This window comes from Pseudopipra pipra, chromosome 1 (assembly GCF_036250125.1).
Source record: "Pseudopipra pipra isolate bDixPip1 chromosome 1, bDixPip1.hap1, whole genome shotgun sequence".
NCBI lineage: Eukaryota > Metazoa > Chordata > Aves > Passeriformes > Pipridae > Pseudopipra > Pseudopipra pipra.
The window spans coordinates 124,238,990-124,311,078 of NC_087549.1; the positions used below are offsets into that span (position 1 = coordinate 124,238,990).

The 72,089-nt window shown below is 38.0% G+C and overlaps 1 protein-coding gene across 12 annotated transcripts; it reads right to left on the reverse strand.

Moving 5' to 3' along the window:
* Positions 1-663: 663 nt before the first annotated feature.
* On the reverse strand, positions 664-49,180 carry ITGB8 (integrin subunit beta 8). 12 transcript variants are annotated; one of them, XM_064675546.1, is made up of 15 exons: positions 47,725-48,238; positions 47,273-47,422; positions 32,441-32,526; positions 29,626-29,800; positions 26,725-26,971; positions 24,786-24,951; positions 21,818-21,976; positions 16,816-16,911; positions 16,632-16,721; positions 13,893-14,027; positions 10,527-10,932; positions 9,264-9,489; positions 7,603-7,706; positions 6,349-6,512; positions 664-6,255 (listed from the first exon to the last, which is right to left on the reverse strand). In XM_064675546.1, exons 1-15 carry the CDS (start codon positions 47,852-47,854, stop codon positions 6,133-6,135), a joined length of 2,457 nt encoding a protein of 818 aa, XP_064531616.1. In that variant the 5' UTR covers positions 47,855-48,238; the 3' UTR covers positions 664-6,132. The 12 variants fall into 12 exon arrangements, with proteins under 12 accessions (XP_064531616.1, XP_064531612.1, XP_064531538.1 ...); XM_064675542.1 differs by lacking the exons at positions 47,273-47,422; positions 47,725-48,238 and adding an exon at positions 48,970-49,180; XM_064675468.1 differs by lacking the exon at positions 47,273-47,422.
* Between the last annotated feature and the right edge of the window lie 22,909 nt (positions 49,181-72,089).

Genomic DNA, 72,089 nt, shown 5'->3' on the forward strand with positions numbered 1-72,089 from the left:
ATGGACAGATAGTTTTACCTGTGATGTCTGACAGGTGTCTTAGTGCCACAGATATTTCTTACTGAGGCATCATGGCAAATTTTGAATGTCCTTTCACAGAGCATGTCTAAAGTCCTTTTCAGGAAAGATTTCATGGCGCTCTGCATAGCAAATACCATGACTGATTCTGCTCAGGAACAGAATGTGTGTCACCTTCCCCACCTAGTGATGCATTTTCACCAGTACTCATAAAGTGACCTAAACCTGCAGAGAGTGGCATACGTGAAGCGTTACAGAGAGATTTACCCATTTCCAGAAAGCCTGTTCCTCTACCACCCAGCAGAGCAAAGCTGAAGAAAGGCTATCACAACCACCTATTTATCTAGAGATTATGTTTATACAAGAGGTATCTTCTTGTCCCCTACAATGTACTAACATCTCCTGGTGCATTCATGTTCCAGTTGGGTTGGGCAAGGTAAACCAGCTCCACCTCCAAACTGATAAGTGCTGTTGTGATCCTTCCTACCTTCTCAAAGTTCATTCTGAGCATGCATCCCCTGTTTGCCTACATCTGATAAACACAGTATTCTTTATATTTTATTATTCTGGGCACAGTATTACAAGGAGGTGAACACCTCTTCCTTTACTTATCACAGACACATCAAACACATGAAAATATCCACATGGATTAAATATTGATTTTATTTTTTAGAGAGCAAGTACAATGATGTTGCATTAAAATAATGCTATGTCATAGTTGTTACAGCTCTGATAGAAAAATAAACATCTCAATATACTACAGTGTCAACTCAGTAATAAATACCAAAATAGAAGTTAGTAGTCAACTGAAATTAATAAAACAACTATAAAAGTATACTATTTTAAATAATAAAATATTCAGTATATTTCCAGACAAACAAAAGTAGTGATTTAAAAGTATCATTTAAAATGTAAAACGAACAGTAAGAAGTTATAAAATTTAAAACCTCTTCCCTTACTAATATTCTCTATGCATAAAATCTAGAGGAACATTATTTATCTTTATATACTTTTTTTTACAAAAGGTAGCATATGTTAAATAGAAAGTTAAAAACTGTAGTATTATTATTAGCTGTGACACAATTGCTAAATAAGACACTTTAAAGTAGCATTATTTTTGAAGCAGCAGTAGGCAAGAGCGAAGATGTTAGCATGGTGAATTCATCCAACACTAATGCCTCTCCAAAAGACTCTTTCAACATCTTCCTTCAAAATACAACTGAAACAGCCCAAACACAATATAGCTATCAGAATGAAATGTTAGATTTAGACAGAAGTCATTAATTTAAGAAATGCCAGACAATTCTTTTTTAATAAGTAGGTACCTTTTTCTTTAAAAGTGTGTACAGAAAAGGAAAGAAAGAGAACATGCAATCCAGAGCAGCACTTCTAAAGCCTAAGAATCTAGTAATTTTGAGGGGGGGAAGCGTTATGTTTTTTTACCACAGACAGGCCAACCATTCTGAGCTGGCTTGCTCTCAGTGAAACCCCACTGATTTGTCTCACTATAGAGATGCATTCCTACTGGTTAATTTTAACCTTTTTTCCCTGCTCTCCATGCATTTCAATTCTCAGAGATGGCTCTCTGAGAATTGAGATGGCTCTCAATGAGATCCCAGAGATGTCTGTGCATCAGAGCAGCCTCAAGATATAATTAAAAAGTAGTGTTCTTCTTAACAACAGCTTCATTTCTGCTTTCCCCTCTCTTGCAAATGGACAGCTGGAACACTGGCACCACTCATCACTCACAGTCAGAGCAGAGTTAGGTGTCACCCAGCACTGACTCAGCACAAATACCTCTGTGAGAAGTGCCCTTTACAGCTACAGCTTACACTCCTTAAGGTTGACTGGTGGAGATCCAAGGGCTGGTGGAAAGACAATGGGCAGGTGCCCAAAGACTCTCCAGAAGCTTTAATGGAGATCTGCAGCATTCAAGTTTCCAGGCGATCCCTTGCTATGTGACGTGTAAGCATTTTGGATGAATAAAGATGGGAAATGTCTGCAGCGTTATGGTTCAGATTGCATATTATGCAGTTCCAGTGTGTGGACAAGTGCCTAGGACGCAAACCTAGGACAACATCTCTGCCAAGTCAACCTACTTTGAAGAGATTTCCTGCCCTGACAAAAGGAGAAGGGAGGTCTTGGAGCATCATCTCTGTAGGGACGCTGTAGGAAACCCCAGCATTGTACCTACTGAGATTGCCGTCCCTCTTCAAGTCCCTGCACAGGCAGCCATGCCCTTGCATCTCTCTGCCCTGGGCATTTCCAGACCTTAGGTTTAGTTTTAGGACTGAGGGTTGCTTGAAGCTGTTTCATACATTCACTCCCATGGTTTGCAAAACATGTACATTTAGGTATGCACACTAAGCAGGAAACAAATATTATATATGATCACACTGGGAAAATAATATTTTTCTGTGGCAGTATGAAGAATGCTTTACATAGCAGGTTTTCATGACATCATAGAGAGGAAAAAATAAATCCAGTTGAGAATAACGGATAAAATGTAAACTATGCCCATACGAACATCCTTCCTTTTAAAGGTTCACTTTTAACATTCCTTGCAAATGTAAGGGAATTTCAGCTGGGCACAATGAAAATTCCTTGCATACCATGTGCACGTTTTCTGGATGAAACAGCTATTTTCCCACACATTTCTTCAGCAATCTTATTAGTGTACTCATGATGCTTGGAAATAACCATTTCATAGCTTTCCTCATTTTACAGTACTTAAAAACATCTGAAGTAAAATGCATGCTTTTTAATTGCATAAACATGGAATTTCTGAAATGTTAGGCAAATAACCAGTCAAAGGTAAAAAAAGGGAGATTAGCATTTGAAACTTATACATATGTATTTTAACATTAACATTTATGGTGTAAAAAGTCGTGCACATGCTCTGGGAGTAAATCCAAAAACAATTCCCAAAACAAATGATGAGATACAACAGTATCTGCTGGTACATATTTGGTTATAGGCACGCAGTAGAATTATTTGACTTTCTTTTAATTTTTTGAAGGAGCCTAGTATAAGAAATTTTATTTGAGTAGTTTGGAATGTTCTATTCTGAGGTTAGATATTCTCCCCCTATTTTTATGAGCATCTTTGCACACAATACATTGAAAACTAATGTGAACTAATTTGTCTTTAATATCTCCCATATTAAGCACTATAGGAAGCAGAGTCCTTCTGCAATCACTGAAGAAATTCCTTGTGAATTACAGGCTGCTTTCTCATTTAAGGTCATGTGCTGAGGGAACACAACTCCCTAAATAGTGAGGCTTTTGTTGAGCTATTCATCTCCTGCAGCAGCTCTTCTGAAAAACATGGTCAAAGGCAGAGGGAAACAAGTACCAAGCAAAGCCAGAGTTTCTCATGGATAGATTCCATCCCTAGAAACAAAGCCTCCTCCCAAGAATCCTGCTCTGTATAAGCTCCCCACGGGCCTTCTAAAAGCCTTGACCTGTCACATTAGCAGCAGCTTATTCTCTTTCACCAGCCTCCTCCACAATACAGTAAAACCATGAGGGAGATGCAAAACAGCTTTTTATTCTTCTTCTTTTTTTTTTTTTCTTAAAAAACTCTTTTTTTTTAATGTACATTTTTTAATCTCAAGACAGCAAGCTGCTTACAGTGCAATTGGTCCCGTGAGCCTGCTCTATTTGACCAGAGCATTTTAAACATTCAGGCAGGTGTCTGATAAGGAAATACTGGCCGTGCCCCTTCACAGGCAGCACCACAATGCCAACCAAGTGCTACAGAAGAAAAGCAGTAGCAGTGTGATGTGTCTGGAAGATGGGTGTTACAGCTCAAATTTTCTTCCATCGAGAACTCAGCTCTGTTGTCCCCTACCCACACAATTTAAGTCCCTCTAGCAGTGAAAAGGAATTCCTAAAAAAAAAAAAATAGTTATCACTTCAGTAAATGCTTTAATAAATGCTTTAAAGCATTATGGTGGGAAAATATCACTGAGCATTGAATTTTTTTTGTTTTGTTAAGTGAAAGAGACAACCAGAGACTGTTTGCTACTCACAAATAGTCATGAATTGTGATAAGGGTAATAGCAGGTAAAGCTTTATCAATCTTTTATCTTTATCCCACTGAAACCAATTTTTTGGAATCTGCTAATTTACACAGAAGGAAAATGGTCCTACATGTTTTAAAAGAAAACGAAAGTTTAAGGTATACTTGATAGATTACAGAATTAATCTATAACTAAAATTCTACAATTAAGCTATTACTAAAAGTCAGGGTCAGTGTAAGGAAATAGTCTTTTCTTTAAACTTTTACCTTTATGGTGGAAAGCTCAGGGCCTCCTTTGGAGATTGCTTTAGAAACATTTAATAGTCCAGTTTACAGGTTTCAAAAAAACACCCAATCCCTAAGGTCTAGAGCTTTTATGACTAATGAAAAGGCCAATGTCTTTATATTGTTTTTCTCAATCCCACTTGATCAATTACTCAAGAAACTGAACACTCACATAACACTTATCACTTGTTCTGCATCCTGCCTTCTTTTCACACGCATACTCCTCAGATTTTAGTGGGAATTTACAGAAGAAATACGGAATAGGAAATATATACTAATGTTTAAAAAACTGCACATAAGGATGTCCTGCTTGTTTTCTGTAACTCTTCTCTATGACAAATACAGACCAATATTTCATATTAGCAATAAATGTTGCTAAAATGATACGCTGTCTTCTGAGATGATTTTTTTTTTTGCCAGTAAGATTTTAGAGCATTAGAGGTTGATCAGACTTCTGTGGGGTTTCGGCAGCATAGGGTTAGTAATCAGACTGACACTTCCAACTAGCATATAACACAATGGTCTTCTACCATTACAGTCAGTTTCAGGGGTAAAAAAAATGCTTCTGTGTGACCTTGTAGCTCACATTCTTCTCTCAGATAAGCTTATATTGGTCCCACCATATTTAGAAGAGCTTTGCCCATTTCTGAAGGCAGAATTTGATCCCATATGTATGAAGTCAATTAATGTGTTCCCTTGAGAAAAAGACTCATATTTTCCTCACCTTCTAAATTGCAGGTTCTTTTCCACATCACACTGGACACATTTCTCAAGGCACAGTCACAAAAATCAATCACAAAACTCGACCCCATCAACTAATTTACATAAAGAAAAAGAGCAAGTGTAAAATCAGACATTCCTGACATCATACAAAAAGATCAAAGCCTTTATTTGGCAAAACACTGACATGTAGCTAGCAAACCAAACACAGCTCTGGTGTAATTCATCTACTTGCAACAGGGTTCATGCTGCTGACTCCAAAGGTGAAGTCAGTCAACAGTGATCATCATGTAGACTATGCTGTTGGACAGAGAAACTCTCTTTTTCTGTAGCCACTCAGTTTTCAAATACCTTAAATTTTGTACAAAAGGGTTTTTTATGTTAAAACAAGTAAAAAAGCTAAAAATTACTCTTTATCAGATATAAATTATCTTTAAGTGACATCATTCATATAAAAAACTATACATATAATTTACCTGTGTGTGCATGCTGTGTGTATACACACACAACTATAGACCCACACCAGTAACTAAATACTTATTTAATCCAGTCATTTTTATGAGGAAAAGCTAAGATGCTAAAGCAGACAAATCAGTGGAATTTATCAACTGAGAGAACTATAAAAGTACCATTTACTCTATTTAAGAGCATTTTAATAGTTTCATCTATTGCTATAATATACAGCAATATTAATATTTCAGTCACAGCTTTTGTCCATTCCCACAGAGCACATCAGTACTAGCTACATGTAGAGTGAGATCAGTGCTTTGTCAGACCAGTTCATATCTACATTCTAGGCCATAACTAAATAAATTAGAATATGCTAAAGTGCTACATCAACACTAATGTTTCTGAACAGTAGTAACGCACATTTCTCTTTCAAAAAAACCTAAAAAAATACAGCAGCTATAGTTTCAAACATAATCACATAACGTGAGTCCGTTTACAGATCACTTAGTTACAGTATTCAACAAAATGCACAAAACAAAACCATATGGCAACAGTCACGATTCCCACAGAGTACAAAAGGTAACTTTTTAAAAGTCGATCATGATGGAAATAGAATTTGCAGAAAACACACAGTCTTCAGAATTCACACTTGAAAGTTTCGTTTAATCGCAACTTGCTGATGTCGATATTTATTTCCTCTGGTTTGTCACGTCTGTATGTTACTGTTCTTGTGCAAACTGTAGGCAAAAACATCTTATCCTTGAAGGAGAAGATATAATTTTTATCAGCAATTAGCTAAATTTTATATGCAAGAAAAAGATTACTGAACATGATAGCTCTGAAATAAATTACCTTCTTTGTTGCAGATACTCTGTAATCAGATGAAGACTTGACTTTATTGCTACTCCCCTGCAGAATGATCTGCCTGATGATAAGGACAACAAGCAACCCGATCAGAAAGGTAACTATAAAGATTATGGAAAAGACTCTAAAGTAGCTTCGTCCAGAGAAACATTCTGCAACAAAAGGAAAACATAAGGGTAAAGCCTAATGCAGGGAGCAGACACATCCCTCTAACACAGGTATATCTACCACTGCATAGCAACGTCGCATAAATGTAACACGAGCCTGATAAAAATTGAGGGAAAATCACTTAGGGGAAATTAAGAGGAAAAGTTGACATATGTAGGCTTTTTAAAGTGGGGCATATCAAGAAAGGCAATTCAGATTAAGATCCATTGTAAAAAACTGGTGAAACTATTATTCCTTTAATCTACAGAATTAAGACTCAGGCTTCCTCCATAAATTCTCTGTAGACGAGTGAGTTTATAGCTGAAATAGAGAGGATGAAATGTTAAAGATGTTTGGGGTGAAGAGAATTTAATCTTCAGAAAATGACAGTGAAGATCACTGTTGAAATATGAAAGATATTATTGAATCCTTGTCCAGTATTGTCCTCACAGGTAAACTTTTCTCACATGGTAAGCTTTCCTTAATTAATACTAAAGTTATGAGAAGAATATTCACAGTTAGTTTTCTCATTTATGAACTGTAGGATATAAAGATGTACATAAATGTGAAGTGACATTTACCTACATTTTTGTTGCTGCGTGGAGTGATTAAGCTTTATGAGATTTTATTTACAAAAAAAAATTATTCTTCCACAGCCCTCATAACTGCAGTTTTTTATACTTGAAAGGAATATTCAAACATTACTGAACTTGAGGTAAGCATTCTACTTCTTTTTCCCTTGTTTCTGGTAATGTCAAATAATATAAGCATATCCAAAGTAATAAAACATACAGATGCCATAACATATTTTTATAAATATTTCTTTAAGCATTGCTCAGGCAGGATTCATCTTTATTAGATGTGACTTCTCAAGGAGCTGGGAAATCTGATTTAGCAATGCTTGAAATCATATTTCCTGTTATTATTTATCTTTTACTTTCCCTGAAGCTATGAATGAGTTTTCTCTTTTTCCTGCCTTCTTTGTTATTGTAATAATATGACACACTTGAAAGACATTCTAACAGTGGTGAATTCAATTAGTAATCCCAATATAGTTTAATCTTTTATTAAAATTACCTAGAAAATGTCTCATACCTGAAGTATGGTCAACATAATGCAGTAGGTAAGCGCATGAGGTTGTGCACTGGTCAAGTATTGCTTGAGATGTATTATTAGAATGATGGCAGTGAACACAGTTCCTGTAAAATAAAAATATAATTGAAAACTTATGTCTTTCTCTGCACTCCCTTTAAAGAGACTGTATCAACAGGCTGACATATTATTGCTTGCACATAATGCTTTCCTCTTGTTAGTAAAAACATTGCGACATTTTTTTTTTTTCTGAAATGTGATACCTCTCTCAGTGTTTTATCTCTCTGATGCTTCTCAGAACCAACTAGTCAGAAGCTGTAAAGTAACACGTCTTTGGCTTTGAGCCACCTTCATCTGGTCCCTGCTCTACCCTTTGTGATGCAAGTTTGTCACAGGGTGTAGCTAAGGGTCTACCACCCTTTCTTCAGCTTTCAGCTTCCAGTTCAGTCCTAGTCTTTCCTTATAAATCAGACTCATTGGGATGCACGCTGGAATTGAAGAGTAGAGACAGCTTTGTTCATAATTTTTGGATGCTATGTTAAGACAAAGCCAAGTAAGTTTGCAATGCTGGGCAGTTCAGAGAGACAGCAGCACAGTGGGAGGCAGTGCTTTCAGTCTTGCCATCTTCATTGTATAGCCTTGCAGAAGATGGATATCACATGAGACCCTGAAAAAGCCCTGGCTGAATTTTTAACAAAGGTATGCCATCTTCTGAATTTATTAAAGTCATACATTTCACAGTGATTTTGAACAAGTGGAAGCCAGAAAGGCTAACTGCATTTTATTTAGTGAAATCTTAGCATTCACCTTTTCGGACATGATCAAGCTTGGCTCTCCAGCATTTCCTTCAAAGAGCTATAATTCAAATTAATACAAATAAACAATGATTCTGTTTTGAGCACAATGCCCTTTCCAATGAAAGGCTGATCTTTCACCTTCTGCACCACAGTGAGATGCAGAACATTATGTGCTGACAAGTGGGTGTAGAAAAGCTGTGCCCAAGGCCTTCGTTCACCCTCTATGCCAGGACCATGCAGTGTGCCACTGAGAGCTTGATCTAGCTTCTCTCCTCCTGGGGTTGCTCATTTCAACCTCCACACTGTCCCCTCCTTTATACAGGTAAGGAAAAATGACATGCTTTAAGACTAGCATGGCAAAGACTAAGTGTTTTAAAACTCAGTAACGAAGAATGTTGGTCTCTGGGTAAGATGAGCTCTGCTCTGCTGACCAATGGCAATGACAATACACAGCTTCTTCAACTGAGAAGCACAAGGAGTGTGCAAAAACATATCTGGAAAATATTACTGGACTTTGTGGAATTCAGATGTAGGATCTAGTGTCCATTTCTAGAACTCCAAATTCATGGGTTTTATTTCCTACCCAGATTTCATATGAAGATCGATATTTTAATAAAACTATGAAAAAATATAGTTTTTTGGCTTCTGAAAGCTGGCAGTTGGACACAGACTGGTGAACATAGATGTGGACATGCAATTCCCTTAATTTCCAGTATGAATCCCTCAGCTACAGAGAGAAAAGTATAAATTGTTTCAATTTACTACAGCCTAAATATCTAAGAAATGTCACATCTAGCCAAGCAGAAATATTTCTCCATGTTTCACCATTAGAGAGATAAAAAGTCAAGTCTAGCACAAGAAACATACCAGTTTTCTTCACAGGCTTTGTTACAAGTAGGGCAATATTCACACAAACGGCCAAAGCTTCTTGCATCTGTGCACTCACACTTTCCACATACGCATTTTCCTCTTCCACTGCAAATCTGGCCCTTTGAATTCAGGCAGTGCTTTGCTGATTGTGATGAGCACTCACAACGATCACCTTCCCAGCCAGCAAAGCATTTGCATTTACCACCTTCACATTCACCATTACCTACAACATCAGAGAGTCTTGAGTCATATGCTTTTATGAAAACATAGAAAATCAATTTTTAGATGCATACATTTGTTCACTGGTGCTTTACATTAAACAAAGCTAATTTAGACCTTGACTTTCTACTTAGTTTTTAAGTTAATATCTTGGGCTGAAATTACCAGCACGATATATATTTATGGATGCTGGTTGTTGTTAAGTTAAGCAAAAGTTACGACCATGATGTCATCCTAAAACCTTTTACTAAAAATTTTCCCTCTTGTCTTGGATGAAAGGAGTGGGGATTAGAAATTACACAATGACTTCAACATAGTCTTCAGGCAAACTCTAAAACATCCCACTGCTCAGCCATGGCCCTAGGCAGCAAGTTCCCCTTGTGGTACCCTGGGACAGGACTCCATCACAGGTGACAGTCTCCAACACGTCTTGGACAAGTATCTCCCGTCTCCTCTGCCAAACAGGGCACCACATCTCAGGCTATAGAAACTTATGAGTAAGACAGGTCTGCTTATGGTTAAGAAACAGCAAATTTGCAAAGTGGGTTGGGAACACTGCTGGCATTTATATCAGTATTTGAAATCAAGTGTCACTGTATCTCTCCCAGGACTGATTTAGGGTGTTGGAAAATCAGAATCTCATCTGGAAGCTATGATGCTTTCCTAATCTCTCAGTATCTCATATTCCCATTAGACTGAAATGTATCAACTTGCTTTCTGAAATAATGTTACTGTTTTGTTTGAGATATCAGTATCATTACTTATAAAAAAGTTTGTGATTTAAGTATCAAAATAGCTAAATATAGAAAGAAATCAATGTATCCCCTAAAAAGCAGGGATGAATTTAGGAGACAGTGCATATCTCTGTGGTGAAGAAAGCCCAGGAGTGTAAATTCCAACCACGATGTTCAGGACATTTCCCACACTAATTCTGCACAAACAATTCTCATACTTGACAGCCTTATACCATTGTTTTCATGTACATTAGCCTCAGAAAACAAAACAAAACAAGAAAATATAGCCATAAACTCTGCAGCTTACCAGAACATAAGCTTCCCTGGTGATACGGGCAGGAAAAGTCATCCATTTCACAGTACTTGCCATACACCTTGCCTAGCTTGTTTTTGTAGCAGAAACATTTTCCATCTATGCAATTTCCTTGACCACTGCAGATAGGTTGGTCCTGATGTTGCCTGCACCTCTCTGAAGGAAGTGTGTCTTCTCTGTTAGAGCTACAGTTATTGTCACTGCAGTGGGACTGTTTGCTATCAGAAGTTTCATCAGCCCATACTCTTTTGTGGTTTGTACTGTCTCCATATTGGCAGGCACAGCTTCGCTGCACATTAACAACAGCGGTTTCATTGAAACCAATAGGCTTAAGTATGGCATATTTTCTCCCTCCAGTTGTATGACATCCTTGCATTGTAACTGATACATTGAAAAGTACCTAAGAAGAAATAAAGACAGATTTTATATTTTTATTATTTCCTTGTTTAAGTTTGCTTTAAATTTTTAACACATAAATAAAGCAGAATCTCAGATTGTATATGAATGTGCACTAGTTAATAATAGCAAAGTACACACTGGTCATTTGTCAAAAATGATATTTTAGTAATGGGAGGCATCACAAATACAGTCAAAATCCTAACAATAGAAGATTGATAGCAGTCTACTTTTCAAATTAAGATAGCATAATTGCAAAAGACAAGTTTAATACAAGTTCAATGGACACAGAATCACCATCATCATCCTCCTGCTATTATTTAATGTGTAAATTCTGTTATATCATACTCTAATGAGAATTGGAACTAGACTGAGCAAGACAATAAACAAACAAAAACAGAGATACCCTTCATAAAAAAAATCTATAATGAAAGTTCTTCTGCTGAAATGGTCATGGACAGAGAAACCACACAGGTTTTTTTGGATGGCCCTATCTACTCCTACTAAAACACAGAAACTGGCTCACACCCTAGCACCAAATTATTTTTTGCAGTTTCTACAATGGAGATGGAGAAGGAGAGTCTTCCTGCTCTTGCTGTGGTCCTGGGTAGATCAAGTTCTGCTTCAGAGTGGACCCAGTGCCTAGCTCCTGGCCATGTCATGGCCATCACCACCATGCTCCAGGTCCTCATCCCAGCAGTGCCCACTGCAGCAGCAGCTCCCATGGCTTTCCAGAATCCTGGCATAGGACCCCGGATCATTTTGGTGGTTAGATGACTGCCACAGAGTTTGCATCAAACACCACCAAAACTCTTTGACAGCTCTGACATATGTGATACTTCCACTGTATACCAATCTTCTATTTCTCAATTGTTTTTTGGTTTTTGACCAGTAGGCCTATGACATGGTATTCTCTCTAAGGTTATAAATTTGTTCAGCCTACTGATGGAAAACAACTCTTTCTTGCCTCGTCACAGAGAAAATATAACCAAGAAGAAGAGGTAAAAAAGTAACCCAAGAGAAGCAAATATCTCTACTCTTTACCACCAAAAATTTCCAAATAAAAAAAAGAGAAACCCTGAGAAACTGATTACATACGAGGTTGAAACTACCCGCAAAGACTAAGGCCATTCATCTCTCGTCACTGTCTCTCCCTCCCACTGCGCCCCCACACGAGAACAGCCGAGCCCCTGAGGACAATGGTGGCTTTGTGGCGAGTGGGGCTGCGGCTGCCTACACGGACAACAGGAGAAGAATGCTGTGCAGAAGCATGCACTTAATGTCATATCGAGGGGGCACACAGGCTTTATCTCACCCTTTGCTTTTCTTCTTGTTTCTCAAATGCACCACTACACACATAACCCCCCTCAGTTGCCTACGCTCTCCATGCATGGGATTTCTTCCCTTCGGTTACAGGACAAAAGTGTGGCTGTGGAGAAAATAATTCATACAGCAGGTGCGTATCACACAGGGAGGACAGGATGCAGCTAGGGAATGCTTTTTATTCAACACAGCGCCCTGCTAGAAAACATCATCTTCATGTTCAACACAGTACTGGAGGAATGGCAGGGAGAGGGGAGGGAAGGACAAATCCTGTCTTGCATATTAGTAGTGAAATATGACGAGTCTGAACAGAGCACTAGAAAGATTATACCTGTTGAGACTAAATAATTACAACATCATGAACACTGACACTCACTAATAGCCAAGGTTAGTTTTGCATCCCCAAGAGGCCACGTGATTATTCCAGAATATAATACACTTTGTGTTTTGGTAAGAAAGGGAAGGAAGAAGGATTAGACAATGAAAGGAATGTGAGAATTAAGGAAAAGCATTTTGCCTGTAAACAAATACTGAAAGAAGGATTTATGGTAAAAATAAATTAATCTCTTAAGGATGGTTCATTTTCAACAGCAGTAGAGGTTTAGGACCACATGCAATCTTTTACAATCAACTGGCTTGGCTTTTTATTAAAAAGAAACAGATATAAATATTTTTCTTTTCATTAAACAGAACAAATTCCAGTCCTATTTCTTATGACATGCACAGGGAACAACACTGGAGAAAAGATGACTTAAGCAGAAAAACATAGCAAATCTCCCATAAGCTGTAGAAGTTAATCAGCAGCATGCAGACAAAATTCAGAAGAGCATAAAATACATTAAAATATACATTACAATTCACACATTTCAGCTACTGAATTGTTTTTCTATTTCTACACACAGATGTAAGTACAATCACACCAGCTGAGACATATGTACACGTCAAGCAGGAAAGAACTCCTTGACCCTGCCCTCCAGAAAACAGAGACCTTTTCCTGGCAAGCTAAAGGAATTACTCCAGTGGTCCAAGCAATTAAATAAATATGTCGAGGCACAGAGAAGTTTTTCTGGGAAGAAAACCATGTTCTTTACATTAGCCAGACATCTTCCCCTGCATTTTCATGGTGCATGATGCTCCGTTTCACTCAGTAGGTGGCACCAATCCAAATGGGAATAAAAATTTTATTAATTTGATTTATAAAATAAACTAATTATCCACAACCTTGACCGTGCATGAAGACTACTAAAGCAAGAAGAGAGAAAGCTTGTGTCTAGTACAGACCCAAGGAACACAAATTCCAGTGATTCTTTTTCACCGGGTGATTATCTTTCAACCTCTTTACGTACAGATTTCACCACAATGACCATGGTTGGTTGTGCCCAGTGGAGGACAAAGAAGGAGAGTTTTAACGGACGTTAGCTTTCAAGAAAAGCTTTGAGCCTTAGTTCCATGGGATTAGTGAGAATTAAAATAAGATTCAGGACAAATAAACCCAGAGAATAATAGAGAGTCTGTGATCATTAATCACATAAATCCATTTTCAGTTTAAGTAAATCCCTAGAAGATTTCACACCATTGAAACCCAACCAAACAGAAAAATAAGTATTCCAGTTCCTTGAAGAATGAAAACTATCAACATACTTCTTTATCATACCCCACATTTTTACATCCTTCCATGCCTGTTTTTTCACTTCCATCAGGACAGATTGCAGTGATATTGAAATTAAGACCTTGGATTTGGTTATCCACTTGAAGTTTCACTTCAGAGATTAGTTTCTGTAACCAGAAAACAAGTTTTAGTCACATTGCCTCTCAAAATATAATGTACATTAGTGACTACCACCAAGTATGGCTACTATGTCTGACTAAAAATGAAGAAAGCTTGTCTGTGTGAATAAAGGAATGAATTAAAGCATTGTTTCCTGTATAAAGACCCGATTACATTCCAAATATACACAAGCAGTGAACTGGCAATTCTGATAAAGAGGATTAGGTTTTGCAGATAAAAATGTTTTCAGCTTTTCTAAAATGGTTTTGCGACTGTATTTTTCTCAATTTGAAAATCTATTCTAACAACTGTGTGCAACAAAAACTGCTTGTTGTGTGAGTCTACACTGACTTTTAGCCATACATCTAAAATACAACTGTAAACATATATACAACTATTGTTACCCAACAGAAGAGGTTCCTAATTGATGTGACACGACTTTATAAACTTCTGATATTTTGCATCTGTCTTGGAAAAGCTTTCTCTGAACAAACCTTACAGTGATCTAAAGGCTACTGGGATTATTCTTACTGATTTATTTGGGTCAGCTAAGACCACATAAGTCAACAACTGGGTGATTCCCATTAGGGCATTTTGCAATAAAAAATAATGAAAAAGCCACCTACTTTGTATCTTGCATTTACTACATGCTCTAAAATCCTGCTTCCTTCCAAGAAGGAGTATTGCTTCTTGACCTTTTAAAAATTTATTACAGCTCTTACAAACTTATGAGCTGAAAATTGCACAAAGAGATTTTTTAAATTTGTGCCATATTACTCTTAAAAAATTAGTTTATGTGATATTTTTACTGCTATAAATGGAAATGTAATTACATTAATCTGAACATGTTTATCTTAGTAACTTTTTGAAAATTAGTGACTCATCTTTGGCCTTATAGCCAGGGATTTTCAGCAAGGGTTTTCCATAACTAAGCCTAAGGTTTCCCTGCCTAGAAAAAGAGTACAGGAGGCCCACTGCCATCGAATATCAACACTAAATTTATTTTCTTATCTAAGTCCTTTTTCTTTCAAAAAAGCAATACATTCAAGTCCTGTTCACCATGCGTTTGTATATTACAAGCCCCTAAAACTATGATAAAATTCTCAAACTGTCAAATACAATGAAGTTTAGGATGAGAAGGAAGACACTGTCTAAAAAATGAAAGTAAGGCAAGAGCAAACTGGGAGAGGCTGAACCAGGAAAGTCCCTCCGAAGTCCTATTGAACTAAATCGCTACTTTGTAAATTTTTATTTCCTCTCCTTGAATGTTTGCCTTGCACCGAGTAAGAACCATGTTGCAATTTAGGATGGACAGTGTAAAAGTGCCATACAAAAGGACTAAAATCTTCAGATTTTTTTGCCAGTAACTTCCTGCAAACCTCCATATTTAACATGAGATTTCTCGACCTTATAAGAGGAAGCACAATATCAGTGAGAACATCTCGGCAATTTTACTACACCTAATCTCCTCTGCTTTTGAATGTCTTTGCCTTCTGCCTTTCCAGCATGACAGTGAGAAAAACGTGTGCAAAAGCACTCTGTTGACTAGGAACAGACATGGGGGCTGGCTCTTCATTATAACCCATTTGCTGAAAGCAAACTGCCTGATTTTGATGATTAACTGAGTAAAATGGATAATTTCAGCCTTCCAAATTCGACTAATTAAAAAAAAAAGTGACATGAGGATACACTGCATATAGTTTTGCAGCTGAGTTTTCAACTTTTTGAACCTGCATGTTTGTGCAACTGCACTACTTAACAGCATTCAACCATCTAAACCATCATGATGATCATTTTGATATTGCTCTGTGGGCTCCCTGTGCTCTCGTACATCAAATGTATAGCACTTGGCGTCATTTTCAAAGCTGTTTATGCCTCCTCTTTCCTTCACTATCAAGATGCCTATTTCTTCTTTCAAACTGCCATTCTCTGTCAACCATTTGTGGAAAATGACTTTATGCTCTTTCCCATACTATTACTTTCCCAAACAATTATTTTCAATTGAGTACTCCAGGCAAGTTCACAAAGCAATGTCCATTGTTCTCTCTCAAATCCCTATCAAAACTCTTCTTCAATGCCATGCCTCAAAATGCCAAGTCATTACACTCCTTTGTGCAGTGTAAATATTGTTTTTCACAATATCCACTGTTGCCAAACTACCTTCTCATAAATTCCCATCTGCTGTCTGCTTTTTAAAGATTATTCTGCAAAACCCTCCAGATACTGCACTGTGGTTTTGCTCTGAATTTTCATTGTGCCTAGACAGTGGTGTCTGGTCTGTAACTGAAGATCTAGGGTGCCAAAATTCAAATAAATCAGACATTTCTTTTGAAGTTACATAGCAACAGGTGCAGAGAATCAAAAAGAATATTTAGAAGCACCCTTAGAAAGAAAAAAGCACTAGCTCTTGGCTTTGAGACTCCAACAGCTGGGGAATTTGAGAGCTATGGTGAGATAATGCCACCTATCAACTTGGACACTAAGAAAAGTAGGGAATGTATCCTCATGGACTTTGGATGGAAACCAAGAGCCTGGAAATTGAAGATTCAGGCTATGAAAGGTGAAAAATGTCTGTACAAATATGGCATACACCATTGTCACTGTTGTCATACCTGATAGGCTTCTACCACCAAGTCATTGAGATTTGCTGCTTGTGATTCTATTTGTCTTGCAACAGTACCAGGCAGCAGAGGTAACAGATCCTATGAAACATACAATCATTTATGCATGGTTTTAATTTTTAGTATAAATATTGTGCTTTCAAAATTAGAAAAAGAAATCAGGTTTCTAACCTACTTTATACCAATGAAACTGGCTTCCTTGAACTGCAAAAATAACATTGATGTTATTGTCAATCAATTTTTCAGAGAGCTGCCCAAGAGACGGATGCTCCTGCAACATACAAGAGAAAAGAGAAGACTGCATATTAGTAGGGGAAAACCTTATATTTCACATATGACACATTACAGGGTTCCAAAACCACCCCAATCTTAACTCCTAAATGTAGAGAGAAATGCTAGACCTACATTCAAAACAAGGTGGTCCCATCCGAATAAACAATAAAAAAAAATCATCAAGGCATCAGCCAGGCTTATCTGTCACCAACTATGCAGGTCTGCTGCATAGTGGGAGGACTAACTTACACAGTATTATTTTGTTAGTTTGAGTCTGATGCTTAAGAAATACAGATTTGATGTTGTCCATGGTCCATCTAGAAGATTAACAAGATTCCTAGAAATGACAGATGGGTTCTCAAGCAAAAGTCAGGGAGAAAATACAACATGAAGGACTGAGATGAGGTGTACTTTTGGGAACAGCAAGGAGAGTAATTAAAAAAAGTTTTTTTCTCAGAACTGGATTTTGGCACCAGAGATCATACACATCAGCTAAATGCAGCCACGGGGTCCGGTTCTAGCACTGTCAGTATTCCATAGTTATCTCACTTACAACTGACAGCTCTGTCCTTTGTATGCACAAGACCTGTCTCCAGTCCTCATCATGATGACCTGCAACATTTTCTTAACCACACTTGTGCTTGAAGAAGATGACATAAGTTTCACATCTTTCCTCGTAATGCATTGCTCTATTTGGTGAAGTACCCATGACAGCATTTCCTGTGCCAGTGATCTGCCCTTCTACACTTTTCATTGAGAGATCTGACACGGATTTGAGAACAAGAGGTGCATTGCATCTCTTCATCCAAGGACTGGGGAAGCTCGAAGGTGTCTGTGTGGCCCCAGTGGCCTTTGTACACCTGGATTATGTGACATCTCTCCAGCTCCAGTACTCTAAAACAAACTGTATCTGAAAATCACTGCTTATTAACCATACATAAGTGACTAGTTCTCAAAAAGTAAATTTGACACTTAAAATTCATGACTAAACAGAGAGAGGTGACTGGGGCCTGTAATTCCCCTTACAGAGGTTTCATCTAGACACCTTCACTTACGTCAGTGACTTCAACCTGTTTCCCCCACATACTTCCACTGTCTTTCTCTTCCTGTTATTTTTCACCATCTGCCCCATACTGTCTCTCTCTTGCACAAACACAGTCTGTTTCCCTGCACCATTCTTTTCTCCTTGGATTGCCCCTGTTACTCAAGGCACCCTGCAAGTCAACACCTCTCCTAGCAGTAATCTAAATAGCAAGACAGCTGAGACAAAGTTATGCAAGGGGGCAAAATCCATTTTCCATCATACTGCACCATTATAAAGAGCCTTATACAGAAAGAACAAGGGAGTTTCTTCCAGCGGTTTGATCTTTGCCGGCGTACATGCCTCTCTCAACTTTTCTACCCATTGGTAAGAGATAATATTCCTTAAGATAACTGATAAAAGGCAGATAACACAGCAAAAAACAGGCCTGCTTAGAGCTGAAGAGTGTGCCGTGCTCACTGGAGAAAGAGCATGTATTCCCACCACACAGCAGTCGTGAGTGAACTATAGCATCAGTAGCTTTACTGGCATTTTCAGTAGTCTACAGCACAGTCCTAAGCCCTCCTTCCTTCTCCATGACCACAGAGCTCAGTGGTGGGGCCTCCGTTGTGCTTCACAACCCTACAGGCCACACGCAACGGGCTGGCAGATCATGGATACCCACTGGTTCCAGGACATGGGCGAGCGAAGCCACATGTTCTGCAAATACCTTCCGCTGTAAAGGTGTGAATGACAGGAACAGTATTGAGGGATCATAGATGGTGGCAAAATAAGTCAGTCTTCCTGCTTGACACATGACACTAGACCTGTCTGAACTCCAGCAGAGGCCCCTCAACATCTCTGCAGCTAGTAGCAGAATTCTGGAATCACTGGTATCAGAAGCAGCTTTGTAAGCCTTCATGAAACAAAAACCTATTCAAATGGACCTTACTGAAGTCAAGAGATGACATCCATAGATGTGCAAGAGCTGCAGGAACCAGATCCTCAGATTACCTAGTCTGCTCCCATGTACAGCTGAAGTTTCATCTACTCATGAGTTCTAACTCACCAGACTGTCCAGCTTGGCAAGTAGTATGTTAAAGTCACACTTCGGATAAGAAAGCAATAGTTTCCTTTTATTAGAGAGGAGTTAAAAAAACCCCAAAGCATCAACAGACCCATACTATCTTTTCGATTTTAAGCATGTAAAGAGATGACATAAGGTACCAGAGGTCACTCATGGATCCTCATTTTATTTGCTGTGAAAACCTTGCTATACTTTACGTATTTTTATCTTATTCTTCCCACTACTGCTCAGATGCACGTACTTTCATTTTAGATCATCTTTCTTGTTTCAATTACATCATTCATTTTATTATTTTAACCTACTGTGTTAAACTGAGAAGATAGCTAATGTAGATGTGAAGTATTTCAGACAGGGAGTTAACCAAGCACAGATCTAATTAAAATGGAATAGCTTTCTTTCCTGTCTTATGCTTTTTTTGCTGACCTCTCTGTGACTGCTTAGCAAAAGTTAGAAAGAAACATGCAGAAAAGTGACTAAGTGGAAACATTTCTGATGTAAAGGCTAAGCTTATGGAAATAAATAAAGCACAGTCTTCTAAACTGGCACAAGGAAGAAATAAAATGTGCCAAAATGCTATCTTCTGATGACTACAAAAAGCTAAGAATCAAAGCATGAAAATAATGTGATTAGAGAAGTCTCTTTAATTTACGATAGCCCAACAAAATTGTATTGATAAGGAAAAAACCCCAAAAATATATTTCATATTATGTATTTTCTAAAAGGCTGACAGACTTTCATGATATTTCATTTAAATACCAAATAGTGTTCCCCCCCAATTTATTTGTTCATTTGAAGCTTCTGTATGGATATCTATAAATAAAATAATCACATATACTACAGACGAGAAGAAAAAAAAGTAGGAAAACAGTACACCTTCCCTTACAGACACTACTGTGCTACCATATCAAATCTACTCCAGAAAATAAGCAGTGCTGAGAAAGATTTCCATTATAACCCTTTTCTATTAATCAGTGCATGCCCACATGTGAGCATGCAAGAATTAGCCCATATTGGAAGAAAAAAAAAGGTTATCAGCCAGAAAATACATGGGCCTAAATGTGCCACTACAGATCTAAACATCTTCCAAGGTCATTTAATTTGGGGGGCTACAAAAAAAAAATCATATTTCATAAAATGCATCAATACCAGTAATCATGGAGATTTCTTATTCCACGTGGGATTATAAAATCATGATCTTTCAAACCAGAATCTAGAATATCAGTAAAACACCTTTTTTTTTCAGTCAGCCATCAATCTATCACAGCTTCTTAGATAAAGGTTCATTAATTTTGTCTGTATTTTACCCTAGTGAGTTTCTCCAGTTGTAACGGAAATTCATTTCCGAAGTTCGACAGAAAATAAAAATAGTGTGGGTTTTTTTTTTCTCAAACAGATAATGTCTTTATTACCAAAGGAATGCTGAACATCACAAAAAGATTTGTACCTTTAGCAATTTTTTAATAAGCAGAGCAAAATTACTCTCATTTATAGCCCAGCAACTAGGAGGAAAAAAAAAAAAGAAAAACAGAGTATGCTCTGCTCTTGGAAAGGAAAGTTTTGGGATTATTTGCTTTAAGTAGAATAAGGGAACGGTTTGTTTCTATCCCAAGGACACTGAACAGACTGACTAGAGTGAAATAAAAAATCCTGACATCAGTGAGAGAATATGGATGCAAGAATGTCAGATAATCGGAAATCCAAACAACCTTCCCGTTAGCACACGCTCATCTCCCTCCTCCGCTCTGCAAGGTCCCAAACACCCACCAATTCCCAGAAGCCTCCCATATTTCATGATCACACAACATTCAGCAGCCTCTTCCTGCTGCCCCATCATCCTTGTAAACAACAGTTGCTGGGATTAAATTCAGGTCTAGACTCACACATAGCCCTCACTGACCTCACTAGCACATTGCCGGCTGCAGCTGAATGCAGGCTCTATACTTCAACTAAGTGCAGCTAGCACCAAGAAAAAAGATTGTAGGATGCTCTAATTATACCACAGTTCATATTTCTGCTATCTGGGAATTAAATGGCAATTAAGTAGTGATTCACGTTTCTAAAAGAAACAATTAATATTTATTTAAGAAAATAACCAGAGCAATTGAAACCTATAATTCTTAGGCAAAAATTCCTGTCTTCAGTCATTTGCAACTACTTTACACATTATTGAAAACAATATTTTGAAAGCTAAAAATATTTGTTGAAGGCATATTATTTTGTTACAGCAGATTTGATATAACTTTTTGCACAGGTATGTATTACTCCACATTGGCTTTATACTGTGAAATATAAATGCATTTAATGCTAGTCCATCATGGTTGAAGTAGCTCATTGCTGTAGTATGTCCCCTGCTTTACCAAAAACCTTTTCAACCAATACAACTCTGCATCTTCTGACCATAAACCATAAGCACTACCTCTGTGTAACTAGCCCAACTGTGCAATTCTTACATATTACCAGCTTCTATTTGTGCAAAATATCACACCAGACACTTCTTACTCTTATTGTATATAAAATGTGTGATTTTTATGAGATGCTAATAAAAAACCACACCAAAACCAGTCAAATATCCTCCTCCACTGTACTGTTGTCTCAGACTCCAAAATATTTTATCCCAGACAAAAAGAATGTCAATATTTCCAGGTGATTGATTCTTCATTTCAAAACTTGTCTACCTGGAAAAATATTATTCTAATGACTGAAATAAAAGCGATGCTTTAACAGCAGTCTAAAAAACCTCCTTTACACAGTTTTACACTGCTTCCCTTAAGGCAAAATCTATAGCATATACCTTACCATACTCGTAGCTTTGATGTACACATTATCTTTCAAATGACAGTTTCCATCATGAGGAATTACAATTCCTGCTAATTTACTATCAAGGGCCAGATGGGAAGTTTGATCTGTCATCACAAGAAGCAGTCGCTTTGCTTCTTTACGCCATCCAATATGGCTCTAAAAAGAAAAAATTAGGCATAAGAAAGCATATTTATTTCTAAAATAATCAATAACAAAATGAAAAATTAATTTGAAAGTCTACTTTCAGATATTACACTGCTTAATGGCACTGAGTTTAAACCAGGCTATGGAAAACATTTTTTGTGGAAATAGGTATAATGTTCTACATCTGAAAACTTCCACTGCCAGTCAGAGATCCACTTACCACTTTGTTTTTTCCCACTTATGACTTTCTTTGCTTTTTAAAGAAAGAGCTCCCAAAATACATACAAGTTATGCATTATATAGTGGGCATTGGTAAGAGCTGCCACATTGTGTGGGTTACTATTACATACAAATGCAAATGTATAGCATTTGTAAAATTCTCTGGGATCCAAGAAAGCATTACAACCAGCAAATCTGCATTCATACTTATTGATACTTGGTGCCCTCTCCTATTTTTACTTTGCACTTATTTACTTTAAATTCTTACCACTCTGTAATTTCCTTTTCCTACATAAATTTCCAGACAGGACATTAGCATATGATTAAAAATCAATAAACTGAAGTTTGAATGTCTTCATGCACCCGCAAATTGAGAAATTCCTTATTATGCAGCAAAATACTACATTTGTCCGCTGTCTTGAGGGATTAATAGTAAAGTTGCACCCTCAAGTGTGAATTTAATGTCTTTCAGAAATTCAGTGATGTGAAGGATGTAGCAGAGTAAGTGTAAACTGATTTAGCTGCCATATCCGTATTTCCAAAATATTTATCTCCCTGCTTATAATCAAACTTCTGAGGCACACATGAAACACTTAATATGCTTTTTCATTATTCCCTCTCTCAATTATTCCATCTTACATTCTTCACTACTTATATTTTTCCTGCCTTTCCTCCTTCCTTTTTCCTCCTTCCTATGACACTATCTCATCTCTACCATTTCCTTTAGCACTTCCAAGTGTCTTCCATCTCACATGAAATGTTTATCTGCTAGCCATGCTTCATGACTTATTCTCTACCTTCCTTTCTTTGCTTTGCAGAGAGTGATCTAGGTCCCTTCTCAGGCTCATTCCCTGCTAGCTCTGAATGGGGATCAAATATTTCATACAAGCAAGGATAACAAGTACAGAGGGGTGTGGTGTCTTTTCCACCTTATGGGGTAGGCATCAGCCTCCCTCAGCCACTCCTAGAGAGCATTCATCTAAAGAAGGGGTATTTTAAATTTTATTTATAAACAGGTTTTAACTTAAATAATTCCAAATTCTCCCCCAGCACTGTGGAAACTTCTTGCTCCTAAGACTCCACCATTTGACTGTGTTACCTTGAGACTTGTTTAGTTTTCAGTAGTCCTGTGAGGAGGAGGGAGTTGGACTCTATCCTTATAGGTCTCTTCTGACTTGAGACATTCTGTGATTCTGTGACTCCTATCTACATATGTCACAGCAATCAAAATTTTAAAGTAGCTTCATACCCTAACCTGCCACTTCTTGTGACAAGGGATATATTGGTTAAAGCAAGATGGAGCAAGTTATAAAGCTCTATTGTAGGCAAAATGAATGCACATTAACATAATTTATAGTTCATGATGGTCATTATGAATTGCACATTGTTCTCATCCATTTTGCTGCACAATCCAGTTAGCAGGAAAGCCTTCCTATTCTCATGAATGTTTCCATTCTATTGTTTTCAGAAGCATACATTATTCTAGAATTCACATGTCATAAGTGTGGAATGTGACCAATGGGAAATACTGGATTTTAAGGAATTTCTTTAAAGCTACACAGTAATTTTTTGAAGCAGCTGGGATCACAGTGTCTATGAGAAGTGGCTTTTATTTACCTGCTTTACAGTTCATCAAAATCTGAAAAAAAAAAAATTGGACCAACTATTCATCTTTAGCTTAGCTTGGATTACTTTTTGCACTTGAGTCATTGTCCTGCTCCAAAAAAAAAATGATGTGAAGATGGACAAGGTAAAAGAATTGTCCAGACAACACTCCAAGAGATGAGAAAGATGGCAAGCCTGTGATTTGAACAGGAGTTGGATTACTTTAGGAGGACTGAAAGAGTATCAAATAGAGCATTATGAGCCAACTTTCAAAATTGCTATTGCATTACTATGAAATAGAAAAAAAAACAACATCCAAAATGGCTCTCTAGACCAAACCAAACTCCCTTTATCTAGTATGCTTATAGCTTGGGAACTACCGATGCAGATCTTTTCCATCCTTTTCTGCATGGGAGAAACTGTGATGAAATTTTATCAATATACAGAAGTTAATTTTTAGCTGATTTGTATTGTTTTAAAAGAAAAAAAATCTTTAAAAGCTAACATCAAAGTTCTGTTCTCCTTACAGGAAGATATGTAGCTGTCCTTCAGTTCTCAAGTACATTCTTAAGCAGAAGAAATGTCAAATGGTATGTCTTCATTTAGGAACACAAGGAGCACTTTAATGATTTTTGAAATGAATTATGTAATTGAGTGAAATTAATACAAGTATCTGTTCAAGCAAGAAGCAGTTGCTTTCATCCTCCATCCCGTGTTGGCTGGTTAAAGCCAGAATTTGAAGATCAATAACACTGAAACATGTTCCCTTATGCGCTTCTTTGTCAGTTTCAATGGGAAATTTATAACTAAGGGGGAAATATGGAAAAGGAGGAAGAAATCTTAGTATCATTAGGCATAGAACTGACATTTTGAATTCAGGAACACTGAGCACCATTGTACCTATATGTGTGTGTATATACATATATATATATATATATATATGTATGTATATTGCCTGAACTACTATTTATTTAGTTTTTGTAAATAAGCTCCTTACCTGGCATACAGCTGCTTGGAGCATTGCATCAAAACCCCCTTCAGGTGTATCAATATTCCCAGAAATTTTTTGTTTATTCACTGCATTTCTGAATTCTGCTATATTGTCAGTCAGGGATAGCACATGAATATAACCGTGAGGAGGCATACAATCTAAATTGTAATCACTGTATAGAAACAAAACAAATCAAAAGTCTAACACATTCTTTATTTTCCATTTGAAAGAGATGAAAATATTGCATCTTCATTAACCCATAAAATCCTGATATTAATGAAGATGTAAATATGCACTGGATAAGGAATACTTAAAAAAAGAATAACTGCATGAAAGATTAAGTTTAGTGGAAATTAGTTCTAATTTACTACAAAAATGTATTTTTTTATTTTATGGAATTTTATGTAATATAACAGTTAATATAGTAACAGTATATATAGAGTGTTTCTGTAGAGAACAAAAAGAAATGCAACAAGAGTGATAGTATGATCTCAGGGAGTATATTTTGGAATATCTGCAGTGGTACAGCTTTGCTTTTCATTATCCTGAGAAAGGACTATCACACCACAACATTAAGATCCTTTAATAGCTTCATACATAGGCTACTGGATCAAACTATAATAAAATTGAAGTTCCTACATCCACTAATAGTAAGTAAATGTACATAAAATTAATGTTGATATTAGTAACAGTTACCTCATTAAGGAGAAGCAAAACTCCATTTTCAGTAACATCATAGTTGTAAATGAAACTTTTTCAAACTATGCATAAGGGAGAAAGTATGATGTCTGACATAAGTAAGCCAGTGTCACAGTACACAGACATGTCATTGATCTGGGACCCATTTATGGCAGTGATTTATGGCACAAGTTGAAGTGCTCATCTGATTCAGAAGTGCTGAGCAGGTTTCAACTCTCTTAACTTCTGCTGCCTACAGTGTAGGCAACCAGTTTGTAACCTGCCCTCCTCCAACTCAATTTGCAGTCAATGAAGAGAAACTGGCATTGTAAGGATTAATACCTCTGGAGATGTCTACTTTTAGGCAAAACGAATCATGACCTTGAAATGCTAATCCATCTCCATGTATAGATGGTCTAGAGGACTGCTTTTACATAAATATTCATATCTATTGAATGACTTCTACTACTAGTACCCAATTCAAAACCCACTGAAATCAAAAAAGGTACTTCAGAGAACTTTGGATCATGTCTTCCCAGGAAGGATAGTAACAAGCAAGAAAGTATGAAGAATTAATATTCACTTTTCCAAGTATTATGGTTTACACAGCTTTGAATTTGTTGTGAATAATCTTGGACTCCAGGGTGTTTTGGAAGCGATCCCTTACTTTATATAAGTGTTGAACACAAGGTATATAAGGCACGTCATGAAAAAAGAAATGCAGGCCAGAACATCTTTCTATTTAAAATGGGAGTGCACTGATGTACCAACTGTGGAATTAGATCAAAGGATCACTTTTGTTCATTAAATGAGCTGAAAGTAACCACACCATGTTAACAAAAGTAGTTTTAAGAAAAGAGTTAATGAATACATGACCATACACCAGAAGGTACATAGGTCAGAAAGCAGGAACCTTTGTGATGAATCTAGGCAACATATATCCAAAATAACCAAAACCACAACAGTTGACTTTAAAATAAAATGCAAAACATATTCAAATATTCCAGAGCAGCATGTTTTTTGGTTTATTTTGCTAAAGAAAACACAGAACATTTTTTCTGATACAGAAACAGTTTTCTCAAATCACTCGCCAGGTATTTCAGAAGTAATCACTGTATAATAATTTTTAGCATTTCCTTAGGAACTTTGTCAAAGAACCGTATGTATAAGGAAACAGAGACAGAACTTTAAAAATAAATATGCATAATGTATTTTATGCAATTAAATAACATCTCAGTGCTACAGTAAATATAAAAAGACTACATACCTGCATTGGTTATGGATTCTACCTGGATGAATGCTAATATAAGGTGACACAGTTTTATCCACATAGGATCCAAATCCAAGTCGAAAATCAAGAGAAATATTTGCCATCTTTTTAGATAAAGCAAATCCAACAGAATTTAACTTTTCTATATTGTTGTGCATGGAGGCTGAGACATCAACTAAATAATAAAGATCCACAGGGTATTTCTCTAGAGGACGAACTTTTAACATAAAGTTTGCTTCACTTCCTGATTAAAAAAAAAAAAAAGTTTATTTACTATTTTTGAATGGACATGATTAAAAATAAATTTATGTTTGTAGCAAACCCAGCACAAAGTTGTTTGTGTCAGCAAATAGAAGAACAAACAAACAAGAATCTCTCCCAAGAGTAAACGGAACCTTGAAGAATCATTCAAAAATAAGCCAAAAAGTGGTGTTTTGTAGAACATCTTGTTTTTATTTCTTGCAGGAGCACTGTGTGGTTTATTGTAAAAATCTGACTTCTCCCCATTATCTTTTAAATTCATGGTTATGCAATCCCTTTGGCATTATACCAAAATGCAGTTATGGCTCACAAAGAACACAGATCTGCATACAAATTGGGGTCAGTCACTTCAAGGTTGACACTTCCAAGTATGTACGTGTATCCTGCAAATAGTTTGTCAAAGAACAGAATCTAAAACTATATGTGAACCATAAAGACAGCACAGCCTGAAAAACTCATGTAAATAATGTTTCAAGTTTATCACAATATACTTCCAAAGATTTGAGGAGAAAATTCAGTATGATCAAAATATTTAAAAAAAAAAAAGGTTTTAATATAAAAAGAATTCCATCTCTTGGCATATACAAAACAGAACTCTAATTTGAGGATTATAAATGTCTGTCTCTCCTGCAGAACCACATCACATTCTCATACGTAATAAAAACATTAATGCTTTGGAAGCTGCTAAAACTAGTCCTCACATTTTTGCTTGTCTAATATTCTGTAATGTCAGCAAGAAGAGTGAAGTGACTGGAATATAGGCAGAGTAGGTACAGTAATGCAGACTTCAAATTGGTCATTATTTTATGTCACCTAAAGTGTGAGCTCACAAAAGAAATAGTTTAGGATCTTCGTGTGATGAGTGCAGAATCTAATTTCAGTATTATGCTATGAAATATAGCAAAGGGTAGGAGGAAGGAATATGTTATAGAACTATGCAGGTGTTGAATAAAAAACTATCAAAGAGTACATGTAACAAAGATCTGACCCAGATCTTTACAAAGTAATTTCTTCCAATATACAAAGCAATTTCTTTCAATGGTCTTTGAACACAATCCACCTGAAAATGTGAGGCTTTGTCTGTATCAGGTCTTGAGTGAGGAAAACAATTTTAGTGTGCTGTAACTAACGTATTTCCTCTTTGTCAAAGTAAATTGAATTACTATTTGTAAATTACTCTTGCAGGTCTCCAGTTTGTACATAGCAAGATACTGAATGCAGCTTTTATTTTTTCCCACATAAATCCTGAATGTTGGGCATACGCAAACAGTGACAAAACAACCCCAAACAGTATCAAAACAAAAACATCTTTGTCTGCATGATTATACTGTATCAAATGTCTGTTTTGAGGCAAAACTATAGCTGTATATCTGTGTATTTCCCTGGGGCAGAAAATATGGCCAAGATATCTATATATAAAAAGCTATTCTTCTGGAGCCCTTGGAATTTCAGTCTTCTGCCTCCCTGATGTAAGAACTTCTGCAAAGCATATAGAACCCCAAACTTAGTTTCAATATTTACTTGCAAAAAGGTTAATGAAACCAAATTTTAGAAAGCAATTTTTTTTCTATGAATCCACTGTGCCTTTGGAAATAAATGTGATTACAGACAGAGCTAGAGCTAGCTCAGTGTCTGAGACCATTTGTCAGTAAGAAGCAGAGTATCAATCACTTCTTTGGAAGGACAGAGGGGAAAGGCGAGAAAGTGCTGATGTTACTTTGTCAGTTTTATTATTATAAAGATTGAAAACCAGAGTTCCTTTGTGCTTTATACTCATGCAGATCCTTTTTCCCTTTTAGTTGACAGAAAATTATCTTCTTTTATCACTGACAAAATTATCAGTGAAGATCACCAAGATACTTCTGATCAATTAATGTTTTCCTACCAAAGACTTATTCCTCTTAACTATTTTTCTCCAATTATTGTCTGTAAAAAAATTTATTATATGAAAGATAACTCTGCATCCCTTTATATCATCCACTTCTGCTGTTGGCTACAGCTATTTTAGAGAGAGAACATACACTGACTTAACTAGAGTTCAGCTGAGAGCAAATAGAGGTTTACTAGAAAATCTCAGATTCACAAAGGAACTTCTATTAGGGCCAAGTGTCTCAAATTCTATAAATTAAATGTTATGCTGTGAATACCAAAGTCTTCCTTTGAAGGACTTTAAGAAGTCCTTTCTTGTATAATGGCAGTGGTGTCTCTGTAGTTGTCTAGTCAATGAACTTAAAAGTAACCAAATAATCAAGAAGTTGATCAAATTATGAATCTAGGACTTGTAACTCAATTTATTTTCAGTAAGGAGTAGTTTATACACATGTAAGGGAAAACTGTTTGTGTAAGTGGCTAAAGAAAGAGAATCAAGAAACTACATCAGAAAACAGAAAAGACTACTAAAATCCTTTCTCCACTTACTGCATTATTCTGACCTTCAGCTATGTTTAAAAGAAACAGTTCTTGCTGAAGACCATACTTGAATATAGGAACAACACCATCACAGTCCTACAATATATTGTTATAGCACCATTCTTCAAAATAACTATTTGTGATGCTTTTTCAGAAAATACCTGTACTTAAAAGTATTTTATTTAGTCTAAATTTACTATAATATCAATGTGTTAGAGACAACCCAACCTGGATGCAGCTGGACTGAAACTTTTCCTGGTGTCACTTGTGTATTTGTTTCATGGTCACTGGGTATTGTGACATGAACTGTGGGGTTTTCAACCAAATCTGATCGGCAGCCTCTTTTCATTAAGTTGAAAACAATGTCACAGCGTCCCTTCTGTGTTGTGCCAGCCATGAAATCCTGTTTAATAAGAGACAAAAAGTACTAAACAGTCCGAGCTGAAGAAAACCCTGTAATATCTTCAAAGGAAAGAGAAAAACAAAATAATAGTCTTTGAAACAACAAAATATGCTACTATAATTGCAAAAAGTGTAGAACAAGTTCATGAAGCCATTTGTTTTTAATAAGGGCAATGATGACATATTTAAATTAGAAGTTAAACCTAATTGCCACAATAACTTTTTTCTACAAAAGACAAAACTTTTTAAGAGAAACAGGATCTTGCATAATCAGAACAAGCCGACTTTGTAGAAAAAGGAAACTACATACTGTCCATAAGTCTCTAAAAAATGTTCTGTGCCGTGCTATGAATTTGTTATAGCTAGAAAGTGTCATTTCCGTGACATCAAAACAGGTTAGTTTTCAGAGGAATCCACTGGTAATGTTACTCAGGCTAATATTTATTAGTAGCACCAGAAGCCAGCTTTAGATTTAGCTAACCTGAGTTTGTCTATCACACTACACAAAATCCAAAGACCTGCTGGACTACATCATTTCAATTCCCAGAAAAAGGAAATCATGTATTACAGGAGTGGACAGTTAAAGATGCCACTAATATCAAAAAGCCCTTGTAGCAACAGAAAAGTGATTAGTAGTAGGATGATCTCAGAAGCAGCCCATCCTTTGTTGCATTGACAGGGCAAAGTTGCCAAAATTGTGCCAGAATGGTCCAATACAAAATTCCTTCCTGATCACAAATCTGATGATTAATATGATTCTGACCATGAAAAAAAATATACAAGATCCTTTGTATTCTTTCAAAGTATTGGTCCATCTGAGCCACAGCTGGAGACCAAACAATGGACAATCTCCGATATTTCAGAGGCAAATGGGTAAAATAAACAACCCGAAAATGCCTACAGCCAATTCTATGTAGATAATAAATAGTCATCCAGGCCCTGAAAAGATCAGAAGAAGCCCCTGAAGAATGAGATTTGACAGTCATGTATCTTGTTTTTCAAGTTTCAGCTGATTTTTGTAGTCTACCTCTGACATATTTTTTCCATAATCTTCTTTATTGTAGAAAACAGACTATTTTTTTTAGGTTACTGCTATTTATATACCCTTTTGGACATATATATTTAAAAAAATTAGATTTTTAAATATGTAAAGAATTTAGCTACTCTCATGGTTATCAGTAATGGCTGATTGATTTGCAGCATTTTCTGAAGTCCACTGTGTGTGGGTATAAATTCAACGCCTCTCAAGGGTTACTCAGGCCTTATTTTCTCACTAAAAATATTGTTCAGATGAAGCAAGCATGATAAGCTGAAAACTGCTTCTGTAACTTTACTCTGGAATATTTCTATCTGCATTAACACGGGTTTTACCGTTCCACAACCATGAATGTTGTGTAGGTGAACCAGCTGTCTAAGAGGTTTCGACAAAGCCCTGGATTCCATGAACAGCTCTCAGGATTGACTTGAGAAGTTATGCAAGAGAAGCGAAGCAGAATTGAAACCTGGTCAAATCTGTGCACCTAGTTAGAAGGAGACCTATTGCAGCTCCATAGCATTGGAAAATTAGCAAATGCTATTCTGTGATAAATGTAGAGCGAGGAGGATAAAACTGAGCCCTTTGTAAGACAGAACATGAGACCACAATAATGAACCTCTCAACATTGATCCATTGTGCCATCTACACATGCCTTAAGGTTCCTCTTGGAAAACAAGCCCTCGTGCCTCCACTTATCCTTGCATTACTTATCCTTATACCTGCTGCAGATTAAGGTAATTGTTCCAAGACACAATATCTCAGATAAAGTTACCCAGTGCCTTATGCCTTACACTCCTTATCTCCTCCAGACACACCCTAGGAACTTATCTACATTCTCTGCTAACCTGAAAGCTACTACTGATAATTTGCATGTGACCTTAAAGAGCATATGAGCTTGTAATTGTCAGTGATATTCTTCAAAACCTTGCTCCTATGAAGTACTTAAAATGGTCCAACCTTATCTGAATCGCGCTATCGAGTGGGGATTTTTTTCTGTCAAACAATACCAGAAATTTCCATATTCTTACAGTTTGCAAAGCAACAACAATTTCAGAATAATTCTTGCTACCTAAGATCTATCTTCTGTGCTAAGTCTCAGAACTGATAGTTTCAAGTGTCAAAATAAGAAAAGCATCATTTTTTCCATTTGTGACAGGGTCATAATACACAGTGAAGTCAAAGTCAACTCCACTGTTAGTATGACCTTTTGCTAAATGCAGTAGACATATATGTATAGACTTGTTTTCATATACAGTGAGGACTTACTATAGATTACTGATAAGTAATTTTCCTTTTGAAGCCAAAAACTGTTGAACTCTCAAAGCTACTCTACGTCTGCCAGAGTTGCCTACAAAGCAGATGGAATGCATTAAATAGTTCTCACTTTATTTAAAATTACTGCAATTTTCCAAATAAAAGATTGCATTTTCTCCTTTGGAAACAAAATGTATTTCACATGATTTCTCAGGTTCTGTCTCTAGGGGTCATTTAGAGATTTTCTTGCTATTTCTCACTATAATTTTCTCAGTTTAGAAGTTTTTATTGTTATAAAGATCAGAAGCAATTAAAATATAAAGTAAAATGTAAGTAACCAAAATAACATACCTCTTGAGCACACCATGCACACTCAGGGCCCAAAGCAAGACACTTTGTGCATGTTACTGCATTTGAAGTGGCACATCTGTTTTCCGCTGCAATGAAATACAAACCCAAATGTTAATGATTTATGATGATACGTGAAATTGTAAAATACGTAATTCTAAACCGAGATTTCAAAAATTACTTCACCAGATTTGGAGTGATGACAATGTATTCAAACAGAAGTAAAACAGAACAAAGACAGCCCGCTAAGGGAATACTCACAGCAATTTTTTTTTTATCTATGGTCTAGAACTATATGCACAGACCAAATAAATTACATTCTCAAGGCCAAATTTTTAAAATCCTGATTTAGAATAATTCTGAAGTGAAAGTTTATCTTTGGCATATACCTTACTGATTTACTGCCTAATGGGAAAAAAATTTACCAGGTAGCTTATCTTCTCACAGATATTTTCCTTTTAAGTCATTTACACTTGACTGAACCATGCATTATTCACTCCTCATGGAACCCAAAATATTTTCTCACCTTCTATAAATATTACCCTCTGCATTTTCTGGAATGAATAGTTTCCCAGAAGAGGAAGATTTTTTTTTTCCAGAAGCAAATACAAATGCATCCAACATTACATGTGTCACAGATTGAAGACACATCATTCTGTACTAACAACTGCAAAAATTGTGCCTACTTGCATGTCTACTAGGAAAGTCCTTTATATCCTTTTCACATCTTTGTTTTATAGTTCATTGCTCAAGTTACTACTCTTTCCTATGAAACTTTGGCAGCCAGTGTTGAGAAGAAAAGAGTCTTTTCAAGGGATTTGGTCAGCTCAACTTGAATGTCAGCAGTAGCATATCCTTTCAGCACACTGATCACAAGTCTCCTGTAGACCAGGGCACCTCTAAACAAGGTGGAAGTCACCTGCTAAGAGTTATATATAAGGCACAAAATAGGACCCTTCAGTGCACAGCACAATGTTTAACAACACTGCTTTGTGGCATGCCATATTAGAAAATATACCAGGAACAAAATAAAATTAATTTCTGCATGCAAAATGCTGTTAAGCGGTCCACTGTGATAATGTGTGTATAATCATATCAAAACAGTTTGATGAAAGGTTTGGTTTTCATCCAAAGTTTTGGCTACACGTACTGTCTCTCAGATTGTTTCTTTCCAAACTGCAATAATAATAATAATGCAAATCATCTCTCTTTTTAGATTAATGAGAGCAACTTCTCACAGTGAAAAGTATTAGGAACTAAAATACATCTTTTTTTTTATCTTTACTTAGTTGATTTCAGCTATGGATTCAAAGATGAGATCCTGTATCACATAAACATGTCACTTAGAATGACTGCTGATCCAAGGAACTAATCACAGCTTGCAAGTTACTATTATCAACAGCATATATACCATTATCAGTACTAACAAGCCTCATATAGCACAATTGCAGCATTATACTGATAACATACAGGCTAATGACAATTTAAATAATTTCAAAGTTCAGACCTATATTTCTATTTCATATCAACTGCTGCTGACAATTTTTGCCATACAGGCAATGTGAGAAAAAAAATGTAAATGAAAGGGAGAGATACAGGCATGATATAAACAGCAAGTTGAAAAGCAGCCCAGGAGGGTGCTGGAACATAGGGAAAACTGATTTCAGGGTGGGAGAGGTGGGTAGAAATAAATAAAAGAGGAGTTGTTTAAGAGAGAGAAAAGAACAAGACAAAATCCAAAAGGTTTTTGTTTGTTTTTTTGGTTATAAAAACAAACACAGTAAGTTTTACTTGGCTGTGAAATGAGAGCAACCTCATTTGCCACTGACACAATAAAACTTCTTTGCATTTATAAGAAGATGGCACTGCACTTTGTGTTCTGCAGTCTGAAAGAGCAGACCTGGAGGCCATAGAAAATGTTACCACATACTGCATGAGAGAAAAAGGATGAAGATTCCAGGTAGGAACTGACATGCACAGGGTTGTAGAGCTCACCACAGATCCCTTTCTAGACACTATTAGTAAAGTGCAAAGACACAGAACGAAAAGTTGTTGAAGGAATAAAAATAAAAGGAATGTAATTGTTCTTGGCACACAAACATCCATCTTCACCTGGATATCAAACTCAGCAGAGATGAAGAACATTGCAAGAAAAAGCGAGCAAAGTGATAGATTCAGTAAAAGTGTCAAAGGACAAGATAAAATATAAGTTGCTGATCGGCAGCATAATAGTGGGGCAAAACAGGGAGGATATGACATGAACGTTGAAGTTACCCAGTCAACATTCACTGCAATAGACAGAGCTGTTCTGATAAGAATAAATAGTTGGCAGGAAAAAATGAGAGACCTGTGTTTCTTGCTATACAGATAAGAAGTAAGTAAAATTAATTTGTCATCTTTGTAATCAGTAAATCAAAGCCAAAATAATAAGTATGGCCTAATTAACTTCCTGCAAAAATATCTGAGACTCCTTTCTTAAAATATGTAATCCCATCTGCAAAACACACACTTTAAATGCCATTGACCATGTAACAAAACATTACCACGTAACATGCACTATATATTTTTGTGCCATATTTACAAATGCATTGGAAAACTGATTGAAAAATAACGGTCCTATTTTTTTTTCTGTATGGTTAGTTTATTGAATCTATTGAAACTTGATTTAGTTTACTAATACAGCCTGTCTGGTAAAATATAGGGGTGTCCGTGTGCCTTTGTAAACTGCTAAGTGGAAGAAAAGATCTTAAAATCCAGTTTGGGTTTTCAGTGTGATCATGGCAGATGAAATGCTTTAACAAATGAGATATACAGTACTGCTGGATGCAAATGTCTTTGCTGATAACTATCCAGTCTCAAGAGCTCCATTTTCACACCATGAAGTCATGGATTGGCAATTGACAAGCTTGGTACCATTGGCTCAAAGAGTTGGATTTTTTTTTTAATAAAGAGAAACTTGAAAAAGTTTTATTAATTTCTTTTTTATTATTCTGGCTACATCACTACTGTGGTTCCCAAGTACGTAGACCCTTATAGCAGTAACATTTATGGACATGCTTTCATTCACCAAATATTTATTATTTACTTGTAAGCTTACTCTAAAACCATAACTGATCTAGTATAAACTTCTCAGCTTCCTTTAAAAAACCATGCTAAAGCAAGAAACATTTTTTTATGAGTTGGCTCAAAAAAGAACTGAGATTTTTCCTGCCACTTCACCAAAAACAGAGTCCAGACAAGACTGAGTTACTGTTCAGTCAAAGCTAAGGGCAAGTTTCTACTGGCTTAGTTATAACTGATGTATGCCAAAAGGTATTTTCGACAAGGGCCAAATTCTGTGCTGGGAATTGCACAGGCATATGCATATAAAAAGAAGTGAGTACATCAGGTTATAATACACTTTTCCAGCCTCCTCCAGAAAAATACCACTGTGCTCCAACAACTGCAACTATTTACAATGATTACAGGTGTGGCAAGTCTAAACTATCTGGAACAAGAGGGATCAAGGCAAGACAAACATCATTTATGTTATAATCACATCCTGACTCCTTATTATGAAAGTAACTTCATCACAATCAGGGTATTTATCTCAGAGATGGAATAACAATAATGCACACTGCCATTTGAGAGGGGATGTTAAACAGGTTTTCAAACAGTCAGTACTTCGTTCAAGTACAGCCAAGAATTTGGATTTATATCAACTGCACTGTTGGTACACGTTTGTGCTGGTTTTGGAGGGTGTACCATTTGCTTTCTTAAAAAAGAGCCAAAATATAACTAGCAGCTTATACTCCTTGATCATGGTCCTCAGACTGCTGAACGTTTGTTAAAGCAAGAAAATATGAAATTATCTAGCCTCTACAGAGCTGTTTCTCCTTAAATTCTACATCCAATCTTGTTCTAGGGCAGCAAGAAGCCAGGCTGTCCTTCTCTACAGATAACGAGGCCTTCAGTAGCTCATGTGTAGCATCATCCATGAGGAAAGCTGCAGCTTTTATGCAGTATACTGCAGTTACCTTTCTGTCTTCAAGGAGCAAAGCAACATGACTCCTGCAGAGGGGACAGACAGTGACTGTCCCAGCTAACACACGGTTTCCCAATTCACTTCAGCTGAATGTGCAGGTGCAATGAAAAGCATTATAAAAGTGCTACAGAAGAGGGATTATTTTTCCGTGATTATCGTGTCTGACAGTTACTTGCTCAGATTACAAGGAAAAAATGAGTGCCTGTGCTTAGCTGCCAATCCTAAAACCTAATCCTGAAATTAGGGATTTTTCTCCCTTTCTTTTTTCCAAACAAGCAATAATTCTCTCTAACCCTTTGCGCCATCCTTTAAAAGCACACTATGTCACCACCAGATTTGCCAAGAAGATTACAAGGTACGTCTCAAAATCAGCTTTAAGGGGTACTCAGCCTTGCCCAGAAAAGGAGATTTCAGCTTGAATACTGTACAGTTATTATGCTTTATAATAAAATCCTAAGATTACTTGAGCAAAAATACCAAAAAACTTTTCTTCCTTTTTTTTTTTTATTACATATGGGCTTTGTTAATTAGTTTCACTTCTCTATTAATGGTTGTGCATTTAAGTTTCACTATTCAGATAGAACCTAAGCTGAACACTGATTTGAAAATGTTTTTTTACCAGCAAGAGAAGCAGCAGTAACTAAAACTCTCTGAAAGAGACACACTTTTGCTAAGGAAATGAAGATGCCTAAAAAGGAGGTGTAAAACATGACTGGCACTGTCAAACTCTGACCACTGAGAAAATACTTCTGTAAACCTGGCAAGTGAGTAAAAGTACCTTTCCATTAAAACAAACAAGCAAAAAAAAACCAACACAAAAAAATCCAATTAAGCCAAACAAAAAAATAAACAGTTACAGTGTTCCTAAGAAGAAAAATGGAGTATACTGGAAGAGATAAACCATAATGTGGTTACAGAGAAGGTAAGAGATAGAAGTGACATATAAATAAGAAGTATATGTGCACATCTAGATAAATGCAGAGAAAAGAATCACTAGTGAACAAGTCCTGATGACTGAAGAGGCTTCTCATTCCTAACTCTGCCAATACCCGCCCCAATAGTTTTGGGGTTCCCCAATTAACCTGCATTACTTTATGAACACAGTGTCTTGTGAAAATAAGGGTTATTACTGAGAGCTACAAAAATGATTTAGAAAGCCATCAAAATGAAAAATAATGCAAGAATCTGCGCCATATGACAGTTTACATCTTTGCAAAATATGCGGCAAAAAACCCTGAGTTCTCCCTTTTTTTTGCACATTGTGCAAGCTCTGAGTGACACCAGTGGAGAGAACTGACACTGGATTTCAGCTAAATAACACAAAGACAAATGGGGAGGAGGAAAAGTGGGAGACCTCTGTCAATACAGCTTTAGGACAGCCCTGGCAGAAAATTACAGTTGTAGCTGATGCTGGAGAAAGAAAATGTATCATAAGTCTGCTCTGTAATGGCACGTGGAGATGGAGGTCCCAAGAAGTGTATGGACACTTCTGTAATTAGAGAATGATACAGACACTAGGCTTTGAAGCCAATTACATGAGGTTCAACAAGCCGAAGTGCTGGGTCCAGCACTTCTGTCACAGCAACCCCATGCAGCACTAGAGGCTTGGGGCAGTGTTTGGAAAGCTGCTCAGTGGAAAATAACCAAGGGGTGCTGGTCGACAGTCAACTGAACACGATCCAGCAGTGTGTCCAGGTGGCCAAGAAGGCCAATGGCATCTTGGCTTGTATCAGAAACAGTGTGGCCAGCAGGACGAGGGCAGTGACCATCCCCTTGTACTCCGCACTGGTGAGGCTACACCCTGAATCCTGTGTTCAGTTTTGGGTCCCTCACTACAAGAAAAAAAAATTGAGGTGCTGGAGCATGTCCAGAGAAGTACAACAAAGCTGGGGAAGGCTTTGGAACACAAGTCTTATGAGGAGCGGATGAGGGAGCTGGGGTTGCTTAGCCTGGAGAAAAGGAGGCTCGGGGAGAACTCACTGCTCTCTACAACCTAATAGAAGGCTGCAGCCAGGTGGAGTTGGCCTCTTCTCCCAGGTAACAAGCAATAAGACAAAAGGAAATGGCCTCAAGTTGTGCCAGGGGCGGTTTAGATCAGATATCAGGAAGAATTTCTTCACTGAAAGGGTTGTCAAGCCTTGGAACAGGCTTCCCACAGAAGTGGTGGAATCACCATCCCTGGAGGCATTTAAAAGACATGTGCTGCTTAGGGACACGGTTTCATAGTGGACTTGTTCTGTGTTAACAGTTGGACTCAAGGATCGTGAGGGTCTTTTCCAGCCTAAATGATTCTATGATTCAAGGAAATACTCCTGACACACTCTGAGCCTCCACATGTCTTTTTTAGCCTCACCTCTCTGAAAATTTCCATCACTTATATGAAGGTTGCACATCATTCAAGACAAAGACTTGGAGAACAGAAGCCTCAGATAGATGCATAGCAACTCAAGTTTTTCATATATATATCTATCAATACACAGGATTTTTTTTATTATTATTATTTTGTCAGAAAGATGTATATAACAGCATTTTGGAAAAGGCTCTACTACCCAAAGAAGCTACTGGTACAGCACTTTGGACACACTAACACAACATTCAAACCACAGCCTCGAACATGGCCTTGACTGTGAGAGACAGAGCTATTGACTACTTCAGACTGACTTTGTTCCCAAGCCACAACACCAAATGAAAACAAGCAATGTAACCTTGAAATTTTTCACAATACAATTTTTGTTTCTTGGCCAACTTTTCTTGTAGCCTCTCCTTTCTATGAAACTTCCTGCTTTTCTGGGAGATGGTTAAATTTTGTTGATGTGATACATGCCTGCAAACAATGAGTCAAAGACTACTTACTTCTGAAACCAACCTATCCCGTTCTCTTATAAACAAAAACATACAGGACAATTTACTACGATTATATCATTAGAAGAGACTCATTTCCCACAGTCATTTGCTTTTATGGCACAGGTTTGATGGTCCTGATTGCACAGCTTTGCACCAATAAAAATGCAAAGCATATGGAACCAGAGACCCTAAACCTTTTTTTATTAAATCCCTTGATTCCAAGGAAACTTCAAGATGTGTGGTGCTGTGTCAATACTCTTGTTTTCTAGGATGGAACACGGGCACAGAAATCATTGTATTCCAGTCATTTCCAGCTGCTAGAACCTCCCATGGAGTTGGCCAGGTTGGATACAGTCATTCTGCTTGAAAAAAGCCTGGAATGGCTACTGCCATGTAGCATTACTAATTTAATTTCTTGTATATTAGTAAGCACTGGTAGCAAGTTGCACATCAACAACCCTGAATGGTCAGTATGGTCCTCTGTATTCTATAAAGCCTTTACCTAATTAGGAGGTCATGATGGATAAAAAGCTAGACACAAATGACTAACTTTTGCCAGCTTAAGTAGTTCAACCTTGAAAAAAAGACAAGCTCAAGGTGTTTCTCCCACCATCTTCTATAGCTTCATCTCCTCAAACCAGGCACTCAACCCCCAATTGCCTCCCTAATCTATCTTTTTATTATATATCTAATATCACCAAATTGTTGCTTTCTGCCCCATAAGAGCACTACTTACTCTGACACTGTGCCTTCATTCACAAGCTAGAAGCAGTGCACAGGATGGGCAACAGCTAAGAATAGTTTAGAGCTATTTCTTCCCATGCAGTGTCACCTAGACCATTTGATCCACAGGTTCTTTTTCCATAGCAATACAAACAGCTCACTTCACTCTCTTTTATCTGCATACACTGTAATTTGAAACAAACTTAACTCTGCATTTCAGATCCTAATTCTCAAAGCTGAAAACCTAGCTGAACAAGTCCCTCAGTTCTGTACACAAAATGATAAACTGAACTGGGCTTCTACAGAAGATTTTCCTGAAACAAACCAAAAGCCCCAAACCAAAAGTTGTGCACATGTGTATATTAGGGAGGCATGTCAGGGTTTAAACAAAACACTAAATACGTAAAGCACAGTTTATACTCACTATGAGAAAATATCGACAATACTAAATAAAAGCTAAGACTAGTACCAGAGAGGATAACCACCACTCCTTAAGGACATGTATGTAGTGCACAAGTTTGGGAGGAGCATTTATTCAGGAGGGCCATCTAAAAAAAATATTATTGACTTCTAGAATACCAAGTGTTTGGTATTTATTGTTTCAGTAATTTGCTTTTCAATAGGGTTTTCAATCTCCATAGTTATTTGCCCTGAGAAAAATGGAATTTGGTAAAAAATTTCTGGGATTTTCTTCTAAATTAAAAGACTCAAACCCCAACCATACCTGTCTAGGAAAAGACAGTGGCCAATCTTCCTTTTAGGTTTAGCCTGTTAAATTTTTATAATTTGGGGGTGAAGATTACACAAAACATGACTGAGGCTATAAAATATGCAGACTCACATACTAACTATAACTACTGGTGCATACAGTCTGTTTCAATGCAATAATCTGCTTGTGCTCCTTCAAGGAAGTATTCACATATGTGTATGATCTGCAGGTGCAGCTTAAATGCTCTCTAAGGGACAGACTTCAAACCCAGAAATTCAAGGTTTTAAACAGGTAGTGGTTTATTTAATGTTTTGAAGTAATATCAAAACATTTTTGCAGCAAAATGCACTCCAACAGCTTTTGTTAGATTGGAAGAGCATGCTTGCTTATGTAATTAGTTTTATCTAGGTAATTTTGTGCCATTTGTACCAGAGGGTAAGTTGTCACAAGTTTTCTAATTTCCTGGTACTCTTGTTTCAGCAAAAATATGGGAACTTGATTCAGTTTCCAGCAAGCAGCTCCCGTCTGAGAGAAGCAAGTTGTCCTCAGCACAGTACTAACCCTTGTCACCCTGCAGAGATAACAGGGAAATAAATTGTATTCTCAAGTACAGTAGAACAAACAGAATTCACTTAGCCTAATTCCACTGAACACCGAGAAGGAACAGAATTTATTTTGGAAAGGGCAGTTAACGGTTTAATCAGACTTGAACTACTTTTGTGATGCCACCATACATCATGCAGCTGTATTCACAACACAGCTACAACAACAGCAAAATACCAAAAACACTTAAGACTTCAAGATCTGAATCCAGTGAAATACTGCTGCTAACAACTTAATTCCCTAGTCAGTGAGCAGAGAAGAAGCCTGAAGAAAAATAAAAATCGAGCATCCAGGAAGATCATTCCACCTGCCTGATGGTACAGAAGTTTCCTCCTCCAATAATCATAGTTAAAATCTTTGTCTCAGTATCTTTTGATGATCAAAAATACTTCAGACTCATTATTGTCACCCTGGGTAATAGCAGAAGAAGTCACCACAGGCATATGACAATGAAGTCATGGGAAGCAGAGAAACATATAAAGAAAAAAGTCAATTATGAGCTTTGCAAAGTTTTCAATTTAGGCCAATTTAGCCTCAGCTAGAAGTTGGTTTTTTGGCAGCTTTCTAATGCTGTAAATTCCAATAATCTTGAAACATTTACATTTTGCTCAGGGGGTTATTCTTGTTCTGCCACCAGAACAAGGGGGAATCCTGAATGGCTGGCAAGCAGCTTACTTTTCTTCTTGAAGAAAGGTTCCATTACAGTGGACAGTGAACTAATTCATTAGAGCCCCATTTCCTTCCCAAAAGTTAAACTAAATAGCTCAAGTCCATTTCTGTAAACTGCCAAAAGAAAAAAAAAAATTTTTAATAAATTTCAAGTGCTTAGAAAGGAATAAGAGACCATATCCTACTTTGTCCATCATAAATCACGCCTATTTAAGCAGATGAGAAAGAATTATTACATCTTTCCACTGGTTAGACAGAAGTCAGCAACTAGTAGGACATACAGGAGCTTTGAAGACAAGATTTTGCTGGAAAGGAGGGTGCAAATAGAACAAGAAACTCTGAGGCCTTAAGAATTTGATATATAAAAAAAGGCCTCAACAAACTACAAAAAGTTTATTAACACAAAGGAACTGATATTCTTCTCCAGTTTTTTATTTTCAGTACCTTCATCATGAGAAGCCAAATTTCTACCAAGACATCTGGATTACAGTTACAGTAAAAGCACAGGATAGTTCACATACATAAGTCTTGAAAATATAACGTACTATTTTAGTGTCATTAATGTATTTTAAGAACACTGAGCAAACTTTAAAGCTCAGGACACCAAGCTATTCCACTTGTCCTTCTTACCTAGACAGAACTCACTAAATCCCAACCACTGCCTGAGACACACCTCTCCTGATCTAAAAAATTATTGTTTTTCTATAAGCAGTTTTTAAAAAGTACATTGGTGACAAAAAAATCATGTAAGTAACGTAAATTTGATTTGTACAATAAGGCTAATGCTTCTTACCTCAGACCTGTTCCTAAAATCATAGAACAGAATTATAATGTCATCTAGGTTGGAAAGGACCTCTAAGACCATGTAGTACAGCCATTAACCCAGTACTGTCAAGTCCACCACTAATCCTCTAAATTGATACACATACACAAAAAACTTGAGTTGCTATGCACCTTTTTGATGATTCTGTTCTCCAAGTTTTCATCTTGAATGATGTGCAACCTTCATGGAACTTTTCGGAGAGGTGAGGCTAAAAAAGACATGCGGAGGCTCAGAGTGTGTCAGGAGTACTTCCTTGAATCATAGAATCATTTAGGCTGGAAAAGACCCTCAAGATCCTTGAGTCCAACTGTTAACACAGAACAAGTCCACTATGAAACCGTGTCCCTAAGCAGCACATGTCTTTTAAATGCCTCCAGGGATGGTGATTCCACCACTTCTGTGGGAAGCCTGTTCCAAGGCTTGACAACCCTTTCAGTGAAGAAATTTTTCCTGATATCCAATCTAAATCTTCCCTGGTACAACTTGAGGCTATTTCTTCTCATCCTATTGCTTGTTACTTGGAAGAAGAGACCCAGAAAGAAGTGATATTCCTAGTTTCCAACCAAGAAATGACGATGATGACTTTCTGAAGAAGTCTTGATAAATATCAGCAGCCTATGTCAACTTACACAATTTGGAAATAAAATATCTTATGTATCTTTTCTCATACCTCCTACTGTAGATTAGTAACTAACACAAATTGTCCTAAATTCAAGACAAAACATATACAAGTCATCACAAGTTCTTCATAGGCACCTGAAAAATTTATCAGCATTTATGCCCGCTGTAAAGTATAAGGGAGAATATAATCTGATGTTGTAATGTCCTCTTGTTGAACATACAACCAGATGTGGGTCATGTGGTGAAGATTTTCTTTAGCTTCCAGAAAATCATATTTTGACATCTTTCTGATGCTCTGAGGAGGTAAATTAGATTGTACTTTAATGGAAAATCAAATTTGTTAATTCAGGCCTCTTGACTAATGGGGTGTAATTCTTTCTTTTTCAGTTGTTGCAGTTCCATTCCTTGAAAGCATAACAGCCAGAAAAAAAAGCAACTGGCTCTTCCAACTACACAGAGTATTCCTTCTGCATGCAATCTTCAGGCTGCCTTGACAACTCCCCTTAGCAAAAGCATATCTGAAATGACAAAAGACAACCCTCCCAGAACATCAAGAACATGGTTATCACTCTTCTAGTTGGTAAGCTGCCCATCTCCTCTTTTTTCCCAGTCTTATCCCATCTCAAACATCTGTGGCAGGAAAGCATTGTAAATACTACACAGGCAACCACACCAGTTGCATTCAACTTGTAAAAACCATAAAATAAAAAAAAAAAACTTACCACATAAAATCCCTGAACAGACATGAAATTGCAACAGATTATGAGAAGTGTACAATTTGCAAAGCAAATTTATGCATACCACTGGCATAATCTCCTTGGGCAATGTGCAGATAAACAAACCTCCCCCTCACTATTCCTCAGAATTGCAACCTACAGCCTTCCCAAACACCCAGGTTGTTTTTCCCAAAGGCTGGTTCCCAAAAGGTTGACTTTCCCAAAGATGGTCCAGTACCCCTAGGGAGCAGATCACCCACGCAGACTCAGGAAATTAAAAATGTTTTTTTTTTCCTTTTCTTCTTGGATTGTTTTAAGCCTTAAGAAAAGCAGAACTGTCTCAGCATTGAGTACCCCATACAACTCAGCTTCCATTGAGCCTCAAAAGAAAATGGGCCAGCACGGAAAAGAAATTAACAGACAAACACCAGTTAAAGTTAACATGATGTATCATTTATTTTGGACTTTTTTTGTGTGTTCAGGGACATTTCCCGACCACCACTCTTCAAAAACTGTTCTTCCATGAGTGGTTTGAATAGCTTTTCTTGTTCCTTTGAGAAGTAACCCAGTAATGATTTATGAAACTTTCTAACTAGAGGGAACACACATGGGAATCTGATGTGACAGATCAATTAACAAGTGACCCTGCCATGATCACAGATCCTCCACTTTCCCCAAGCCCCTAATTGGTCTTTCCAAATGACACTCAGGAAGACTGAAAATGCCAGCTTTTATGGTTGGTATTTAAATTAGAGACTTGTCAACCATGACTATGTAACAGAATTGTTGCGTGACTATTCTCCAACTCTAAAATCAGGGATAAAGATTTTCATGCTATCCAATCCCTGTTTGCACATCACAAGTAAACTCTGTTTACTTGAGCTTCATACAGGAATGACTACCTAGATATTTCAGAAAGCATCCAGTACCTTAGTTTTCAGATTTTAATATTAATTACAACTGGTTTTGAGACACTGCTGAGATTTGAACCAATGTTCTCTGTTAACCTTGAACAATCTGTCATTCTTCAGTTTTTAAGCTCCACATATTCCATGTGCTTATACAACAGGTAAAAACTAAGAGTTTCAACACATTAGTTTTTCAAGAAGGCAAGGGCACTGACTGCCTTCACTGAAGTGAGCACTTACACAACTGGTTAGCACAATGCATACACATGCTCTCACTGTGGAATCCAGCTTTTATTCAGTTCACTGGTTTACATCTTTAGGTTTTAATGTTCAAAGAGAAATGTGGGACCTGTAGAAACCCCTATGGAACTTGCTCCATTCTTATGTCAGGTATTTGTTATAGTTGGCTTACTGAACTGCAAATTTCCTTTTGGTGAGACTTACTGAACAAGAGACCCTTTGTAGAAGGCAGCAACACTACCCTTTTTATCTGAGCTTACAGAACCTTTAATTTGGGACTTCCAAATTTACAGCACTGTGAGATTTCCTTCTGCGCTCCTTGTAACCTCGGGCCAAATTCTACCTTTACTTATCCCCACGCAGTAACTCACATCTCAAACTGCAGTTTGTAGAACTAATACCTCAGGTAGCATTAAACTCTTCATTTTTCAACTAGAAGAGCCACAAATGCTCCAACAAGAATGAACAGACTATGAGTTCCATGTACATTTCATATTAATTCCAGTCGCTTTTAAAACTGGAGATTCAACACAGATACACAGGTTCTGCCAACTCTGCACATAAATAAACTGAACTTGCTGATGGCACAGGAACAGCTCAATGCTGTTCTTCATGCCCAGCACTGTCAGTACAGAAGCAAAGAGGAGTGGCTGCTTCAACAGAGCTGTGTTGCCAAATATCTGTACATGGACTTGCTGCCCAGACTCTCTCTTGGAGCAGCCTGCAGACGTTCAAAGAATCCAGGTGGTGCTGCACTGGCTATCACAACCAAATGTAAAAATCAAACAGCAACAATAATAACAAAAAATTTCACATGTTCATTCAGAGAAAAAACAAACAAAACACTCTTCTTACTTTAACTGTGGCTCTAGCCTGTAAAGTGATTATGTATGAAGGAAGGAATTCAGTGTGACTTTCAGCTTTCATGAATTAGCAGAGGTTTCAAATGAAAAGGAAAAAACAAGGTCTATCTGAGTTACAGTCAGCCCAATCTGAGAGCTGTTGTCACAATAAACACATAACCCATGACGTGTCACCCATGTATATTTTCACTATCAAGCACAACAAAGACAGCAAGTATCCTTTGGCACAAAAGCCCCATGCACAACCTCCCCCTGTGGCATTCTGTTCTGATGCATTATTTGCCCTAGTGCGTTCCTAGGAGCTACACTCATGAGCAAGCACAACACTGCATTCAGGCACAGAACCATCCTCTCCATAAAGTTTCAATTAGCCTTTCAACTCAATTGCACTGCATAAAAAAGAATCTGGGATACTACATACAAGATGTCATGTTTCATAAGAAATTTAATAATATATTTTATTTTTCCTATTGACATTTAGTTTGGTTTTGAATTCAAAATACGAAGCCAAAAAAGCAAAATAAATTATCCTATGAAAGTTAACAAATTATTCCATTGTTTTTAATAGCACTGGGCAAATTCTACTGAATTAGGCATGAATTTGTCACATATGCAATAAAGAACTTAAGGCTAATACATCGTTTCCATTGTAAATCTTATTTTTAGAGGTTACATGTTAACATTTTAAATCAACTCCAGGCTTAGAGTTGGAAATGCAATTATTCCACAAGCTCAAAAAAACACGGAAAGATGACTGACAACTTGAACTGCTTTTCTGACAACTGCTAGTTAAATAAGATTCTTTATGAAATACTTGACTAACCTGATTGCTCTGTCTGATCAGCTGTTGCTACCAAGGTACATTTGCACAAACTGCTCTCAGCCTGCACGCTGAGAGGGGGGTTTGGGAAGCAATTCCACAATGTGAGGGGTTACCCACATTCACCTTTTTCATCACCAGTACCGTGGCTCCCGGGGAACCGTCAGTATACAGGTTACCCCAAGGTAAACAGAAGACAATCTTCCCATAGCTGTATCCCTATTTCACCCTGCCACTACATGCCATATAAGCGACGTAAAACGGAGTGTTACCATCCCTAAGCATTGTCCATCCGTAGCTTGGGAATCCCCAGGCGGTTCTGTGTGCCGCTTCACGGAGACTTGCGGAGAGTGCACTTTCAGGACCCGCAGCATCCTGGAGTGCGATATTCCCGCAGGCTCTCCGGGAGCTGCCACGGCTCCCTAAAGGGTGGACGCCCCAGGATGGACAGTTAAACTACGGGCCGGCGTGAAGTTTGTGCAAGGGCCGGCGGCTCCAGCCCGGCTCTCCCTGCAGGTACGCGCCGCCCGCCGGCCCGGCCCGGCCCGGCCCGGCGTGTGCCCACGGCGGCGGGCGGCCCCGGCTGTCAGGGCTGTGCCCCGGGGCAGCCGCCGAGACCGGCCGTGCCCCCCGCCCACGCACGGCCCCCGCGCCCGAACCAAACCCAGCGGCAACCCCAGCCAGCCGGGGCACGGCGAGCAGCCCCAGGCGCTCGGACACTTACGGCGCTGGCAGAGTCCCGGCACGGCCGCCAGCAGCCGGACCGCCCCCAGGAGGGCTCCGGGGCCGCGCTGGCACCTGGGCACGGAGACGATCCCCGCGGTGAGGCAAGCCAGCAGCGGCACCCACATCATGCGCCGCTGCCGGCACCGCTCCCGCTCGGTCTCCTCGGGGCCGTGCCTCGGCGCCGCGGCGCGCTCAGTCCCGGCCCCCGCGGGGGCGGCGGCGGCGGCGGGGCCAGGGGAGGGGCGGTGGCGGGCCCGGCACAGGTAGGGCGCTCGGCGGGGCGGGCGCGGGCCGCTGCATCTCGGGGGCAGCGCCCGCCGCGCCCCCGCGCCCCGCCAGGGCCGGCCCCCCCCCGGCAGCGGCGGCCGTGAGGCCCCGGCCGAGCGCAGAGCGCAGCTCCCTCCATCCGCCTCCAGACCGGCGCGCCAGGGGCGCCCCACCGCCCGCCCTGCCCGGGGGGCGCGGGGAGGCTCTTGGCACCGCGCGGATAGCGGCGGCGGCGGCTCCGCACTTCCCTCGGGGAAACAGGCGGCCGGCGGCTGTCCCCGCCCCCGCCGGGCAGCCGCCCCCCGCCCGCCCCTGCCGGGGCCAGGTGGGCGCTGCCGGCCCCGTCCCGAGCTGCTGCCGGGGCTGTTCCTCTGCGCCGCGGGGCCGGGGTTTGGCGCGGGTTGGGGGGCCCGGGAGGGTGGCCGGCGGCGCTGCACGGAGCGGCCCGGCCCCACCGCGGCGGGTGCGAGCCGGGCCCGCGGGTCCCCACGGGTCCCCCCGGTTCCCCTCGGTTGCCAGGAGACGGCAGCGGGGCAGGTTCCGCGGGCGGGGGCGGGCCCGGCGGTGAAGTCACTGCGTCCGCCCGCGCCGCTTTGTTCGGGGAGGCGGGCGAAGGCCGTGGACACAGCGCTGCGCCTCCCGCTGCCGCACCTCGCCCTCCGCCCTGGCCCCGTGGCAGCCCCTCCGCCCCTCGGCGGGGCCGGCCCTCGCTTCGTGTGACGCCGCCGCCGCTTGCTCGTGCGACCCTCACCCCCATCGCCTCCTCCTCACCCCGCGGCGCTGCCCCCCGGCCCCACAAGCGCCGCCGGAGCGCCGCGCTGGGTGCAGCGCGCTGGACCAGGGTGCGGGCCGGCAAACCGCCCCCGATCACTTAATGTCACCTAAACACACCTCCCCTTCTTTGCCGCCTTCCCCGAGTGATTTCTGCCCGGAGTTTCCACCCCTCCGGGCGCAGTAGGAGTAAAGCAAAGGTTACCGTGCCCGGAAAGTACCGCGACGTGCGGGCCAGGAAAGCCCCGCCGGGCCAAGGTGCGAGCTCCGGCCCGGCTCCGCTCCCCGGCCCTCCTGACGGTCGTGTCACTGTGCTCCTCTCGAGGGCTCCGCTCCCCGGGCACGCAGTGCGTAGAGGCCTTTTCCCGGCAGGTGAAACGCACCTGGGCACCTCTCCCTGTCACACGCCGGTGGCCGGGCCGCCGTCTCCCTGGGTTACCGGGGAGCTGTGCCGGCCTCGGAGCACAGAGCCAGCTATGGCCAGCCCGGTGTCATCCCTTCATTTCTGATCCTAATGACAGAACAGATGTCAGTGCAGGCAGGATCCCAAAATAGCATGTCGATGCACCACCCAAGTCTGCCTGTGCACGGTACAACGTTAATAAATCCTGCAAATGCAAGCAGTGTAAATAGTGTGCTGTTTCACTGTCCTTATGAAAGTCTGTGAAAGCCTCTTTAGACCCTGTGCTAAGCCTCATGGACTTATGGATTATTTATCATCTGCATGTCAAAGATCAGAAACTGAACCTACACTGGTTTGTTCAAGGGTGCTAAGGAGGAGTTGGCAATGGAATAGTCCTATACTTGCACTCTTGGGAGTTTTTAAGCACTGTATCATCTCCTTTGCTTCACCTTGGAAAAATCCCTTTTCAGACATCTGACTGTCATTCCTCGCGTGGCCACAGCCCAGATGGGGATATGGGATGTGAGAAAGTCACATGCAGTGACGGTCACATAAAAAATGTAGCGTCTACAGGACTTCAATTATTGTGGCATTCCTGACCTAAAAGCTCTATGATTTCAGAGGTCACAGTCTCAAATACTGTAAGTAGTGAGCTACATGTCCCATGAGAGTTCAGTTAGATGCTATTTGAAATAAGATATACTTGCGACACATGAACTAAACTCAATTTACTCATGTTGGACACTATAATGTTTAACTCCTGGGTCATGATGTTGCAAATTTATGGTGATTCAAATGTATATGGAAAAAAGGGATTCAGGATGAGACAAAAACAAATTCAAGGAAATATCTTTAAACAAAATGCCAACAGAAGCAAAAGTCACCAAAACTGAGATCTCTCTACTTTGGGATTTTTCACTTGCATAGTCTAAATAGTGCTGATGGAAGGATACAGCTAATATTCCATACAGATATATTCTTTACAAATCTTTTTATCAGATCAGAAGGTAAATTATCATAAGCGTCATAAACAAAATGGCTCTGTCCTCAACAGCATGAATTATCTTGCAGGTTTCTAAGAAAAGGCTGTTCATCATACAGATAGGAATCAGAGTCATTACATGCCCTACTCCTGATGAGAACGACATCCAAGGATTTGGCATTCTAGGCAGAAAGACAATACCTACGGTTTAAGGGGGAAGAAAAAATTCAGATATTTTTTATATAAAATCGGAGAATACGGTAACCAGAATGAAAACTGGCTAGTCATTAATTTAAACACTGAGAACATAATGAAAAGGATGTCAGTATTGGGTGTGAACTATGCACCCTGAATAGTTAAAGTTACCAGGATCAGCAGTAACAAGCCAAGAGCTAAAGGTGCCAATAGTTTAGGCCTCTGTGTGTGCAGGCCACTGTAGCTGTGTAAAGTAATCTGCTGGTTTATGTAAAGTGCAGCTTTTTCCTATTTCTTTAGCTTCATTCCTCCCATGGTGGGATCCAAAGACTTAAAAACATTTACTTTACAGTGATAGCATCTTTGAATAAATTGTTGTTCAGGCAGTGTTTATAATGCAATAATATAATTATGCAGGAGTTTTGAATAATAATTCTAGTTTTGCAAGTGGAGAAACTGAGTCATCCAAGGTCACATAACAGACACAAATCAAGGAGTTTAAGACAACTGGAAATGGATTTAAGTCTCAATCCATTGTCCTATCCACAGGGCCATTAATCCTTGAAGTAATGTGGTTGTGGAATCTCTGTCCTTCAAGATATTTGAAACTCAGCTGAACAGGTCCCCAGGCAGCCTGAACTAATTAGATCTGTTTTGAGCAGAGGGCTCATTGTGCCTCAAGAGGCTTTTTCCAACCTATGCTGTTCTATGAATTTCTATGGTGGAAAGTGTGTAGTTCTCTTTTATTACATGTATAACAAATTTCTTGAAGTGTTATAACTGCGGCTTCTTTTCAGTATTTGCTTTTGTTTTATTGAAAACAAAATACAATTGTCTATCACAGTGTTGGTGAACAGCCTCTCTTTTCAGGAAACAGTTTTGAAAATATTGCATCTGCAACGAATGCTAACTAGAGCTGGTCAAAAACCCCAAAACATTTCTTACAAAACCCACGTTCCTTTTTTGGTTGAATATTTCCAACCATCTTTAATGTGCCATTTCATGGGGGAGAGTCCAAACCAAGGCTGCAAAGGGAAGATTGATGGTGTTTTACAACTTCTGATATCACAACTTTTTTAAAATAAAAAATGCACTGCGTGTTCATCAGGAGGTCCTGTGATTTCTTACATTAGAAATGGCATCTTAGACACAATTAAAATCCCCGTAAAACGCATTATGGTGTACTTAAATTATTTGTACTTTCCCCCAACTTCCCTATTTTGATAATATAAAATCCTGCTAGAGTATAGTAATTGTTTTGGATTTGGTGGCTTTACTTGATCCCACGGACATGCAAATTGTATTTCTTTGCTATATAACTAGCTAAATGGATCATATGCTCGTCTGTCAGATACAATTGCTTATGGCAATCTATATGGCAGCAATGCCTCCCTTCTGCTTTTCTTTAGAAAATTACTTGCAAAACCCCGGTGGTACACTTCTCTTCCTTTCTTATATAAACAATTGAATTCTAAAATTTCTATATTAAAAATAGAGTATGTAATCCTCTAGAAGTCCCAGATCTTGATCTTTTGTACTTCAGTGCTTGCGACAAGCCCGCTGAAGTCTGTGTTATAAGACAAAAAACCTAAGATATTTCAGACCATTGCAAGAAAAAAAAAAAAGGCAGTGAAGATAGTTTTTCAACAGAAATGATCAGCAAGCAGTTCAGACAGAGACAGCAGTGGCTTCTCAGGTGAGAAGTTATCATTCTGTTTAGGGTTTACCAGGTCAAACCCAATGCTTTAAGCTCTATACAGACATTCATTTCCTAGGACATCTGTAGTGCAAACAGCTGATCTGTAAATTAGCATTGAGGGGTCTCAGTGAAGGTGTCCCTCTCCTCTGTTTAAGTGGAAGGATTTTTCTAGAGACAAGAAAGCATAAAAAATTATCTATAAAATTACACTAGGATTCTTAAAAGCATAAAAATATGCATGTAACAAGTGGTCAAAGCTTAGATTGTTTATTGAAATGCTCTAAAAACCTCTTTCTGGAAGTAATTACTGAAAAACCCCAGCAGTATATTCAGTTGAACAGATGTATTCTGGAAGAAGAACATTTTAATTGTTGTCACATGAGGAGTTTTAAAGAACACTGTTACACTAAGATATTTTGGTACTTCCACTATGCATTTTTATGTGATGGAACTGGTATTTTAGATAGAAGTGTTTTCTTCCTTTTGACAAATACTACTGTATTTGTTTTGAGAGTCTTTCTGACTTCAGAGAGTTGAGCTCCCCTAAGTAAATTTTAAAGAATAAAATTTACCTGGGATTCTTCTATATACTGTCATTAATATTTTCCAGATATTACATCACATATTTACAGGCACCATGGCTTGATTTCTGAAAGCAATAGATACAAGAACAATAGGCCAAATGAGTTACTTCATTAACCTTATTTCAGTGGGACTTTCGCCTGAAGGACCAAAGACCAGATCTGTGTTACTGATCTGTGTGCCATTTTCCTGTTTTCCTTCAGTGACTAACAGAGAAAGAAGAGCATTTAGTTTTACTTAGTTTTGTATTCGCAAAGGACTGCAGCCCACCCAAAAACAGTCATAACAATTTTGATGCTATGTTGTTTTCCAGCTCAATGGAAGATGGTGAAGGCCAGGTTTCATCTTGATAGATGTAAGTGTAGATCCACAGACACTGAAGCTGCTGAGCTCTGAAAATACACATTTCAAAGAACAGTTTCTGACATAAACAACACTTTTATTTCTACAGAGGAGCAACAACCACTGTGCAGTTTAGCAACAGTCACACACTGTTATCAGAATTATTTTGTTATTATTGCACGCTCAAACTGTCCACAGAACACTGGCACTCTATGTGTTTTTCTTTCTTTACCTCCACCCATTTCCTTCTGTTCTTGTTGCCTGTCTCCTGCCTTTCTCTCTGGTACTTGTAAAAGGTATGTTATCTCCACTTACTGCTGAGAACCAGCTTGGGTGCCAATCAAGTGACGGTGTTACACCTCGGGTGTTTTCATTTCCTTCTTCCTCAAAATTTAGCTTTTATTTCTCTCCTTTTTTTTTTTTTTTTTTCTCATCTCCACTCTCCCACAGTCAGTTTGGATGAATCCTCAGATACTTTACAGGCCTCTTGCTTTCCCAATCTACCTCCTCCCTATGTCTCACTTCTCTAATGGAGTTCTAAGGTCATGACTGCTGCTGCTGCAGCATTGCATCTTCTTCCTCATCCTCTTTCCATGGTGATTTCACGCCTTCTCTGTCCCCAAGATCTTGTGTTACCAAGGGTGGAGATGAAATATTCCATAATTATACAGCAGGCCTGACAACATTTTGGAAAGTTTTCAGAGAAAATTCCCATATTTGCCCCTGTCACCATGAGCTCACTTGTTATTTCCCAGAGGTTTCCTCTGTAATGTTTTACAAGGAACTGGTAGAAAGAATGTAGACTATAGTAGATAATTAATAGGAAATATTTCTCGGGACTTCTGAAAGACTACAGTTCCTGTTGAGGAAATTAGGTGTTAAAGGTTGAAAGGTAAAGGTAAGTTTAGAAACAGCACTGGTATTGTTTACAGAAATTAAAGTTCATTTATAGCTCAGAATCACCTCTATAAATCAAGCTCAAAAGTATCTTACAGTTGCAATGCAGGAGTTTGTAATAGGGTGATTGATGAGTACAAATCATTTCTCCTTCCCATAGCTAAACTGGTGCATTGAGCTGTGGCGGATGAGTGAAAAAATCCCATGGGCATACTCTGTGTGCATGTGACAGAGGGGCAAGGGTGTGTATGTGTGTGGACATGGACAGGGAGTGTGTGTTTTTCCAGAATTACCAAAGGTTCTGAACCTCCCTGACAGGATTTCATCTGAACTTGTTCTCAGTCTTGAAGCAGGGTGTGCACATTAAAACCTGGATGCTCTCTGTGGGGTATTTATCTGCATATCCCCTCCCCTCTCTCACCAGATTGCTGCTCAAGACTCACCGCTAAAATGGCAGCCAAAATAAATCAAGAAGCATTTAGTGGGAAAATCAGGAAAGAATGAAGGCAGATGGGGACATTTAGAAATAATAAAAAAAATTACTAACTGATTTTTCTAATTGTTTCAAATACGTTTCTGCATATACATCTTCTCCCTCCCACATTCTGCTTATCCTTAGATTGTTTTCATTTTGGTGTAGAAGCATGTGTGTTTGGGTAGCACCTCACACAAATTCATCCCTACTTCTGAAAAACATCCCTACTTCTGTATTTTTAATTCATATCAGTAAATCTTTGCTTGTCTAATTCCAGGCTCCAGTAGAGCTGTAGTTATTAGTTTTACTGTTCTTCCTTTATGCTATAATAAAGCTAAAATTCTTTTAAAAATAAAGTATAATTAAGTTGTGGAATTCATTTGCTCCAGGTAAGAAATTTGCAGGATTTAAAAATAGATGAGATATTTATATGAATTTTATGTGTTTTTACACTATCCGGGATAAAAGTTCATGACAAAGGTAACCTTTTGTGCTTCAGAACAAGAACCACTATCAGTGGCTGCAGAGAAATTTCCCCTGTGGCCCCACAGTGATGTGTTCCTTTTAAAATGATTTCCACCTTTGCTGTAGCAAATGGTCCCAACTGTGATGGGAGTCAAGGTAAGGCATGAGAGGGACTGTGGGATTCATGTCTTGCAAGGGAACAGACATCACGTTTTTGGGGACAAATACTTCCAGCCTGAGTTGAGACAGTCTAGAAGTAATTGAATTGTTCAGCAATATATAAAGAGTCAGTATAAACTAAGGACCAAAATTAAGGTCATACTCTTAGCATGTACTTGAATAGAGTACACAGCTACCTTAGGATTTGACAGACCTTATCTTTTTATCTCAAATGGAAAATATTTTACTTAATTAAGTTACAGACAAGCTAGTAATTTGTTCCATTAGAATTTAGTTACTGTCATACTGTACCGGTAAATAATCCTCATGTGACATGACACATTAATGAACACGGGAAGAATGAGGGGAAATAGAGATTTCAAAGTAATTTAGTAAACCTAACTGTGTTTGAAGAAAAATATTTCTGATAAAACTTCTTATTTGGCACCATTTTCCACGATGGGTGGTCTCGAATTCAAGACTCAATGGTTATATAAGTGAGAGACTATAGATCAAACAGATGTGTTCATGTTAAATTGCTAGGTGAATTTGTATAGCCTATATAACACAGGATGTTAGAAAAGATGACCATTATAATTCTTACTTGATTTAAATTATATCAGTTCTATTAATGTCACACTTCTACAGGCAATTAACAAACTTGTATAACTTGGACTTGGAAGAGAAAATGGAACACAAGATGTCAGTTTGCAGGAGATGTGTCCTGGCTGACTCTGAAAGAAGTAAGGATTACATTACATCAAATTAAGCTAAAATTTCACCATGCTCAACAGAATAATACAGGTGCAAAATTGAAGTAAAAGAGAGAAGAGCCAACAGAACAGGCAGTATGGATACCAGTGACATGTACCTTACTTATGCACAAACTATCCTAATAATAACTGCCATGGAAGGTTATGATCTCAAGAGATGTAATCCAGGTAATAAATTTGAATATAACTATGTGTGCCACAGAAGACATAGGCACCTGGACTACTCAAAAGGACAGAAGAGAATGACTAGATCTTTTGCCCTTAGGTATTAACTGTCTCCCCAGGAATACTGCAAATAACAGTGATCACAGCTTGAAAATGCACAGTTATGAATTTACTGATGGCTTGTGGGTTTTCATTTTTACAGTGGGGGCCAAAATGGTGTTGTCACTAAGCTTCTTCCCATGTGTGGGTGGAAACCACTCTGTAGATTCTTGTTTTATTTTTTAGTGCATCACAAACTGACCAACAGTCAGTTGTTCAGTCCACTTCCCTATGAGAACATGAGAGGTGTCATTCCTGTAGGAGGAGAGGATGAACTGAAAATAAAACAGATCAGATCCTGTGGACAGTCAAAATGAAGTTGGATATGTAAATCAGGATTAAATTTCAAAACCCAAACCATAAGAAATACAGTTTTTTGTTGTCCAGAAATTCTTTGAGTCTGTGATGGTATAAGGATGTTTTCCCTCTTGAAATACCTCCTATTTAGTATGCTCTTTTGTCTGCTGTTTGTGCTCCAGGATGTAATACATATATGATGAACATATCACAGAAATGATAAGGAGATTGTTCATTACTAATACTTTAATACTAAAAAGTTGACTACAAATCCATTTCAAACTATAGTTCGATTCTCTGGTAATATGACACTAATATCACTTCAGAGCCCTCATTCTGATTCAGATCCATACTCTATATTCTACAGCCAAAAAAATTGGAGGAGATCCAGTTATACAAGGAGCAAAAGGTAACATTTACCATATAACATTAGAAATTCTAGATATATTAGAAAAAGATTTCCCAACAAATGATTTTGTTATGTAAAATTGATAGTTCATTGAAATTAAAAATTTTATAATAGATTTAAAAAATGTGTGAAAGAAGTTAATATTGTCCATCTAGTACAGAGAGGGTGGATAAAACAACAATTTTGAGTTAATTGATGAGAATTATAGATAGTTGTAGCTAGATGGAGGGTTGAGGAAGAATTCTGCCTATTGGTGCCAAATGGAGTCATTGCCAGGGTTTTCTTTTCCATCAGCTTTACCTTAATGGTGGCTGGGCACACCACCTCTTTTTGCTCTTGATCCATCCATTGCTCAGCAGATTATGCTTTCTTTTATATGTTTCTTTATTCTGGCTGTCTTCTTTTACTAAAACCAAGCAATGTGACCCTTTTTTTCTTATTTTATTTTTAGATTGACTTTCAAGTTGAAAGTATATGCAGAGAGAAGAAATCATTCTTTCTTTAGCACTGTTGAACTAGCATGGTTTTTTAACTTCCTTTGTTTTGTTTTGGTGTTTTGGGTTTTTTTAGAGCGATTTTTTTTTCCCCTTAATCTCTTTTAGCAATAGCAACCACAGAAGTTGCCTGTAATAATACCAGGCAAGCATTTTCCATTCCAAACATGAGAATGGAGTCTGATAGTATCCTCTAAAGGAGTATATGAAACCTTTAGGTGGCAGCCAAGGGCTGCAGTTTGAATCCCTAGATTTATTAGTAGTGTGGTTTATGATCTCTGCCTCAGGTGGCAAGAAGGATATGATGAGGAATGAATTTCTAATCCATCCAAAAGTAAAACAATAAAAATTCATGTAGATGAAGCTGGATGTATCTAGATATACAGGAATGCACCTGGGAGTTCCCTCTATGGTCTGTTGCCCTTCCACCAAACTCCTTCAAAGAACTGCTAAAAGCACATCCTGAAGCCTAGTGTCTTACTCCTGTCGATAAATTTATTATAAACCGCTATTCAATATAGTGCCTTCGCGTTGCGCTCAGAACATGAATGACAATGTGTGTCTAGATCTAGTTGGAGATTGGAAACCCTTGGTGGTCTCTTGACATGTATCTCCTGTGCCCCATGGCCCGTCATAGATGAACAGTGGAGGCTGCTGGTCCCCTTGCCTCTCCCACATAGTAATGCCTCTGCAACCTTCCTGAGCAATTTGGGGCATGCCATGTGAGACTGTGTTTCCAAAGGTGTTCATTCAAATGATACCTGCTGGAATTATAGTTCTGGCTTATTATTGCCATTCTACTCTAAAGCACAGTTTTGTGAAAATGGTGGGTTGTTGTTTTTTTCACAAAATGGACTTGTTCAAATCCTGAGTTTACTTTACTGCAGTTAGATGTGTTGAAATATGTTCTAACAATGTGCAATTAAGTTATCTAGAGGTATCAAAATGTTTGTTAATGAAAATAAAACTCTTTGAAAGAAACTGTAGTCTTGAGGGACTCTCTTAGGGAAAAAATGAATCTTTGTTGTTACAAATAACTGCACAATGTCTTTCAATACAGAGCTTACTTTTTTTCAATTTGCTGTCATTTTCATGCAAGAAAACATGACTACATTTGTGGTTTGGGAGTTAAAACTAGAAAATGAGAGATTTATAAATAGCCTCGTTTGTTAATTGTACTGTTACCAAAGTTGGTTTTTTTCATTGCATAATTAACAATTACATGCAGCTACAAATCATGTTGTTTACCTCTGCAGTTTAATGCAGTGTGCATCGCCTCATCACCTCACAGATAGGCCCAAGTGTTCAACATTGCAATGCTAAAAACCTGTATATATGCAGAACAAATATCCAAATATAGCATTGAGACAAGAAATTGTACCCTGATTACAAACCAGATGTTAAAAATCAAGTAGTTTAATGCTAATGACTATTGGTTCAGTGACTAACAAGATTTGCATTAGAATATGTTACTTTCTTTTAAGCAGTTTGTGAACAAGTAAGGTCTGCCTGAGTATGTGGGTATTTATTAGTTAACAAGATTATTTTTGTCTTCCCTTTATATTGCCTTTTTTTTTTTCATATTCTCTCTCTTGTGTGAGCCCAGGTGAATGAATGGAGACACATGTAAGGCCCATTTCCCGTATTTCCGAATCTTCATCCTCAAGCATCTCTTCAGAAGGTGTACAGCTGTTATAAAACACAGCTGGACTGGGGCTAATACGTTTTCCTCCATGCTGAGCCTGTTCTCTTGTTTGTGTCTAGTTAGCTCTCAGTGGAAGCAGAGTGGAAGGAAAGAGGTAAGCAAGCCTGTCTCTTCCCACCTGTGGAGAGGTGCCATGCTTTTCTTATTAAGGCTATTACGCCTTATACGCATGCATTGCTGCATAGTAGTTCACCTCGTCAAGCTTTACAAATTCTTTGCATTTTAATTGTTCACTCCCATTATCTGTCCCAAACTTCCTCTCTTTCAGGTCCCTGCTTGACTGGCTGTAAGACTTTTGCATTCACATTCAGAAAGGAAAGAGGAAAGCATCTAATTCACATGGTTAAAATTAATTAGTAAACAGAATGGTCTGAGCTGATGTGGAATACAGCCAAAATACTCTAAAAGATGCCCTTGTTATTCAAGAGGCACCAATAGATGTTTACATGATAAAAAAGGATAAAAGTTTTCTACCCATAAGGCACCCACTCATCTTGAGTGTATATTCCTTATTACTGGCATTTTGTTTGCTCGTATAACAAAACATTGGAGGTTGACTTACTAGAGACAGATTTGCTAAGTGGTCCACTTACTTTTTAGCTAAATAATTTATTACTGCATAAACATTTCCTTTGAGTAAAAAATGCCCATACACTCCTCTTCAGACATGCAGTCTCTCTTGGGGGAAAATTTATTTGGAGGCTCTGTCTCATAATAAGGGTTTTCTAAGGAACAGTGATCAGCTGGGCATTCATGTGCTGTCTTATTCTAAGCTACACTAAGAGATTTTGTGGCACATTTCCCTGCCCAGGGAATACTCAGGATATGGGGGTGGTTTGAAATGTTTGTTTGGATGAGATGAGAAATGATCTCACAAGTTGCCAGAAAGAGGGGCTTAGTGAAATGGAAGGTAGGAGAGGACGTGTCCAGTATGGTGAAGAAGGAATTACACATTAGCTCATATAAATAATAATAGCAGGTGTGGGTAATTGCACTTTAGCAAAACCGTATTTGAAAGCGGTTAGGTTGTAGTTTCTTAGCAACTGCTGCTGACAGCTACGTTTTAAGTGGCCAAGGCTTTCAAATAAGGCAACACCCACAGCCTGCTATACAACAGTATTAAATAGAGGGAAATGCTAAAGCAGAAGTGTTCTTACTTTCTAAACAAAACACCACAGAGAGCCAGAGCTACAGAGGAGGTGATGAAATAGAAAAAACAGAAATTATGTCTATATTTCTAGGTAAGCCTTTTCAGGAACAACTGCTTAGGAAGAACCATTATGGAGAAAGGCATGATCCATGGCCTACTCAGTGCAATGGGTAGGCTTTAGGGAATGTTGATGGGGCATACATTTTAATTAGATAATTTTGTTATTATGATGGCAAATTTTGTTCTGTCTTTTTATATATTTGTCACATAAAATCCATGCATATAAAGGATTTTATTTTATGTGAATGAGTATATCTATGTTTAGTCTGAAATGTAAATGTTGTAAGTAATGTTCATCACTTAAGACCATGCTGTCAACAAGATGATTTTGAATCTTGGACAAGAATATTTCCTGGAAGAAGACTGTGCTAAAGCCGACGAAGAAGAGTTGAAAGAGTGCTAAAAAGAAGGCGTCGAAAGGGTTCATCTTTTTGGCTAATTGATGCCAATTTACATTTGGCTGATTCATACTGTAGTGTCTCAGTTGTTGTCAATTCCTTATGGGTGCTCCATAGAAAACAGTATTTCTTGCTTGTTAATATTATCCCCAGTAAGCTAGGTCATGTTCTGGCAGGCAATAACACGCTCTTAATTCATTATCCATAGAGCCATCAAGAAGTTAACTATAATTTTTTTTCCTCTTCTGAAACCATTATATTTTCTGGCAATGCATAGGCTTGGATAGATCATACTGGGGAAAAGTTCTCCAACCCAAGGTGGAAAAGCTAATGTACTAGTTAAGGCACTCCCTGGATTAATAAATTTCAAATTCTGGAAAAGCAGCCTAACTTTTAGCTTACTATTTTGGTGAGTGGGAATGTCAATCTGTCTCTTACACAAATAGTATGGTGTATTGTGCCCTTATTCTGGCTTTACAAAATTTTTATTATTTTGAAGTAAAACGTATATATGCAAAAGATGAGTGGAAGTGACTTCTACAAGTTTTCGAACACCTTAGATATTTCCATATTATCTCCAAAGTGCAAAGCACATTTCCTTGGCCTGTCTTTCTTTAGCAGATTTATAGGCAGACTTTTCTGAAAAGAACCTGCTCCAGCATGACATGCCACTGTGTCCTTCATGAGGACACTGTAGTGTTTATTTAGGATGAGATGAGGCTATACAAAATATATGCAGTCCCAAAAACTGATAATAGTAATCTAGTTTATTTTGTTCGATTCATTAACTTTTAACTTTTTACTGTTTAACTTTTAACTTTCAAGTGTTTAACTTTTAACTTATGTATCCTCATACAGCCTCCAGTATGAGATAGATTCCATTACAACCACAGTTAAAAGTCATTTAGTTATTATGTGATCCAAAGCACACACAGTATTCCCATGGGCTTCCTAGGATGTCTCCACACATTTAGAGACAGTTCATGGATTTGGAAAGAAGGACTTATTTATCCATGACTGTTTGCTGTTAGATGGGGAGTCTCCAAGTATTACTTTGGTAGGGAAAGGCTTTTAGCCTTTTAATAGCATCTCATTGAAATATCTATCCACCAGCTTTTAAAAAGCTAAATGTGATACTTGCTAATCACTATAATTTATTGAAATGAATCTGATGTTTTTTCTTCTCACGTTTCAGTGTTTTATTTCTGACATGCTTGTTAACTCTTCTGTCTTTATGTGACATAAAAACATTTTTCAGTACTTTGCTGCCTTGTTTTTTAAATTTGTATTCCACAGAACTGGTGAATGGTTTTCCCTCTGGCATGGTACACGGTTGTTACACTACAGGATATATTTACCAGTTTGAATTTTAGGACAGACACTAAAACTGCACAAACCTGTGTAATAATTTGTTTTCAGTACCTTCAATTCCGGTGAACGTGCTCCTCTTTCTTTCTGCAGGTGTTCTTACAGTTTTCCAACAAAAGTACTGAATTACAAATGTGAGTGGACTGTGATATACTGAACCCAGATTTTCAAAAATAGCCCAGGATTCAAAGTACCTTGGAACTGAGCACCATAATTTTTGATATTCGACTTAGACAGGAGCTGATTTTCCTTCCAGTTTCCACTGAAATCCAGTGGATTACAACCTGAAATCTGAAGATGGTTGCACACACACTGAGATAATAAAAGTCACATATGCCTTATGGAAAGCCAATCTTAGTTCCAAGCAAAACTGCCATCCTTTCATGTGTTCCCTTTTTTACATAGCTGAACTAGGAAAGGTTGTCTTAAATTATTAAAAATGAATTTTCGCAGATATTTATTAATTTCTTTTTTTCTTACCATGTGGAATATGACTTTAGTTCTTTCAGTATTTATATTAAAAATTAATTATACCATCTTCCCTTACTCAGTAGCTATTTCTCAGTTATTTTTCTATGATTCAAGCATATTGTTCTGCGTGATATTCAGGAACCTCTTCCATAATTGTATGTCCCATTTACTTAGGTGATGTAGGGCACCCATCCTGTAAATAAACACGGTTTTGCAGTTGAAAAGAGATAATGCTGTCTCTGTACAGTCTATTATTGCCAATTAAATAATTGACACTTCATTTCTCTTTCACTGTCTGTAGTCTGTGACTGAAATGCAGCAGTGAATCACTATTAAATAAAACTGGTCCATATTTTGCTTCTTAACCTTATGCTTTTCAAAGTATGGGCATGCCAACTCTGATGTGCATGTGGCATGACTGGGAAGCAGATTAAAAGTATTCATTCCTTTCACCAGAAATTCCACCTATTTAAAGATTTTAAAACAGACAGATGGGAAATGCCTAAAAAAGTACAAACCGAGGGGAAGCAGAAAAAGAGCAGGTTGGAATGGACCATCTGCAAAAACTCTCTGAGTATCAGATATAAGGCTTGAATAGCTCGCATAGAGAATGAAAGCCTCATTATCTCCAGATGATGCAGATGCTGGGTCTGCCTTAAAATATTGCAAAATGGAACAAGCTTTGCAGCAATAATTCTGCTAAGCTGAATGAATGGCGTTATCTGAGCTGCGTTCAGTAGGCTGACACCATCTGAGTAATAAAACAAAACAAGGGTCCTTCCTTTTATGCCAGTTTACATACAGGGTTTTCAATCTTGCTGTATTGTGCAATGCAGGAAAGCTAACTTTGGTCAGACAAATTAGGCAATTCCAAGAGAATTCATGAAATTATTTGACTGAAAAGCTACCTGGGTCATTTTACTACTGGGCTTAAAAGACTTACTGATCTATGGAAATTTATGATAAAAAAACCAGAGTATGTTATTAGGGATATTTTTTTCTTAGTTTTTTTTTTTTATTTATTTATTTTATTTTCCAGAATCATGGAAATACCCTCCTTTTTTTTTTTTTATTTCTCTGAGTGCATAGATTTAAAGAAATGAAGAAACAATTGTTTCATTAGCATTAATGCTAAACAACAATTATCTTTTTTTAAAATCCCTATTTTTAACACTGTTATCTTTTAGCAATAAATTATTTTCAGCCATAGAATCTTTCCCTGAGATGAAGGAGTGAACAGTTACAAATATGAACAGGAAGTGGTACTGGCTATAGTTAGAGAGATCCTCTAAAATTAACTTTAATATTCTGAAAGTAATTTTAAAGTTGTCTTGCCCTGTTCTCTTCCCCCTTTCCTCATGAGCTTTTTTGCTTATTTGGGGATTTTTAAGTGTAGATCCCAGTTTCTGAGTAAAAACTCAGAATATGTGTAAATAACAACATAATTAGTGAATACAGTAAACCATTGAAATTGAAATGAAAAATTCCCCCCCAGATTTTATAACAGCTGCTGAAGTCATGTGGATAAGCCTGCTTCCAATCTGAACATCATGGGAAAGAGAGATCAAAGGATTGTTCAGAGCTAATCATGCCTAGAATAGGGTAAAAGAAAGAACAGCAAAATTATGTTTATTTTATTAGTTTTTTAAAACTGCTTTTGTCCATAATTATTTTATAGAGAAGAGAAACCTTGCTTTAAAACTTTCAGGCTCAATTTGAAATTATTCACCCAGATTCTCCATCGGAACAAACATGTTGCTATGGAGATGGACCAGAGCAAAGACAAAATACAGATACACATAGATTCCCCAGAGGAATGTAATTTGAGGCATAAGTACACTGCTTTACTAGTGTAAACACTGTCCTGTTATGCTTTGTTTTCTCCATCAAAAGTACAATAAAATATTCCTAATCCTGAATGATCTGTTGTTGTTTTAGGAATAGCTTTTAAAAGATTAACTATTCTTCTAACATTTTTTTTTTTATAAAGGACAATAAAGAAACTTTTTTGATATTTCCTAAGTGCTTTTAAAAGAAAAGGGGAAATCAGCAATAAATTGGATAAAACTTTGCAGCAAAAGCAGTGGTGAAGACTTTGCTGATGTAAAGGGATCTTACTTGCTGTGAGTTCACTATTCAGAACAAATGTGTAAAAATGTATTCCTTTTTCTTCACTGCTGTAAAATATGCTGAGCCCATGTGGAACTTCTGAGGGAGAAAAGATGAGTGCTTCTGCTCTGAAAACCATGCATCTGCCACTTGGCATAAGCAAAAAATCTTCATTAAGTTTTTGGATAAGAAGACCTCTAAGCAGTAATTCACCAAAGGGAAAAACTCCTGCCAAGGTCAGCACTGCGTTTTTGGAAGTGCAACAGCTCCCGTATTTTTTTCTTATAAAGCATTATTTTCATAGGTCTCTCATTTTCTGCAAGTAGCTTGTGAAATTAAGTATACATAGCCTTTTATAGCATTGCCTCACTGTGTAGTTCCCCAACAACATACAGCTGAGAGGGGACCCCATAAATGTCTCTAAGTATCTGAAGAGAACGTGTCAAGAGGACAGAGTCAGGCTCTTCTCAGTGGTGCCAAGCAATAAGACAAGAGATAATGGGCAGAGACCGATGCACAGGAAGTACCACCTGAACATGAGGGAGAATTTCTTTACTGTGTGGGTGACCACGCACAGGAACTGGTTGACCAGAGAAGCTGTGGAGTCTCTCCCACTGGAGATATTCAAGAACATCTGGACACAATTCTGTTCAGTTTGCTCTGGAATGACCCTGTTTGAGCAGGGAGGTTGGACCAGATGACTGACTGTGGTCCCTTCCAACCTGACCCATTCTCTGATTCTAGGAACATGAAGAAGAAAATATTCAAGCTACAAGTTAGATAGACCACCTTCATTGATACCCTGGAAGCTTCATTACATCTGGAAGCTATTAAAGAAAGTGGACTTCTCTTCAGGGATGTTTTATAGACAATAATGCACAGATTTTTAAATATTTCTCTACAGCTGTGACCACCATCCAGGTATTTAAGTGAACTTGACTGGGGTTTTTTATAAGTTCTCTATAGTATATGTATTACCTAATATAGATGTGTATCTGTGCTCAGAATTAATCTCATTAGAGAACTGAAATACTTGGAAACCCTTCCAAATAACTGCTTGATCAAATGGGAAATTGGCATTAAAACCCCTCCTCCAGAGTGCTTCTGTATATGCATGAATACCTCTTCTTTAACGAGTTTCTTGAGAACTTGATGCTTGAATGCGAATTCTCTGGATCCCTTGCATTTTCATTTTAAAAAAATGCTTTTTTGGAGCACAGTGATTTTTTTTTTTAAACAGTCACTAATGTTTGATTAAGAAGTACTGTCAACCTCTTCATTCGGTTCTGGATGTAGGTTCTTAAAATAATGTCCTCAGAAGTTCAGATTGTTTGGTCCTATTCTTTACCTAAACACTAGTTGGACTTTTAGGGTCTCAATCTTAGTAACTCTCTCACTAGTAAGGTCAGGTTTAAAAGAAATATGTTTATGCCCATGGAGGTTCATGAGGGAAAGCTTAATTTCCAAGATGTACAGATGTTCCCAGTGCTGTATGAACCAGCCTAATTTACGTGTCTGACAGAAATGGTTTGGACCTTGAAAACAGAAGAGGAATTGACTGAAGTTTTGGTGAAGTTTAAAGAGTTACCAAGTTTCCGTAACCAAGGTGTAACTAAGAGCTTAAACAGGAAGGGAAAATGCTAATGCTCTGTAAAAGATAATTAGTTTGAAAGTTTTGCTTTCATTGAAAAAGGTATATATATGCCACCGACAGACAGGAAGAACACAGATCAAAAAGAAACACGGCAAATGTAATCTCTGGGAACTCTTAAGAGTCACAGCTATATTAAAATCCCATCAAGGAAAGAATGCACGCTCCACAGTACATAGATAACAAATCAGAGGCTGGTGGCAAGGTTCTTCAGGCAGAGGAAATGCATTAAAATGATTACACTGGGCAAGCTCAGATACTACATTCAGAACAAATGTGCTTTCAGTGTCAGAAATCAAGACATAAAACCAGATTATTGTTTCTAAATAAGCTGTAGTGATGTGGTGATGGCCAAGCATGGCATGAAAGTGAGATATTTGAGTATTGACAACATAGAACAAGATAAGTGGAAGTCCAGGAGTCAGGAATGGTCAAGTAAGAGGCAATGCTGGAACCCCTCTTGAATTGTTCAGTGTGAGCCCTCCTCCTGAACAGCCCGCCAGATGTTTGCACAGTGGCAGAGTTGGAATTCTTGTACTGTTTCAACAGGGCCAGAATAGTTCTTTACCTTCCCTGAGTTGTTTCTCAACACAGAGGCTTTCTGAAATACATAGCCCTCTGTCCCTCTTAGGCAGATGGGTAGAGACAACTGTAAGCTGCTATACCGCCTTCAAAGTACGCTTTAGGAGCCAAGGTGGCTTTTTTTGAAAACTAGACTATAATAACCATAGGAATGGCTGCCTTTCTGCTCTTCCATATTCATTTTCTGCTTCCTCTAAAAAGTTTCAGCAAAATATGTAGTTTGGTACATATAAAACCTAAAGCAAGTTTCCCAGAAAGCCAGGCGCGAATAGTCTTTTTACATATTCACAACAGGGAGAAAACTTTTTAGTATTTTAGTTCAAAAAAGCACAATAAGGTACGACAAACTGGGGTTCATGTGTTACTTGGAGTATGTGAAAACAGAGCACTTTATAAAAACAAGCACACAAGACGGCTTTATCTGACCCCACACACAGTTATACACAATGACCAGAAAAGCTCCCCCACACTGAAGCATACAGCACAATCATTTGTACACAATGTAGGTGATAAGGAAAGCAATCATAGGAGACAAAGTCATATCTGGAGATGAAAAGTAAGCTAATAAAATATGAATGTCTTACCAAATGGAAAACTATTAAGTAGAATCTTTGAAAAAGAAATGATTGTTTAGTGACATCTAGTGTTATTAATGCTTGTCTAGATATTGCCATAAAATATGATGTCAAATATTGGTTGGGGGGAATCCATATTACACTCTAAAGAAAAATATGGTTTGTGCAGATGTTCAGATTTTTAATGGGAAAATCCAAATTATGAGTATAATTTTGGGGTCCAACAGTTTACAATTCACTTAAAGTTAAAAGTGCAAATTTTAGTTCAGCTTAGAATAATGGAATTGAATAAAACTAAGCAAAGCAACTAAAAAACATGAAAAATGTAACTGGAGCATGATTTTATAATGAAAAAAAATCCCTGGGGGGCCATTCTACACTTCAGGTTGTTGAAATCTGATTAGCTTAGATGTTCAAATATTTTATAAAGGCAAGTACACATGCTCTCTATTTTCTAGATGTAAATACTGAAACTCTGAACTGACTATGGCATATTTTAATGTTATCAACAGAATAATGAAATGAGTGTGTTTTTATTCTCTCTCTCCAGGGCCCCAAGGAATAGAGGCTATAAGGAAAACTCTGAACAAATTAAGTGATAACACTTTTCTTTAAGACTGAGCTTTTATTAGAGTGATAAAAACAATACAGGATCATTTAATCAAATAAAAAAGAATTATGAGATGTTATTTTCCTACAGCTGCCCTTTCACTTGCATGGGGGCATTAATTAAAAAAAAACAACAAACAAACAACCAACCAAAAACACACTGTAAAATGTCTGAAGCCATTTAATGAAGTATTATTTCAAGGCAGGACTCCAGTGTTAGAACAGATTTGAGTCAAGTCAAGCAGTATAAATTCCTGTGTCATAAAAGGGGCATGGGATTGAAGCCACTGAGAACATTCTTCCAGACACTGCTAATCAAACAGAAGACGATAAATGTATCAACAGCTATTTCATAATCAGACGTCTTATATGCAAATGTCAGATTGGAGTGTAAAAATATGAAAATCAGAAGCAATTATCTTTTCACATTTCTTTATCAATCAGGCACAATACCATCCTGAAACTTTGACATCAGTAAAAATCTTTAGCTTTTTTGCAAAACCAAGAGGAAAACCACAGTTTTTTAATATGAGACCATAACTTCTCTGTCCCAGGAGTAGACTCTTTATTCTACTGCTGAAGAACAAACATGCTGTAGTCATACAAGAAAATTGAACAGCTCTTCTCTAGTTCTTAAGAATTTTTTCTTGGAATTCTTCTGGAATTCTGAATTCTTCTTGGAATTAAGAATTCTTCTGATATTTTTTTCTTGGCAGGGGGAGGAGAATAGATGTTGTTGGCTTTTTATTTGTCTTTCATGTTATCTAATGCAAAGCTGCCACCAAACACCATTGGGCATGATACTATTTGCTATGATATGTAATATGAACAGTTGATGCTCTGCCCAAAGAATTTCTTGGGAAGACCAAGATGTCAGTGTGATTACTGAATATCTGCTTTACAATCTTATGATAAGGAGAAACTCATATTAGCACAAAACCCAAAAACAGATTGGATGTTGGGAAGAGGCCAGTGTATGATCTCTGAAGCTGAAATCAGGAACCATGATAAAATGTTGTATTTTGTGTATTTGTCTCCATTGTGCAGAAATGAAAACAAGGTGAGAATGACAGCTAGATAGTTTCTGGTGTGAAGTTTTTCTGTTGGATAAAACTAATCTGCTGAAAATGGAAATATCCCGGGGAATGCTGATATCTCTAGACACTTGTTTGGCTTTTTCACAAAGTGGGTTTTATACCTTGGCAGCTGATCTAGATATCAGGATCCCAGAGTTTTCATCAGCTGGCTCTTCAGGTACGTGCTGGCTCCTGAGTACCAAGAGCTCAGTCCTTCTGAGACACTGCAATGCAGCATGAGAAAGGACTGGGAAGCTCAGAGTCCCTGGGAACTCGTTGCTCAATCACCCACCCAATAAAGAGTCCAGGCAACATAGATAGCTTCAGAAACATAGACTTAGCCCTTGGAATGTTTTGTTTTTAAAAAAATTTATTTTCTAGACTCTCATTAAAAAAATAAAAAATCAGCTTTCAAAATTTTATTTTTATTTGTGATGCTTAAAAATTAATAAATGTTGCCTTAAAAATGATGAAAGAGGAATGATGGGGAAAAATGGAGAAAAACCCACAAACCAAAAGGAGCCCAAATATATGAAACAATATCAAAGACAAAAGATGGGAAAGTTAAGTGGAGATGGACAAGCTGGAAATTATTATTATTATTAAAACTGATGAGCTGGGTATTAAATGCAATAAAATGTGTCAGTACCAGTATGTTAATGCAAACCTTTTAAAATATTCACAACCTCAGGTAAAAAGAGCATCTTCACATCTGTGCTTTTTCTTTTTCCTTTTGCATCGTCATCTGTTGTATTCAGCCTAGAGCTGCATGTTCCCATAGCATTTATTAGTACAACACCCAGAGCAGGACTACTCACAAAAATATAGACCCCCTAGAGTGCATCTCAAAATTATCAGCATTTTGGAAGAAAACCCGGGGTGAAATGCTGGCTTCATTTATATCCCTGATTATTATTTTTAATGAGAGTGTTATTGCATACTATTTTCTTTTTTCAAGTGCTATGCAAATATATGAAATTAAATAGTCTTATTATCCTGGTTTTGGAGTCAGCAAATCTCATTCATTACTTTCAAGTTGACCACAATTTCTTTCAGTTCTTTCTGTTCTTTCCTGTGACTTCATTAAACTTTTATAATCTGGGGCTCTTTTTGACCATTATGCAATCTTTCATTCCACACAGCTATTCTGTGAGAGGGGTTCCCTAGACTGGGATTAAAATTTCTCTGCATAGCTGCCCTTTCATACAAAACTCTCCCAAGAAATCTCATTTTCATTCTATGTGGTAGTCATTTGTTTGCCCTCCTTGCTGGCCACCAATTTGACATGTATTTTGTGACTTACTTAATGATTGTCAAATTCAATTGGCATTGCAGATTATTTAGCATATTCCCGTTGTGGGGATTTTTTAACCTAATGTTCTATGCATCCTGACCATTAACATTTAAACTAACATTGTTATTCACAATCATTACCCATCAGCTGAGCTATTTCAATTCTTATGTGATCTTTATACATCAACAGAGGTATCTGAATGCTTGTATAATCTCTATATAACTGAATTTTACTGTGTTCTTTTTGTTTTTTTCATCATAACATATAATTCTTCTTCTGCTAATCGATTTTTAAAGCATTTTCTTTTCATGTGGATTTCTATGAGTCTAAATATTTTTTCAGTTATTTACTTTCATAGTATAATATAATCTTTGACTCACCCCAAATTCTGATGTAAATAAACTTCTGGAATTATCTAGTTCAACTTCCTGCTCACATCATCTATGAGGGCAGACCAGGCTGCTCTGGGCTTTATCATGGTCTTGAAAAAAAGGATGCAGACAGCATACCCTACTCATAACCAGGCAACCTGTTTTTGCTGTTGAATGTTTTTCTTTCTATCTAGTCTGCACTTTTCTTGTTTCAGTTGATGCCCATAATCTCTCATCTTCCCTCCACCACCATATTGCTGTGGACACCCCTGCTCCACTTTCTCAATTCCACTCCATCATTTTTAAGGTAATTCATTCAAAATCTTCTCAGCAGGATAGCCTTCTTCTCTTTATTTCCCCACAGAAAAATGGCCACTGAACCAAAATCTTTGTGTTGTTTGGTCATTGACCATCATTTTAAAAACCTAAACTAATGTCAGTATGTGTGATTTTTCTGCTGTTTTACCCTTTGCTGCAGTCACATTGTGTCCTGTGCTTCAGACAGAAGTCAATCAATTTACTCCAGTCAGCTCTCACAGGACTATGTTGCCATGTTTTAGACCATTTTCTCTTGTCAGGAGATAGTCAGATTGCAAAATGATGGCACTGTTGTTTCATTTAATTAAGTGATAACCTCCCCCTTTACGATGTGTATTTTGGCAATAGTCGGTCATTGGACCCTAACTGAATTTCTCTGGGCAGCCTCCTTTCTGTTTCTGAAGCAAAGACATTCACTGCAGACCTTGCTGTGCTTTCCTGGGCAACCCATTAAGTTCTATCATCAGGTGCTGAACTTCTGGATTTTACCGCAGTTTTAGTTCAAATCTGTCTTCAGTTTTCCCTCTTTCTTTCCAATATTACATTTTTTTGTCATTTTATTTTGACTTTTTTTTCCCCAGAATATCTCAGATGTAGATTGAGATTTCATGTGTAATGTGAACTTCATCAACTAACCAAGCACCAAGCACCTTAGTTGAGAACATCTCCCATAATAAGGAAAATAATAGAGATGCAGTTTCTATCTGCCATTTGCAACATTTTCTAGACATCAAATTATTCATTAAACTTCCTTAGGCCAGCTTTCTGAGACATATTTAAGAGACTAAATAGCTAGGAAAACCTAAAGTAATTTATAAAATTAGTCTTTTCTGATGTCTCCAACCAAGACAGAAGTCTGCCTTTCTTGGTCTGTGGTGTGAGTCTTCTGAGTTTAAGAATCCTGGAATCAGGATGAGCAGAGTGGTGTGTGTACACAAAACATACTGCCCAGAAAATTTTGGTCCATTATACTGAGTGAACCATAGAAAATTCATTCAGGATCTCTAGGAGGACTCAGAATATTTTGTTATTGACTTTGATATGTGTAAATGTAAGACCTTGTCAAGAGCTGATGGACAGTTCTTTTTCTTTTGTTTATAAAGACAATGTTATCACACCTTTGAGTCAAACCCTAAGGTCTGTGAGAGATTT

Excerpts from the sequence above, each read along its gene's own strand:
- ITGB8 (XM_064675546.1), bottom strand. The coding sequence starts at position 47,854 with ATGATGTGGGTGCCGCTGCTGGCTTGCCTCACCGCGGGGATCGTCTCC. Across the intron at positions 16,722-16,815 it reads GCCAGTTTCATTGGTATAAA|GATCTGTTACCTCTGCTGCC; the intron begins GTAGGTTAGAAA and ends TATGTTTCATAG. Across the intron at positions 6,256-6,348 it reads GAGTATCTGCAACAAAGAAG|GATAAGATGTTTTTGCCTAC; the intron begins GTAATTTATTTC and ends TTCTCCTTCAAG.